The following is a 72089-nucleotide window of genomic DNA, read 5'->3' on the forward strand; positions in this document are numbered from 1 at the left end:
CAGGACCTTGCTCAATGTCAGGCTCCCGCCCAGGCCCTTCCTCCCAGGTGGAGTCCTGTGGCGGCAGGAACCTCCTCCTTCCCACCTGAGCTGCTCCTTCGCCTCCTTATCTCCCAGGAGGTTGCCTGCTGGCGCTACTGTCTGCCCACAAGGAGGGAAGCAGTGGCAGGGCAGGTTTCCCAGCCGAGAGTGGTAACCGGAAAATTTGCTGCCTCCACTGGAAATATTAAGTGGATGGGCCAGCATGGGCACCAGATGTCAGGCCACAGTCAGTGGGTCCTGCACATCTCATCATTTAGCTAATGGAGTCAAAAAGTTTCTGTGAGGGCCAGACCCACAACCTCTACAATAAGCTAGAGGCCTGGTGGGGAGCCAGACCCGAAGTGGGGAGCCAATGGGCTAGAGCAGTGGTTCTCAACCTTCCTGATGCCACGAGCCTTTAATACAGTTCCTCACGTTGTGGTGACCCCCAACCATAAAATTATTTTCGTTGCTACTTCATAACTGTAATTTTGCTACTGTTATGAATCGTAATGTAAATATCTGATAAGCAGGATGTATTTTCATTGTTACAAATTGAACATAATTAAAGCATAGTGATTAATCACAAAAACAATATGTAACTATATACGTGTTTTCCGATGGTCTTAGGCCACCCCTGTGAAAGGGTCGTTCGACCCCCCAAAGGGGTCGCGACCCACAGGTTGAGAACCGCTGGGCTAGAGGACCAGTGCACACTGAGGGGTCCCTTGGCCTGGCCTGTGGGGATCCGGCTGAAATCGGCTCTCCAATATCCCCCAAGGGGTTCCGGACTGCAAGAGGGCAGTTCTCAGGTGACACACCCTGGAATCAGGCTCCTTCCTCTCTGGTTCCAGGTGTGTCACCAGAGAACCGGAGAACCACAGCTGCCATGTCACTGCAGCTCAGCAACTCCTATGTTGAGCGTCTGCCCCCAGTGGCCAGTGCAGGTTATAGCTACCTACCGGTCGGCTGGTTGAACTGTCAGTGGGTTGGCTGGTCACTTAGGCTTTTATATATATCAGGGGTCCTCAAACTTTTTAAACAGGGGGCCAGTTCACTGTCCCTCAGACCACTGGAGGGCCGGACTATAGTTTAAAAAAAAACTATGAACAAATTCCTATGCACACCGCACATATCTTATTTTGAAGTAAAAAAACAAAACGGGAACAAATACAATATTTGTATTTGCATGTGGCCCGCGGGCCGTAGTTTGAGGACCCCTGCTATATATATTGATAATTACTGCTATGTTGTAATTGCCACCTAGATGATGGTGAATGCACACACATCCTGATTTCAGAGATGTTAACATGTGAGTCTTACAATTTATAAAAATATTATAATTTATAAAATTCAAAGAGACTTGGAGCCCTGATCAGTTTGGCTCAGTGGATAGAGCGTCGGCCTGCAGACTCAAGGGTCCCGGGTTTGATTCCAGTCAAGGGCATGTACCTTGGTTGCGGGCACATCCCCAGTGGGGGTGTGCAGGAGGTAGCTGATTGATGTTTCTCTCTCATGGATGTTTCTAACTCTCTATCCCTCTCCCTGCCTCTCTGTAAAAAATCAATAAAATATATTTTTAAAAAATAAAATAAAAATAAAAAATATATTTTAAAAAAGATCCATCACATAGGATTATTATGCAAATTAATGAAATAAAGTATAGTATATGTGTAATTAGCCCAGTACCTGGTATTTAGTTAAAAAAAAAAAAAAAAGAGAGAGAGACTTGGAAGAAGACAGGAGTTTGTTCAGGAGCTCAAACTCTGCAGTTTCATAAACCAAAAGGACATAAAGCAATAGCTTTGACAGATGTTTGCAATGAATCATCTTTGTTGCCATAAACTTGTAGAAAACTGTTAAAATTGTTACTATAGTGAATACTAAAAGGAAAGTATTTTCAGAACTGCCAGGCCAAACTGATGTTACAGAGAAGTTTTCTCAGAATCCAAGAACTGTAAGTGTGAAAGGGAACCATATGAGACTTGAATCCATCCATTCTATATCATTCCTGATGTCTAAAATCCATCCAGCTTTTTTAAAAAATGTATTTTTATTGATTTCAGAGAAGAAGTGAGAGGGGGAGAGAGATAGAAACATCAATGATGAGAGAGAATTATTAATCAGCTGCCTCCTGCGCACCCCCTCCTGGGGATTGAGCCTGCAACCCAGGCATGTGCCCGAACAGGGAATCAAACTGTGACCTCCTAGTTCATAGGTGGATACTCAACCACTGAGCCACACTGGCTGGCCCATCCAGCCTTTTTTAAAAAAAATATACTTCTAGTGTTAGTAAACTCACAATTTTCAAGGGCGATTTGTCTCATCTTAGAGAAAATCTGCTTGAAGTTCTTATAAATTAAAAAAAAAAAATCTTGCCCTGGCCTATGTGGCTCAATTGGTTGAGTGTCATCCTGTGTACTGAAAGATCACCAGTTCCATTCCCAGTCAGGACACTGAAAAAAAAATCTTACTTCCTTGCCACTCACCTCTTGACCTGAATTTTATTCTTTAAGACCATACTCTCAGAGATAATCATTTTTCATTCCATCACATGCCCCTCCATGTCTTCTGTTTCCCAAGGTTCATCAATTCTGAGGGTCAACAATTTGAACTAAGCTCAGCTGTGTGATTCTTCTGCTGGTCCTACTGGGAATCACTTACATAGCTGCAATCATCTGGCAACTTGACTGGCGCTGGGTGGTCTAAGATGGCCTCACTCACATGTCTAATGGCTATCCTAGCTATCAGCTTCAGATCTCTCCAGATAGTCTTTTGTCCCCAAGAGGTCTAGACTATTTTTCCAACAATGTCAGAACAACAAGAAAGAGAGCAGAAGCTGCAAGGCCTCCAAAGGCCCAGGCTAAGAACTCCCACCCTCATTCTGCCACATTCTATTGGCCAAAACAAAAAACAGTCCAGCTCAGGGTAAAGGAGATAGTAAACAGACACTACTTCTTGTTCAGAGAAGTAGCAAAGTCACAATGCCAAGGACCCTGTGTACCAGGAGGTGCTTAGTATTTTATTTGCATTATCTCACTTTCCTCAACAACATATGGAGTAGGCACTATTATTATGTCATATTAGATATGAGTATGACTGATACACTAAACAGGTGGGACTATGTTATAATTGGAAAAACAATTGTCTTTCTTTCCTTCACTTTCCATTCAAACCAGTTATGAAGGAATGAAATCTAGGGCAAGTCTTCAGACTTTTCTGGTCACTCTTAGATAATAAAAAGTCTGCTTTTTAGGTTTCTGAAACAGCTTTGGTAATTAAAATGTTCAGTCTCATGTAAAGGTTGACTTCCAACTTCCGTTTTTGCAGTCATCATAGCACTACATTCAGGCAAGAATCATCACTGGATGCTAAACATGGCTGGTAAAAGTTGTTGTTTTTAAATATATTTTTATTGATTTAAGGAGGAAGGGAGAGGGAGAGAGAAATAGAAACATCAATGATGAGAGAAAATTACTGATCGGCTGCCTCCTGCACGCCCCCTACTGGGGATCAAGCTCACAACCCAGGCATGTGCCCTGACAAGAACTGAACCATGACCTCCTATTTCATAAGTCCACGCTCAACCACTGAGCCATGCCAGCTGGGCAGCTAGTAAAAGTTTGATGAGATAAAGACTTAAATTGTCTTGAAATATCTTCTTTCAAAATAGTTATTCATTACAAATGGGAAAATTGTAACTTTATGGTAGAGAAATCTGGCAGAAGCCATTTTATCCAAATGATCAAAGTTAACCTGAATAATAATGGGACAAGTTGACATCACGTACTTTTTAATGCGGTGTACTAAGAACACAGCATCAGTTATTAACTATTCCTGGTAAAAATGCAAAATTACAACATAATCATGAGGGAACATCCAATTTTATTCTTTTCATAAGTGAAACTTAGCTATGTAAGATTTTTTGTAAAGCTTTTGCTACCATCTATAATAATCTATAATAAGCCGAACCGGTTTGGCTCGGTGGATAGAGCGTCGGCCTGTGGACTCAAGGGTCCCGGGTTCGATTCCGGTCAGGGGCATGTACCTTGGTTGCAGGCACGTCCCCACTGGGGGGCATGCAGGAGGCAGCTGATCGATCTCTCTCATCAATGTTTCTGACTTTCTGTCCCTCTCCCTTCTTCTCTATAAAAAATCAGTGAAATATATTTAAAAAAAAAAATGTTATAACAGCTACAATGTCACTAAACTACACAAACTTAAAAAAATAATCTATAATAAAAACAATATTCTAATTAGGCTGGACGTCCTTCCAGATGTCCTTCCAGACGACCTTCCAGACAAAGCCAGGGCTGTGAGGGAGGCCTGGGTCCCAGGTGCCAGAGGGAAGCCAGTGCCAGCAGCCGGGGAAAGGAAGGCCTACTCTTGCACGAATTTGTGCATCAGGCCTCTAGTTAATAATATGAAAAGTTTATACCAAACAACTGTGGCCAGTGCAAATTCAAAATAAATTTTATTTTTCTGCAAAGACCACAAATTGCTCTTTCTTGAAACCTTCTATTGTTTTGTTTAACTTTTCTAATGCATCTTGTATCTTGTCAAAATTAAAGCCAATACTTTGACAAAGCCTAGGGAGCATTTTCCTCACGTGTTCAAGAGTGATTTCCTATATGCTTCATCAAGATGTTCAATGTTTGGGCAGATCCAGAGTGTTGTCTGTCATGTTTGATTTGTTCCAAAGAATATCATTCCTATTGACGTGATAAAGGCCAACAAATTTGGGCAAAGTTTATAAGTCATTTCATGAATGTTTCTGGATTTGGGGCTAAATTATGGTGTACGCACTTTGTTTTCACAATACTTTTATCATAGGATTTGTCATGTATGGAGAGGGGCACAGTCACGGTCATACACCACTCCTGCCACAAGGTACATCTGTAACAGGATTTGCTGGTAGAGCACACACAGTCCCCTAAACTCTTACTACGCTGTATAACATAAGCCTGGCAGTGATGTTTTTAATGCACCTTGGGCAAAGTCCCTGGGGCCTGCCTGAAGCAGTGAACCAGACCTGCCACAAACAGCACCCAAGGAGGAAGGACACTGTCCCCGCCCAGTGTCACATACTTATCAACTGGACAAAGAGAGTGTAGGAAAGATCTTGTTTCTTTAAGAAATAAGAATATATCAAGAGATCTCAGGCCTAAGGAGAACACTAAGGAATGTGTAAACCTAGGGCTGCGAGGTCTTATACAGAGAGCCTTGGGAATAGCCTTGAAGAATCCCTATCAGCCAGGAACGCTGGCATCAGCCGGCAGCCCAGCTGTCCCTCTGCAGGCTGGCTCAGTCCACTGAGCCAGCTCTCGGCTAAGCTACCAAGTGAGGGAGGGGTAATGTGGCTCCAGAGCCACCAGATTTGTTTCTTGGCAGACTTGCCTTCAGTAATCTTTTGAATCAATGCTGAATATTGAAAAGAGTTTCCTCAGTTCTTCACTTCAGCCAAAAGCCTGTACTTTTTTATGACAGGGGTAAGACCATCATAGCATTCCTTAACTTCCCACTTTGTTTTCTTCTGATAGTTCACATATGTATCTGTGTGCTTGTATATAATTATTCAATATGGCCTTGTACAATCTAGTTAAAGTTGATAATGTAACTATTTGTTTTTATTTTATATGGGATTCCTTCTCTCATTTTACTAATTAACTACCTTATATTGAATTTTCCATCCTAGATAGTGATTAGTACTTATCTGGCCTAAATGTTTAGTTGTTCTAGCTTCAACTTTCAAAATCATTATTCTAAACCTAGAAATATCCCACTGTTTTCTGTAAATGTTGTGTTGTTAACATAACATCACTTTAAGAGTAATACAATAGCCTGGCCAGTGTGGGTCAGTGGTTGAGTGTCAACCCATGAACCAAGAGGTCACCGGATCAATTCCTGGTCAGGGCACATGTTTTTATCTCTATTCCTCTCCCTTCCTCTCTCTCTCCCTCTCTCCCTCCCTCCCTCTCTCTCTCTCTCAAATCAATAAAAATATATATTTTTTAAAATTGAGTATTACAATAATGTCCTATATCAGTGTTTATTGTGTTGGTGAATGCTACCATTGTTTGCTGTTTATTCAGTTTTTTCCCAGTTCCAATAACAGCCTGTGTGTTTTTGTGTGTGCTAGTGACATTTCTGTTCTTTTAATCAGGAATATAAATATTTCAGTCACAAATACCTTCGTTGGCCAAAGCTGGCCTTGAAAACTGATTGTGAGCTATGTAACAGTTTAAGGAAAGACACAGCCTTTAAATTTAAAATACAAAATACAGGGGGATAGAAGCAGGATGGAGGGGTCAATGGGGAAGGAAGGGGGGACATCTGTAATACTTTCAACAATAAAGATAACTTTTAAAAAATAAAAATTAAGCCCGGCTGCTGTTGCTCAGTGGTTGAGTGTTGACCTATGAACCAGGAGATCACAGTTTGGTTCCCAGTAAGGGCACATGCCCGGGTTGTGGCCTTAATCCCAAGTGGGAGCATGCAGGTTGGCAGCCGATCAATGATTCTCTCTCATCATTGATGTTTCTATCTCTCTCTCCCTTCTCTCTAAAATAAAAATATTTTTAAAAATAAAATTAAAATTAAATACAATTCCTATTTTTGTATCTCATTTAAAAGCATTTTGGTGTAAAATGAATTACTAAATTTTCTGCTAAATGAAAAATTGTAATCATTCATTTAAAACAGAAGAACATAATGGTCACTGTCTAGGATCATTGCTCAATAAACCGTGAATTGCCTCAGGGTTTCTCTTGCTCATTCAACCTACTATTTTCATGTATAATTCTCTATTAATTTTAACTGTTTTGGTCAGTCATTAAATCTTTATTAGTAAAAAATGTGAAATTGCATTAGTAAAGATGTGAACTTGGCCTGTTCAAGCAGAGATTTAAAGAGAATAATTTTGTCCCTGGTTTCATGATATCAATCAGTTCTTAAATCTCCATTAAATAAAAAATTTATAATCTCCTATTTAAGAATCTTATGTAGGACACTAGAGGCCTGGTGCACAAAAATTTGTGCACTCGGGGGGCGTCCCTCAGCCTGGCCTGTGCCCTCTCACAATCTGGGACCCCTTGGGGGATGACCACCTGCTGGCTTAGGCCCACTCCCCGGGGGATTGGGCCTAAGCTGGCAGTCAGACATCCCTCTGACAGCCAAGGAGCCCTTGGGGGATGCCCACTTGCCAGTGGGGAGCAGGCCTAAGCTGTAGTCGGACATCCTTAGTGCTGCTGAGGAGGCGGGGGAGGCTCCCGCCACCACCGCTGTACTGGCAGCCATTAGCCTGACTTGTGGCTGAGCAGAGCTCCCCCTGTGGGAGCGCACTGACCACCAGGGGGCAGCTCCTGAATTGAGCATCTGCCCCCTGGTGGTCAGTGTGTGTCATAGTGACCAGTCATTCCCAGTTGTTCTGCTGTTAGGGTCAATTTGCATATTAGCCTTTTATTATAAAGGATAGAAGCCTGGTGTATGGGTGGGGGCTGGCTGGTTTGCCCTGAAGGGTGTCCCGGATCAGGGTGGGGGTCCTGCTGGGGTGCCTGGCCAGCCTAGGTGAGGGGCTGAGTGCTGTTTTCAGACTGGCCACACTCCCTTCAGGGTGGGGGGTCCCCACTGGGGTGCCTGGCCAGCCTAGGTGAGGGGCTGAGTGCCGTTTTCAGACTGGCCACACTCCCTTCAGGGTGGGGGGTCCCCACTGGGGTGCCTGGCCAGCCTAGGTGAGGGGCTGAGTGCCGTTTTCAGACTGGCCACACCACCTTCAGGGAGGGGGGTCCTGCTGGGGTGCCTGGCCAGCCTGGGTGAGTGGCTGATGGCTGTTTGCAAGCTGGCCAAGCCCCCCAGTGGGGACCCTCACCCCATGAGGGTGTGGCCATCCTGGGTGAGGGGATGATGGCTGTTTGCAGGCTGGCCACGGCCCCCCGCCACCCAAGCTCCCAGTGGAGGCGGGCTGGAAGTAGGTTTCTGGGATTTATTTATCTTCTATAATTGAAACTTTGTTGCCTTGAGCGGAGGCTGCAGCCAGCCAGGGCAGGCAGGAAGCTTGGCTTCCTCCATCGCCGGGGCAACCAAGCTTCCTGGTCGCTCCAGCTCCCTGGCTGCCAGCCGCCATCTTGTTTGGGTTAATTTGAATATAGTCACTCTGATTGGCTGGTGGGCGTGGCTTGGGCGTAGCAGAGGTGCAGTCAATTTGCATGTTTCTCTTTTATTAGATTAGATTATTAACAAAAGTCTGTTTGCTTTCATTGTTTCCAATTTTTTAAAATGTAAGCAGACTCCCTCTTTGAAGACTTTCTATTTCTTTCCTTTTCTGATTTTTTTCTTTTTGAGCTCCACTTTTCTATATCTTTGATTACCTTGATTTGTATTTATTCTCAGTGATCTAAATTAAAAAGTAATCTATAATATATTGAGTTTACACAACTGAAATATATTTTCATTTTTAAAGTAAATTAAAATACATGTAAGGTAAAAATGTAAATGAAATTTTATATATAACTTCAAGTCTTTTCTTCTAAATTATTCAAAGTTATTACATTAAAATGCAACATATAAATTACAATTAATGGATATCAGAGTATTTGGTCAAATTGTTTAAATAAAGCTGAATTTCTGAAAATTTAACTAAATACTTTAACATATTTTAACATTTTTATTAAAATAAAACTTCAATATTTAAAAAATATTTAAAATAAAATTTCATAATTCTAGCATTCAATATCCATTTAATTGCCAATGTAAAGAGTCAGTTTTACATTTGAAGCATCTTATGTCTAAACCACACATATAGAGTTAGTAATATGAATTGTTCATTATTGCAACTGTCCTTAGCTGCTCTATTTCTCTGTTGCAAATACAGTGCTACTGTAAGAGTAGAGCAGGCTGAATACCAAGAGAGAAGCAAGGAAACGGGTACTCAGCACTACTGGGAAAGGACACTTTATTATGCAAGAATCTATTGCATTTGCAGCATCTGAGAGGAAGAATTTGTCAAGTAATTAATTTGTTTACTCCCTTACCTAAGCATTTTGTCACTCAAGTGCTCTCTGTCCTCCAATGCCAAGTCCGTCTCCAAGGTTGGCAGCAGCATAACTTGCAGGCTTTCACCACAGTCTAATTCAGTGCCCACTTTTTAAAGACATAGAACACAATATATGGATGCATTTCCCTGGAGCCTGGATAGCATTAATCACAACAGAAGATAAGTGGAGTGACAGGTCAGACTGTGCCAGCCCTAAGTACCAAGTCAGTGACCCAGTGGCCATGTGCGGTTTAAGAAATATCCTTTTTGTGTCTCTGTGACATGGGAAGACTTCTAAAGTGAAGAGTGTAGAGCAGAGGACCCTCTTGCCCAAGTCTAATGTATGCTCCTGTGTTGCTTCCTGTTCTTTGCTACAAACAAACCATGATAAACAGTCTAGTTGTTGTTTCCTTAGGGATCTATGAAGGGCTTCTCTGGGATACATATGCAGGAGTCAAATTGTTGGGTTACAAAGTATAAACCATTCTTAATTTCACTGAGTATTATTCTCTAGAACAGCTATGCTAGTTTATACTCCCTTCTATAATACATGTTTTCTCTATTTTTCGATGCAAATATATCATTTTTCAAAATCAAAATTAAATCCTCCTTTCTTTACCTATTGTTTCACAATCTGAACTTTTCATTTGTCTAGTTTGATGTTGATCCATTGGCTGGATCCTTTAGGCAAAATTGTCTAACCAGCAACCACTTGATTGAACTTGCATCTGAGTCATATTTCTGCATCCTTCATTCAATTAATGTTTGTTTATCTAGATCACAGACTTTAGTAAACTGGTAGAAACTGTTCTAGGCATTGGGGGACCCAAAGACAAATGATGCATAATCCCCTTCACTCAAGGATCTTTGAGTCTGGAAGATACCATGAGAAACCTATTTCAAAGCCTTGCAGAAATCAAGATTTATTGTCATTTTATGTCCCTCCTCCTCCTCTTTCTCCTTTTCTTCCTCCTAACAAATCCTTTATCTTGTCAAAAGGAAAAAATTTAAGTTAACCTGAAATACACGTTCCTGGCAGACTCTCACTTCTATGTTTTCTTTGTAAGAGCACATACACAATACTTTGAAGAATCCTTTCTTGAATCTTGCCCAGGAGCAAGATCAAGCCTGGGTACTCCACCGTCTCCTTCTGGAAAACTGCCACTGCATTTGCAAATATCTGGTCTTGATTTCATGCTCCTTGATTTTCAAAATAACATCTGTTCAACTATTCATTCCAGGCCGTCTGAGTGTGTAGTCTAGATGATCAAAAGTTATCTAGATCTCTGCCCCACTTACATGCTTAACATTTTCACCCATCTTGGGTTAGTTTTTTCTAACCCACTTTTGTTTTACCTTTTTCAGTATGGAGACCATGGCACTCGACAAAGAAGACAGACTCAAAGAGTTCTGCTTACTCTGTCACTTGTTCACATTACACAGTAGGCCCCAAGCATCAGACCTAACTCTTTATCTTTTTTGCTCTTAATAGATTTATAAAGCCCTTTTATTTGCCCTTAGCAAATTTACAATTCTCAACTCATTTGGAGCTTTGGTGTCCTTGATGCCATTTATTTTTACAGATGTATGACACACTATTTATCCTTAGTCATATTTCCTTATTTTTATTATTGGTATGTTTTCTATTAAAATCTGCATGAATCAGAAAATATCTCATACTATTGCACTGGCCTCTTCAAACACTTCTCTCTTTTCTTCTTCATTGAAGTCATATAAAAATACGTAATCAGAATTGAATAATTGAGGGTAACCCAATTCTCTTTTATAAAATATATAGATTTTTATGACCTCAGAGAGGAAGGGACAGGGAGAGACGGATAGAAACATAAATGATGACAGAGACTCACCGATCAGCTACCTCCTGCACACCCCCAACTGGGATCAATCCTCAAGCCAAAAATCCGGAACGTGCCCTGACCAGGAATCAAACCGCGACCTCCTGGATCATAGGTTGATACTCAAACACTGAGCCATACCAGCCAGGCAGTAACCCAATCCTCTTGATCATAATACAAGTAGCACAGTACAGGGCAAATAAATATTTAATGAATCATGATAAATGAATGAAAATCTCATTCCATGGGTTTATGCTTATCTTTTCTTTAACCTTTTTAAAAAATACTAGTGGCCCTCGCCCTAGCTGGTTTGCTCAGTGGATAGAGCATCGGCCTGCGGACCCAAGGGCACCAGGTTCGATTCCAGTCAAGGGCACATGCCTGGGTTGCAGGCTCGGTCCAACGTGCAGGAGGCAGCCAATCAATGATTCCTTCTCATCACGGATATTTCTATCTCTTTTCCTCTCCCTTCCTCTCTGAAATCAATAAAAAATATATATTAAAATAAATAAAAGAAAAATACTAGTGGCCCGGTGCACGAAATACGAAATTCGTGCAGGGTGGGGGGGGGGGGACACACAGTGTCTCTCGGCCCGGCCTGCACCCTCTCACAATCCGGGACCACTGGCTCCTAACTGCTCACCTGCCTACCTGCTTGATCACTCCTAACCACTCTGCCTGCTGGCCTGCTCGCCCCCAACTGCCCCCCGCACTGGCCTTCTCACCCCCCAACTGCCCCCCCTTGCTGGCCTGATCGCCCCCAACTGCCCCACCTGCCGGCCTACTCACTCCCAACTGCCCTCCCTTCCTGGCCTGATTGCCCCTAACTGTCTCTGCCTCAGCCCCACCACCATGGCTTTGTCTGGAAGGACACCCAGAAGATCTCCCGGTCTAATTAGCATATTACCCTTTTATTAGTATAGACTAGAGGCCCGGTGCACAAAAATTTGTGCACTCAGGGGGGAGGGGGGTCCCTCAGCCCAGCCTGTGCCCTCTCACAGTCTGGGACCCCTCGGGAGATAATGACCTGCTGGCTTAGGCCTGCTCCCGGGTGGCAGAGAGCAGGCCCAATCCCTAGGTGCAGCCCCTGTTCGGGCTCAGAGCAGGGCTGATTGGGGAGTTGGGGCGCCGCCCCCTGTCATGCACAGAGCAGGGCGGATTGAGAGGTTGCAATGCCACCCTGTCACGCTCAGGGTAGGGCCGATTGGGGGGTTGGGGCACCGCCCCCTGTCACACTCAAGGCAGGGTCGATGGGGAGGTTGCAGTGCCACCCCGTCATGCACAGAGCAGGGCCAATCAGGGGGTTGGGGCGCTGCCCCCTGTCACTCACAGAGCAGGGCCCATCAGGGGGGTTGGGGCTCCATACCCTGTCACGCACAGAGCAGAGTCGATCAGGGGGTTGGGGAGCTCCCCCCTGTCACGCACAGAGCAGGGCCAATAGGGGAGTTGGGGCACCGCCCCCTGTCACACACAGAGCAGGGCTGATCAGGGGATTGGGGCACCGCCCTCTATCACCCACAGAGCAGGGCCGATCAGGGGGTTGGGGCGCCACCACTGTCACACTCAGGGCAGGGCCGATGGGGAGGTTATGGCTCTATCCCGTCACACAGAGAGCAGGGCCCGTGGGGGGGGTTGGGGCTCCACACCCTGTCACACACAGAGCAGGGCCGATCAGGGGGTTGGGGTGCCACACCCTGCCACACACAGAGCCGCAGGGCGATCAGGGGGTTGGGGAGCTCCCCCCATCAGGCACAGAGCAGGGCTGATCAGGGGGTTGGGGCGCCTTCCCCTGTCACGAACAGAGCAGGGCGGATAGGGAGGTTGTGGCCCCGCCCCCTGTCACACACAGAGCCGCAGGGCGATCAGGGGGTTTGGGCGCTGCCCCCTGTCACGCTGATCCTGGTGCTGGGAGGCATATTACCCTTTTACTATATAGGATAGAGGCCTGGTGCACGGGTGGGGTTCTGCTGGTTTGCCCTGAAGGGTGTCCTGGATCAGGGTGGGGGTCCCCACTGGGGTGCCTGGCCAGCCTGGGTGAGGGGATGATGGCTGTTTGCAGCTGGTCACACACCCTTCAGGGCTAGCCTGGGTGAGGGGATGATGGCTGTTTGCAGCTGGTCACACACCCTTCAGGGCCAGCCTGGGTGAGGGGATGATGGCTGTTTGGAGCTGGTCACACACCCTTCAGGGTGGGGGTCCCCACTGGGGTGCCTGGCCAGTCTGGGTGAGGGGCTGAGGGCTGTTTTCAGGCTGGTAGGTGACTGAAGCTCCCAACCGCTCCTTTTTTTCTTTTCTTTTTTTTAATTCTGGGCCAGCTTTAGCTCTGGCTCCAGCTCTGAGGCCTCTGCTGCTGAAAGCAGGTATCTGGTTTGTTTAGGTTGTATAATCGATACACTGTATCAACTCCAGCTCTGAGATCCCGGCCGGCTGAAAGCTGGTTTCTGGGGTTTTGTTTAGCTTCTATATTTGTTACAATGTTTCAAACTGCAAGCTCAGAGGCCGACAAGGCAGGCGGGGAACATTGGAGTCCTCCGTCACTGATGCAAGCAAGCCTCATGTTAGCTTCCAGCTGCCTGGCTGTCGGCCGCCATCTTGGTTGGCAGTTAATTTGCATATCGCCCTGATTAGCCAATGGGAAGGGTAGCGGTCGTACGCTAATTACCATGTTTCTCTTTTATTAGATAGGATATTTTTATTGATTTCAGAGAGAAAGGGAGAGAGATAGAAACAGAAAAAAAAAAATCTGCCAAAACCGGTTTGGCTCAGTGGATAGAGCGTCAGCTTGCGGACTGAAGGGTCCCAGGTTCGATTCCGGTCAAGGGCATTTACCTGGGTTGCGGGCACATCCCCAGTGGGAGATGTGCAGGAGGCAGTGGATCGATGTTTCTCTCTCATCGATGTTTCTAACTCTCTATCTCTCTCCCTTTCTCTCTGTAAAAAATCAATAAAATATATTAAAAAAAAAAAAAAGAAACAGAAAAAAATCAATAAAGAAGAGAGCCCTAGCCGGTTTGGCTCAGTGGATAGAGCGTCGGCCTGCGGACTCAGGGGTCCCGGATTCGATTCCAGTCAAGGGCATGTACCTTGGTTTGGGCACATACCCAGTAGGGAGTGTGCAGGCGGCAGATGATCAATGTTTCTCTCTCATCGATGTTTCTGACTCTCTATCTCTCTCCCCTCTTCTCTGTAAAAAAATCAATAAAATATATTTAAAAAAATAAAAATAAAAATAAATAGAGAGAATCATTGACTGGCTGCCTCCCACATGCTCCCCACTGGGGATGGAGCCTGCAACCCAGGCATGTGCCCTGAGAATCAATCCCATGACCTCCTGGTTCATAGGTTGATGCTCAACCACTGAGCCACACTGGCCAGGCTCTTTGAACTTTTTTTTTTATCGTTATTACAGTTCTCTTTTTCTTTTTTTCTTTTTTCTTTTTTTTTAATTAAATCTTTATTGTTCAGATTATTACATTTGTTCCTCTTTTTCCCCCCATAACACCCCTCCTCCCAGTTCCCACCCCACCCTCCACCCTCACTCCCCACCCACTGTCCTCATCCATAGGTGCACGATTTTTGTCCAGTCTCTTCCCACATCTCCCACACCCCTTTCCCCCCCAAGAATAGTCATTCCATTCCCTTTCTATGTCTCTGATTCTATTATAATCACCAGTTCATTTTGTTCATCAGATTATTTATTCACTTGATTGTTAGATTCACTTGTTGATAGATGTGTATTTGTTGTTCATAATTTGTATCTTTACCTTTTTTTCCTTCTTCCTCTTCTTAAAGGATACCTTTCAGCATTTCATATAATCCTGGTTTAGTGGTTATGAACTCCTTTAGCTTTTCCTTATCTGTGAAGCTCTTTATCTGACCTTCAATTCTGAATGATAGCTTTGCTGGATAAAGTAATCTTGGTTGTAGGTTCTTGGTATTCATCACTTTGAATATTTCTTGCCACTCCCTTCTGGCCTGCAAAGTTTCTGTTGAGAAATCAGCTTGACAGTCGTATGGGTACTCCCTTGTAGGTAACTGACTGTCTTTCTCTTGCTGCTTTTAAGATTCTTTGTCTTTTGCTCTTGGCATTTTAATTATGATGTGTTTTGGTGTGGTCCTCTTTGGATTCCTTTTGTTTGGGGTTCTCTGCGCTTCCTGGACTTGTAAGTCTATTTCTTTCACCAGGTAGGGGAAGTTTTCTGTCATTATTTCTTCAAATAGGTTTTCAATATCTTGTTCTCTCTCTTCTTCTGGCACCCCTATAATTCGGATGTTGGTATGCTTGAAGTTGTCCCAGAGGCTCCTTACACTATCTTCGTATTTTTGGATTCTTTTTTCATTTTGCTTTTCCGGTTGGGTGTTTTTTGCTTCTTCGCATTTCAAATCTTTGACTTGATTCTTGCGCTCCTCTCGTCTGCTTTTGGGAGTCTGTATAATATTCTTTATTTCAGTCAGTATATTCTTAATTTCTAGTTGGTTCTTTACCACAACATCGAGGGTCTCATTAGATTTCTTGCAGATCTCATTAAGTTTATTGGCAGTTTCTAGAAGATTATTGAAAGACCTTAAAAGTGTGATTCTGAATTCTGTATCCTCCATCGACATTTGTGTCCTGTTTTTTTGTCTCAGCATTTTTTATGCTTTCTTGGTGCACCCCCTAGTGGTCTTTGTTCGCAGTCTTGTTGTAGTTAAGCCTTGATTGTTGTAGGAAATACTGGGGGTGATTTGACCTCCAGGCCAACTGGCTGTGAGAATCAGCTGTGTCTGCAGTGGGAGAACTTTTGTCCTCTAGGGAGTTGCTAATCTAGCCCTTGCCTGAGGCTATCCGGCAAATGGCTCTGTGCAGGGCTCGGGCGGGGTGGGTCGCATGGGATCAACAGGGGGTGCGGAGTGAGCAGTTATGGCTGCTCTCAGTCCCGTCCCCAGAGGCTCTGCCTCTCAGTGTCCCAGTGACCACTGCAAGTACCTCGGAGAGAAAGCTGCCCTTGAGTTCCAACCGATGCCAGACAGTCCCGCTTCTCCCGTTTGAGTCTGGGTCCCCAGAGACTCGCCTGGAACTGGAGCCCAGAGCCTGAGACTCCCTCCCGATTGAAAACGACAACTGCACCCTCAGCTGCCAGCCCATTCCACATGCACCTCCGCACCTTAGTATTTTACTTCCGCACTGCGCCTCCTCTGAGTCTTGGTATGCTTTTCTCTTTCCTTCTAGTTGTAGAATTTCCCCTCAGCCAGCTTTCCTGTGGTTCTGGGTGATGTCCGTTCCGTCTTTTAGTTGTATTTTTTTTTAATATATATTTTATTGATTTTTTACAGAGAGGAAGGGAGAGAGATAGAGAGTTAGAAACATCAATGAGAGAGAAACATCGATCAGCTGCCTCCTGCACATCTCCTACTGGGGATATGCCCGCAACCCAGGTACATGCCCTTGACCGGAATCGAACCTGGGACCTTTCAGTCCGCAGGCCGACTGAGCCAAACCGGTTTGGCTAGTTGTATTTTTGAAGTGGTTGTGCGAGGCAGCATTCTCCAGTGTTTACCTATGCCGCCATCTTGGTTTCTCCGGGTTTTTATCGTAAAATTTTTTTAGCCCTAGCTGGTTTGGCTCTGTGAATAGAGCGTTGGCCTGAAGACTGAAGGGTCCCAGGTTCGATTCCAGCCAAGGGCACATGCCTGGGTTGTAGGCTTGATCCCCAGTGGGGAGGTATGCAGGAGGCAGCCGATCAATGATTCTCTCTCATCATTGATGTTTCAATCTCCCTCTCCCTTCCTCTCTGAAATCAATTTAAAATTTTTAACTTTAATCTGCCTTGTTCTGCTCCAATATCTTAAATTTAGTATTGTCAAATTTAATGGAAATATAAAGCAACAACTTATATAAAGCTAGAGAAGACTAATGTTAATAAAAGATGAGTTGGCTCTGGCCAGTGTGGCTCAGTTGGTTGGTTGTCCCCCCACGCACTAAAAGATTGCTGGTTCGATTCCAGGTCAGGGCACATGCCCAGGTTGCCAGCTCAAACCCCAGTAGAGGGCACGCAGGAGCAGCCAATCGGTGTTTTGTTCTCACATGAATGTTTTTCTCTCCCTCGCCCTTCTTCTCTCTAAAAATCAGTAAGAATACTTTTTTTTCCCTGGGGCCAAAATTTAAAAATTTTATTCAGGAAACAAGACATATAATGGTAATATTTACATTAAATTCTGAGGAGAAAAGCCAAAGAACATTGTAGAGAAAAGAGGTAAAGACGGTAGAAGTGAGAAAGAGAGTAAGAATACTTTTAAAAAGAAAAGATGAGTTGACCAAAATAGAGAAGGGAGGAAATGGGAAATGTGTATGTTTGGGGACCCTACCTGCATTTAGAGACTGCTGAACGGGGAAAATTCCTGACCGCGTTTCTAGCATGATTGTGCTGCCACCTGGTGGTTTTGAATCACCAAACCATACATTTACTAGTGTGGCTGCCTTCTCTTACCTGTTCTTCCCTCCAAGCTTGCCCTCTTCTGGTTGTAAAGGATTTGCAAAACGGATTATTGGATAAGATTTGAAAATCCAAGTGAGTCATGGCATTAAGATCTACCAGGCTCCCAAATAACTGAGCAACATACTAATGCAGAGAAGTGGCAGAGGCAGAATTTCAGGTGCATCGCATTCGCTCCATCAAATAAATATGCAACACTTTGAAATAGTTTAAATGGTGTTAGACTTTGAGTATATTTCCTGTGTCTAAGCACACACCCAAGAGTTAGGAGAATTGGCTAAGACTTTCACAAGGTTCCATTGCATTGATGGCAACCCCCACCCACGTGTGGGCTCCCATGGTGTGGGGCAGTGCCTTTAGAAGGATGAGAAGGAGTCTCCCCTGCCTTGACCCGTGTTTGTGGGTGGCACCATGACTCTGAGTCCTAACCAGTACTACAGGGGCATCCTCACTCAGTTATGACTCCTTACAAAGGCAAGTGGCCTTCTGTCACTGCATACGTGGCTATCGTCACACCTCAACCCTTGACCCTATGGGATATTGTGGGTCTCACCACTGGCACATGAAAGCAGAAGATTTAATGACCTGATATAAAGGGCCCGAACACCTAAGTGCCAGCACCACCAAAACACCAGAGGAAGTTAGCAAGCTCCTCACTAGATATAACACACCCATAGCAGCAGCCTTGCCCACTGCTCAGCCAGGCATGCCAGCATGCCAAAGCATTGCTCTACACTCTCAGGGCTCTAGGGGGTCAGCCTCAATGGTCCTGACACCATTGTGCTAGTGGAAGCTGACCCTGGCCCTAGAGAGTTCTGTTGGGACACCTTGGGAAATGAAACAGCCACCTACTGGCTGCCAGGAACATACATCCATTGGAAATCTTTCCGGTAACAACTCAGAAAGTCAAATAAGTGGAGGGATAATAGAGAGTTAGAAACTGAAACATGAAAATGTTATGTCTGGAGATTTAAAATATTTTTTAAAAACCTTGTAGAGCAGGAGGGAAAAAAGGAGCTGAGTGACTGCTTAAGCGTTTAATACTGGCTCTGAGCTTACTGTTCACCACCATGAAAAAGGCAAAACTAGCTGTATTTCCAAAGACACCCCCCCTTTTAAAAGGCCACCAGGTATGTATTCTGACCCAGAGCTCACCTCCCTCTGCATTAAATGGTATCAATGGAAGTGATGCTTAAGTGAATCGCTCCCTTCTTGTACCATGCCTCAAATTATATCCCAGGCAGAATGGCCCTCCCAATAGAGCCAAATCACATTCATCTGACTGGCAGGTTTGTGCCCTAATGAACTTACTGTAGTTTTAATGGTGATCTCTGGATTGTAAAACTGCTGTCCACAAAAACGTCCCTATAATTAGCCAATCAATGTACTTAGAATCTGTACAAATTGTGGACAGAGTCCCCACAAAGCTCAGTGGTGATATTGCACGCTCCTTTGCAAGGTGCATCCCTGAGGATCGGATGGAGCTCACTGAGATTTGCTCAATTAGCAGTAGAGCCCATCCTTGTTGGTCCACCCTGAGCCAGGCATCTAGCCTCTATTCTCAGAACCTAACACCAGCCAGCCCTACCCTTCCTGGATCTCCATCCGGAAAAGCACCCTTCCCTGGACTGGCCCCCACTACCCTGAGCACACCAACACTTCAGACGACATGGCGCCAACCCAAAAGAGAGCTCACCACTGGAGATGGCTGTACCTCAAATGGCGAGGCCACACCCAAGAGAAAGATGAGGAAGGCAATGCGCCCTCAACTTCACTGTATGTTGAAACTGGACATTGAGACTTTCCCCTCCCAGATGACCTCAACACCAGGAGGGAAATGACCATGGTGACTATTAACCTCAGAGTTGAGTTGCAAAAATGCCTCCAGTTAATTGACCCTGAAAACCCATAGCATACTATTCTTCTGAAATCACTAACTGCTTGCCTCAAAACCTTGCTAAACTTTAAGTCCCCCTGGTAACATTTCACCTTTAGGGCACGCCAAGCAACGTATTCTAACCACACTGGCCACAATAAAGCATTTCTTTGCAACAACTGCTTAGCCCATGGTTAGGGCCCTCTTGGTGCTGTGATCACTGCTCACTGAACTAGATTACAACTTGTTTTCTACCCATCACATCCATGATAGTCTCTACTCCTCCAGTCATTCCCATCACAACGGCCAGCACCTCCTCCACACAGGAAATTGCCGCCTCCACACCTCTCCATATCTTATCCATAAGTCCCTCCCCCTTGTATGCCATGACCCTACTCCACACCTCAATCAAGTGGGTCAGATCTGACACAACTATATTCATACAAACCTCCAAGACAGCATGTGGGAAACCACTTATTGTCTTCACTAGCAGAGAGGTGTAGACAGAGAACCCTGAAGGCTGGTGACGTTTGAAGCCCTAGCAAAGGTCAGAGCTGTGCACCCTCTGTTAATCCAGATAATGGTAGCTGAAGCAACCTCCCAACCTTTACTTATGTAAATCCTTATTGATAAGATAGTCATGTAAATCCTTATTGATAAAATAGTCTGTATGTCACTGGAACCTCCCTGCCTAAGGGCTATGGGTGTATCTCATACCAATAAAAGCTTGGTGAGGCCTGAGCACCAGTGGAAGTCCTTCCCCTTGAGTTGGACTTACCCGCCTGGCCCCCCATTATTTCCAAATTATCTCTTGTCTCTTCTTTCATTTGTGTGCGGCTCCTCTTCCAGATCCTGAACCCTGAATCACGCTGGACGTGGAGGGAAACATTTACAACAGCAGCAGCAGCCCAAGCCTTGCAAGTAAAATGATGTTGGGTCTGTCCCACACAGGGTCAGACCTAAAGCCCCTGTCACCATCTATCCCACAGTTCTTCCTAGTGATCAGCTAATTTGTGCTAATTTCCTCCAAAACACCACAAGCCTCAGTTAGGCTAAGCCAAAATGTTAATCTAGACCCCAAACAGGGTAGCCTGTTATAACTTTACAATACATATTTAACATCTCAGAGACAGTAGTTTTAAGGACAATCTATATAATAAAAGGCTAATATGCAAATTGTCCTCTTGAACAGGAGTTCGACCAGGTGGCGGGGCCGGCCAGCCAACCTCCCATGGCCTCTCCCCCAGCTGGCCTGGCCCCATTGGCCTGGTGCGGGCCACCAGCCGGACCCCACCCGTGTGCGAATTCATGCACCGGGCCTCTAGTAATTATTTAAATGGACAAGTTCTATTTTCCCTCTTATTTTGCAATCATTTTGATTAGTTCTCCACTGGTATTTTCTAAAGACTACCTGCTCGGCCACATTGGCTCAGTGGTTGAGCATCCACCTATGAACCAGAATATCACAGTTCGATTCCTGGTCAGGGCACATGCCTGGGTTGTGGGCTCAATTCCTAATCATGCAGGAGGCAGTCAATCAATGATTCTCTCTCATCATTGATGTTTCTATCTCTCTCTCCCTCTCCCTTCCTCTCTGAAATCTATAAAAATATATTTAAAAAAAAATAAAGGCTACCAACTATCCTGGAACACAAAAGGCTGGCCCTCCCCCTGTATACATACCCTTGCCCCATAATGATAAATCATGTCTCATTCAAATTCTATTGTGGACCTGACTCAAGAAGCCAGGAGAAGTCTACATGTCCCTGCCCAGTCGGCAAGCTATCCAGGGAGATGATCCCTAGTACTACACAATTACATTATGTACCTTCAGATAAGATGCAGTGAGAAGAATACATCACTTCTGTGACATTCTTGCCAAAGTTCATAACCTGAATTTAATCAGAAGAAACATTAGACAAACCCAAATTAAATATGTCTACAAAACAACTGGCCAGTACTCTTCAAAAGTTTCAAGGCCATAAAAGACAAAGACTGGAGATGAAAGACAATAACTGAGGAACTATCCAGATTAAAGAGAGACAACAATTAATGCAATGTGTAATCCTGGATTGGATCCTAGCCCAGAAAAGGGACATTAGTAGAACAATTTATGAAATTTTAATAAAGTCTGCAGATTAGTTACTAGTGTGTCAGTTTTCTGTTCTTGATGATTATGCTGTTAAAATGTAAGACATTAATACTTGGGGGAGCAGGGTGAAGAAATTTCTTTGTACTATTTTAAAACCTTTTTTTTAATAAGCTCAAAATGATTGCAAAATGAAGAGGAAAAATAGAACTTGTCCATTTAAATAATTATTGTCCCTCAAACTACTGTCTCTGAGATGTTAGGTATTTATTATAAAGTTATAACAGTTTTTACCTTTTTTTTTTTTTTTTTTCAAATACAAACAGAAGTTTATTTAGAAAGTCACAGAGGTAGAAAAAGTGAGCCAGCTGGGCTGCATGGGCTCAGGAAACAAGTTAGAGGCAAAAGAAGGGCCCCTGTTGCTTAGGAGAGAAAGGAAAGGTATGCCCCTTGAGAGAAGACTAGGGAGGTATGCTCCAGAGAGAGAGAGTGAGAGGGGGCACTTGACTTTTCCTCTGAAAGTGCTTTCAGTATCAGTTTAATATGACACAAGAAAAGTGGTTTCTTGTAATACTTTTCCCCTGTACCCTGGGTTTTATTTAATCTGTTGGTGATATTTGTCCTGTGGAAGTTAATTACTTTCTCTTGGTGTATGTTTTTAAACTTATTTCTCTACACCCTGTATTACCTGTTAAATGTTGATTATATCTAAGTAAGGCTTAATGAGATTTGGGTTCAATCTGGAGGGTCACAATACTTCATAGAAGGTGCTGTGTAGTTACTATGCATCATATGAAGAGGTATATCATGTCTGGTTGCCTCTTTTAATAGTGTTAGGAGGTTTAAATCATATCAGCCTGATTTCCCCCATAAAGTTCAACAGCTTTTTTAAAGGCAAATGTTATATGTTTAGCTTTATCAATAGAGGTTTTGAAATCTTGAAATCTTGCCAAGGGGTAGCAATCTTCATAATGTTTAGTTAAATTTCCTAACATAGAACTGTTGTTGAAGGTCCATGTCAAAAAGTGTTATGGAAAAAACATTTTTATAAGGGAATTAATCTCAAAAACTGCAAAATACAAATAAAGCTCAGTCACAAGAAATTATTACCATGATTGGGAATCAAGCACATAAATTTGGGAGATCTTGGTTATGAAGCTGTAAGGAAATATTTAAAACAAAATTTAGTAGGGGCCCTGGCCAGGTAGCTTGTTTGGTTGAAACTTCGACCCAATGTACCAAGGTTGTGGGTTCCATCACCTTTCAAAGCACATACATGAAGCAACCAATGAATGCATAAGTGGGTGGAACAACAAGTCAGTGTTTCTCTCTCTCTCTCTCTCTCTCTCTCTCTCTCTCTCTCTCTCTCTCTCTCAATATAAACACCTGGAACCACACAGTTAAATCAGGCTTTTGTTCTTTTTTGAGGAAAGAGATTTAAATAGATTATCAACAAAAAGACTTTTTAATTTAAGATTGGATTTTTAAAAATACAATCTGAAGGATAGATATGAGTAAATGGCTCATTTTTAGTAGTGCTTGTCCTAGTAAACTTTTAAAAGTCATTTGACGGTAGTTGTAAGCTATTAGGTAGTTATTGGAAGGAATTCTGCTATCCATTAATCTTTTCTTCGATTGTTTAGTACAATGCACAAATGTTGAAGAAAGGTAATAGTGCTGAAAACACCCCAAAATAAAAGCCTATTAACTAATTATACACGCTCCCAGTTTGTTCTGTGCCATCAGAATCCGCTTGGAAAACATGTAAAAGTGCTACGGCCAGTAAAAGCTCACCCGATGCCTGAAAACCTTCAAAAGGACGGACGCATTAGAACGGGTTCTGAAGTTTGGAGGTCGGGTCAGGGAACCAGGTTCCAACGCGCCCGGATTCGGCCTCCGCTGGGCCCGCGGGCAAGGGAGCCGTGCTGGGGGCGGGGCGTCGTGACGTCACAGCGTGACCCGCCCCCTTACGCTGCGCACTGGGGCGGCCAGAAGGTTTCCGGCGGCGCCGGCGCCATCTTGTAGGGACCTGCGACCGAGTGGGAGTGGAGTGGGGCGGCCGTTGTCGCCGACTCTTCCCTTCTCCCCACGCTCCGGTCAGCGGGTTAGTTAGGTCTCCGGTCCTCAAGGCGAAACTTGTCTCTTACTTAGTTCTGGGGAGCGCCTGGCCGACATGAGTGATGTAGAGGAGAACAACTTCGAGGGCAGAGTGAGTACAAAGCCGCGGGAGCCGTCTTCGGCGACGGCCCGATGCTCGGGGTTTCACCGGGGAGACGCGGTCGCGGGGAGTTTTGCGGGAGTCCGCGCGCGGGGCGCAGCCTCGGGAGCCGGCGTGGTTGCTTCCTCACCTTCCAAGATGGCTTCTGGGTTCCACTCGTGCCCCAAACACCACGGGCAGCCCCGTGCCCCTTTTTTGGGGGAGACCGACTGAGACTCGGACAACCGGGTCCGCTGTGCCCCGGCAGCGCGCCCTCCCTTCTCGCCACCCTCCGAGGTGCGGGTCCCCGTGGCGGTGGGGCGGGCGGAGCCGGCGGGGCGGTCCCGGCCGGCCGGACAGTGTGGTAGGTGCTTCCCGCGGTGGCCTCTCTGGCGACCCCGAGCATCGCCGAGGGTCTCGGGGTCGAACGTGCGCGGGGCTGCCGTCCGGGCGGGGCCCCCGCGCTGGGGCCTGTGTCTCCTTGGCTCTCTGTTGCAGTGGGCGGCCGCGGCTCTGCTGGGACCGGCGGCGCTGCGTCTCTAAAGGCGAAAGCCTTGAGGTGGAAGGTGGGACGAGCCCCAGGAAGTGGTTAGTCAACGACCGCAACGACCCTTAAGCGTCCTTAAGGCGAGAGCCGTGCGGGGAGAGCTACGCCGGGAGCCCCCTTCCCCCTCAATGCCCCTTCTACTCGCCTCGCCTCGCCTCGCCTTCCGAAATGAGTGTGGAAATGCTGTAACGCCTTATTTATTTTTATTTTTTCTGATTCCTTGATGTTGGGCTGTTGTTTTTCCCCCCCTTCGTTATATCTCAGCTTCTAATGCTTTCTCTTCCTGTGACCTTTCATCTAAAAATTGACCACTCCTTTTGCAGGTTTTTACGGTAAAACAAACAAAAAAGTGTGTGTGTGTGGGGGGGGGGTGTCTTGTGTCCTAATCTTACATAACTGAAGGGATTTCATGGCTCGGTGTTTTTAAAATAGCGAGTCAGTGCATACTGTCCTCCATCAGCAAAGAGGGCGCGAAGCTTCTCCTGGGTCGATGAGTATAAACGTCGCGGAGAGATGTTATTCTAAGCTTAAGTGTACTAGCACGTTTGTCGGGGCTTGCGTTGTGTTTCCGAAGTTGCCCTCGAGGTGGAAATTGGTGGGAGCGAGTGAGTGTGAAACCCTGAAAAACACAACCCCCCGGGCAACATGCTTCCTCTGTTGTGTTGGTATCGCGGTCACTCGGAGAAACGCGTGAAAACACTGCAGGTGTGTGCTGGCCGATTGAAGTTTGTCTTTTAGAAGCTCATACTACAAACACCTGGAACCGGACAGTTACATCAGGCTTTTGTTCTTTTTAAGGAAGGAGACTTAAGTAGATTATAAACAAAAAGACTTTTTAATTCCTATAAGATTGGATGTTTAAAAATCTGATCTGGAGGATCGATATCAATGAGTGAAGTGCTCATTTTTTAGGATGGGGTATTGGCTTGTCCCAGCAAACTTTAAAAGTCATTTGGTGGTAGTTGTAAGCTATTAATTAGGTAGTTATTGGAAAGAATTCTATCCATTAATCTTTTCTTTGATTATTTGGTACCAAAAAAATTCTTTTAATGTTCGTTTTGATTTGGTTTGTGGGGAAGAGGACTTGCTATTTGGGATCTTGTTTCCCTTAAGTTCTTAGTTTAACATAGTTGTCGCCTTTCCCACCTTATACATGTAATATATGTAAGATTCCCACCCAATTTTAATCTAAAATGTATGTAGGCATTAATTTGTTTTGATAGAAAAAGAGTGTTTACACTTGTGTGGTGTTTGTGGTCATAGGAAATACTTTTTCATGATACCCAAGTATTTTAGTATGCGTGAACTCTGAATAAGTCCATGCTCATGTGTTACTTTTTTTAAAAAAACGTAGTTTGAGGTCATTGTTTTATTTGTAATTGGTTAAGGAATTAGAAGAATGCCAGAAGCTTTTCTGAGGATTTACATTTTCTTAAAGCAATTCACTCGTGCTTTTGGTTTTTAAAGTACAATGATTATCTGCTAACCACAACCAGCAGTTTTTATAGAATACAATTGTTTTCTTGTCTTTGTATCTAATTTTACAAAGGCTCAAAAAAGGATTTCAAGATGTTTAAGTAATTGTTATATTTCAAACTTTTTTTACTAAAATAAGTTAGAGAAAACTGATAGGTCAGTATTTAGATTTCATTTGCTTTATCTACAGAATAAACAGCACATATTTACCCCCATCTTACTGAGAAGATACTTAAAATTCGAGGGCAACTTTCTAGAGAGTTCAGAACACATTTTAGTTGTAAGACACCACTGAACTCGGACCAGCCAGAACACATTTTAAAAAACAGGGCTAATACTAAGGGTTTGTATTTTGATAGAATTTTAGAATCTATACCCACTCCCCCAAAAATGTTGACATACTTTGTCATTTACTTCTCATTTAAGGGCTGCAGTACTCTGATCATTTTAGAAATTAAAAAATGAGGCCCAGTCCGGACACTGTTTTTCAGTGGTTGACCATTGCTATGAACCAGGAGTCCACCATTCAGTTCCAGGTGTAGGCACATGCCCGGGTTGCAGGCTCCATCCCCAGTAGGAGAGCTTGCAGGAGGCAACCTATCAATGATTCTCATCATTGATGTTTCTTACTCCCTCTCCCCTTCTCTCTGAAATCCAATAAAGATATATTTTTAAAATAAAATACTGAAACCCAGAAGACCATGCAGCCAGGAATCTGAGATGTACAAATCCCAGTTATTTGCTCATACAGCACTATGTTGTTTACTTTTTTTTTTTAAGAGTGCATGTACTTCAGGGCCTCTGAGCCATTAGTGGATTTTGCTAAACACAGTTATAGCTTAATTTTCCATTATGGATTAACGTCTCTTTCATTTTAAAGTACTGGAGTAAAAGAACTTTAGGAAAGAAAATATAATTGACTCAATTTAGTTATGAGTAACCCTAAGACATAGCTAACCAAAATTCCCTTCTGCCTGAGGTGAAACTGTTGAGAATCTGCTGCTGCCTTTTTACTATAAAAACATGTTTACAATAAAAACAGATGTTGGGGAGGGGGGGCTTGAAGTCTTATTTGGGATGACTGACAGCTCAAATCTGGGTGGAGTACATAAGCAAGTGCTGTGTGATAGAATTAATAAGGAATTCAGAAACTGGTGCCGAGCAGCTCTGAGAGCTCTACCTACTATATGGAACTTACCTTGGATCTTGTGGTAAGGGAAATGAATATTGATGGTATAGATGTGACAGTGAGTGAATAGATTGCTGGAATAGTGACAGATGATAGATTGACTAAATATATGCAGTCAGATAATGGAGGGTTTGGAATTTTAAATTTATGAATTTGGATTTAATCCAATATGCAGTGAGAGCCATCTATGGATTATTAATTCTGGGAGTGGCATAATGAAAGAGATTTTAGCAAAGAACAAAGAGACTGGTACAGGAAGAGCAGCAGGGCACAGTTTAAATATTTTAGGCCTGGCTGGAGTTGCCCAGTGGTTGAGCATGGACCTATGAACCAGGAGGTCACCTTTCAATTCCTGGTCAGGGCACTCGAAGGAGACATTCAAAGGCAGCCCATCAATGATTCTTTCTCATCATTGATGTTTCTCTCTCTCTCCCCCTCCTTTCCTCTCTGAAATCAATTTTTAAAAATGTATTTTAAAAAATATATTTCAGGAAGGAAATTATGAAAAATTTGGTCTAAACAGGACATCAGTGGGATGTTAAGAATGAGACATTTTTAAGGGCTCCAAGAGAATAGTGGTGCTCATAAAATAGGTTCTTTAAAAACAATTTGCTTGAGACATGTATATATCACGTTAACAGAAGTATTTTAAGTGAAAATGTCTTTTGGAGCTGGGAGTTGGCACTTGAGCTATGACTTTGTGGGTCTTAAAAAGAATGAGTTGTGTGTTTCACACGGCTTCAACTAAAAGTGGGATTTCCATCTCAAGAAATCTTAGTGTCCTTTAGAGAAATTAAGGCGAATGGAAATTAAGCTTTTCTTATTTCACTTATTTTTATTCTTCTCTTCCCCTAGATTTTTTTAATGAAACTTAGAAAAATATTGAGTCCAATTATATTCTCATACAATGGCCCCGATGTTTTTAATAGAGGTTAATGATTATTGTGTGGAAGCCCATCTTATAATTCCACAATTGTCTATGCTTTAAAGTACATTTAAAGAGGAAAAATAATACTTATTCCTGCCCCCCTTTTTAGAGCTTACTCTTATTTTCTTAAGAGACTCCTAGGGTTCCATACACACACACACACACACACACACACACACACATATGTGTGTGTGATTGACTAAATAATACAAATGAAGAGCAAAACACAAGTTCATCTGTACCAATTTGGGAATTAAAATTTGTTGATATTTTGTTGAACAGCAGAAATAGGGGAAGATTTATTTCTTATCTGAAACCTGATTTGCAATAATAGGAGCAGTGACTACATCATTCAAAAGCCAGCTTGGTGACTGGCTCCTTTTTAAAATAAAAAACAAACAACAAAAAACCTAAAACTCGGTTTTTTACTTTTCTGTTGATGAGAGTTTAAAATAATGTAAATAAAATTGATTTCCTATTTTATAGATAAAATGTCCGCACTTTAGCTTTCAGTTCAGCTTTTTCAGAAATTTAATTTCCTCTCTCATCACATCAACCTATTAGAAAAGGATAAAGCCTCCTTTCTTATAGTAGGGGTTGTATTAAACTTGATACAGTCTTATTTGTCTTGGGTTTTCTTCCTAAAATTAAGTACTATTGTTATCCGGTTTTTTATATTATTATTATTAATTGATTTGAGAGAGCGGGGTGAGAAAAACAGAGACATCAATTTGTTGTTCCACTTATTTATGCATATATTGGCTGATTCTTGTATGTGCCCTGACTGGGGATTGAACCTATTGGGACAGCACTATAACCAACTGAGCTACCCGACAGGGATCATCTAATTTTGATGCTCAGATTTTTACATTTGAGATTTCTTTCACTGAAGGGTACTAATTTGCTCAATACAAGTAGAAGGTAGCATTTTTAAAAGGAACAATGCAACTAATTGTAGCCACAGAGCATAACTGTAATTTTACAGATTTGTCATAGATGCTGCTTAATATTTGTACCATTTCTGAAAGAGAATTAGTTCAGTTTTGGGACCTGAACTAATATTAAGAGATTTAAATATTTACGAATGAGCTCCATTAAAAATACAAATAAACTTATGGACTTGATTTTGTAAATGAACTAGTTATTTACCTAGGATATAACAAGTGTGAAATAGCCATGAATAATTAGCATAATAATTTCGTAGAACTTGCCAGACAGTGTGAAAACTCTTTGTAATATCAGTGGGTGCTTAGATATCAAATAACTAACCATGGAACCTTTGTAAAAGGTATATGTTTACATGCTGAATTAATACTGATAATGTTCCTATGTCATAACAGATTTAGCAAGACAAGTGGAGGTGAGAAAATGGCAAAGGTCAAATTGGAAAAAGAATCAGTAAACCCTGTGAAAGAAAGTTGAGGTGAATAATGAAAGGAAATGTGGTTTTTTCTTCCCTCCTCTAAGTTACTGCCATGTATAGTTGTGTGTAGTCCTTATTGTCTCATAATTTTCACGAAAGATGTGACTAGGCCTGACCCATCTGAAGTAGAAGGAAAAGTTTATTTTTCCTTGAAACTAAGGCCCTAGTCTTATTCAAATTCATAAGTACTTCATGACATTAGAAAATGAGAACATAAGTAGAGAGTACTATGACAGGTTCTTATTTTAGTAGTTTGTTTTTAGTTGCTGTTTACTGGCTTTATTATACCTAAACCTTTTTAGTTCTTATAAAGTTGTTTTCTATGCCTTTGAAATTGTCACTTAGTACACTAGCTTTTTGGATTTAATTGATGATGGCATATAAGCTGGCAGGTTTATGAGCCACATTTAAAATATCTGTGAGTCTTTGCAGATACAAAGACCACTCTAACCTCATTCAGAATACATCATATAGGTATAACCTTAAAGATAGGGAAATCATTTAAAAGTAGCTAATGTTGTGAGAATTTAGGGGTTTTTGTTTGTTTTTTTAAGGAATTGCTCTAATAGTTGTTAGGGACTTTTATAAGCCTAGGAGTCTGTAAAAGAAGCAGCCTATCATACTCGAGAAAGGAGACAGAACTGCTATTTCTGTAGACTGAAATGAAAGAATTGAGTGAAAGCAGGTTTTCATAATGTCCTAAAGAGTGAGGTTCTTGGTGCAGTACAATATAAGTTATTTGGGTAATTTAAGCACCCCCTCCCTTGGACATACAATTTACCTAAATGCACTAGTGTATTTCTATGGAAATAGATACCCAACTTCATAAAACAGTGGTGAAATATATTTTGAGAAAGTTTATTTTAAAAGTTTACATTCTAGTCATATAGATTTGAATTGTGTAAACTTGCCACTATTACTTGGCATAGAGTTTGCCTTGCCATAGCAGTAGTATGGGTTACAGTGTAGCATTTATATTGGATTATGTGTTTAAGTATTAAGCATGTATTGGTGTAAATTTTTTCACCTATAATATGATACTAGCTTTATTAAAAAGCACTGCAGTTATTGCTTGCTGTGGAAATTGTGTTCTGCAATGTGTGCATATATTGAATAACCCATTTTCCTGATTAAAATAGTAGTATGTGGTTGTTGCAGTTATTTTCAATATGTAAAATACAACTGTATTTTAACACAGAAAAGAAAGATGGCTCCTAGATGGCTTTATTGAATACTCGTAACTTCCTTAATATTTATGGTTAGCTTCTTCCTTTTGGGGGCGATGGGGGAGGAGGCTATGTCCAGCTACCAGCAGAGGTACCTTGATAGTAAACAAGTTAAAAGAACAAACACGTTATTTGAGCAGGTTGTGCGGTGAGAACTTTTTGCTTGGCTTTTGATTTATAGTGGTTATGATGGAATGGAAGCCTATTTAAGACTTACATTAAAATTTGTGATATGATTTGGTTGCAGGTCAAAGGTAAAAAAGGAAATGTAGCATTTGTCCGTAAAGGGCTCATTGTAGCCTGGTTTCTAATGTACAGTTCAGTGAAAACGACATTTATTTGGCACTAACATTGGAGAAATAAGTTGCTTAAAAATGGTAAATATTAATAATGACCATTTTTCTGTGTGTGAAGACTATTAACAACTAGTTCTTAGGACAGGCCTTTTTTAGTATAAAAATTTTGAAGAATTAAAGGTATATTTTATTTTAATTTTTTTCTCTATATAGTTTATATTTTTTGTGTGTTTTTTTTCCTTATAATTTATTTTTTAGGTTAAGTGTACTGAACCTAACCTTTATTTTTTTAAAGTCTCGAGTTTATACATTGTTTTGGGAGAGTAAACCAATAGTGACAGCCTTGAAACTAGGAGTTAAGGGGAGTTAAGAGGACTGTTTCTTAACCTTGAATGATTCTATGAAAAAATGTATGCAGATTTAGGTTAGGTTCCCTGCTAAAACAAAATTGAAGGATAGGCAACAAAGGAAGTTAGATATTTGTAACACTGGATAATAAAAAGCAAGTCTTCTTTAAAAATATGCTAATGTCTTTTGAGAAGATACTGTCATATCTTAATACTTTGTTAGCAAATAAAAGGAAAATTGCATTTTTCTCAATGAGCTGTGCCAGCACTGGGATTTAAAATTTAAGATGTTACTGATTACCTTATTTACATTAGTTTCTAAGAAGTGGTAATTTTCATTACCACTGAATAATTTTCAACCATTAGTCATGCTGATGAGAGAACATTTGAAAATGAAATATACACATATATTTGTGCCTTAACATTTTTATCCTTTACTAGAAAGCTTCACATAAACATTTAAGAATAAATTTGGTGTTTTAATATATAGGATTTTTATTTCTGTCCTAGTAAAATGGAAAGTTTTCTGGTGTCACAGAGCACAAAGCCTTCTGATATGTATTATAACAAGGGCTGTGCTGATGTTCATAGGCACTGTTCCATCTACTACTATTCTACAGTAGTATAAATGAATGTTATACCAGAGGATTTGTTTTATAGACAGGAAAGCAAAAAGAGAGGGGAAGATATTCTTAAATCAGCGTAGTTAGTGAGCCAGTCTGTGAGACTGCAATTACAAGCAAATTATTTGTGTCCCCCACCCCTTTTTAAAGTACTGAATATGCTGCTTTTACAGTTTCAGAGAATCAAACGGCCTGAATTGCTGTTCCTGCTCCAGGCTTCTGTCCAGAAATTTAGAGAGTATGTGAGATATTGTGTAGATAGCTAAATATATTCAGTTTTGTTTTCATCTGAAAAAATAAATGTGCATAGCAGCATTAGTACAGTTTTTGACATTAAGTTAAATGTAAAGGAAAAGTTGTAAGCAGGTTGCATGGTAGGAAGTCTTTTAGTTTGAAATTGTTTGATTTGGAAAGTAGTTGTTTTTAATTTCAACTTTTTCAGAAGCCAGTTTTCTGGTATAGGATATAGTCACTGAAGGGGGAGTATAAATAATGCATAACTGCATAAAATCTGCAAAAACTATGAACAAAAGGAGGTGGGATAAAAAATAAAGACCATGTTATAATTTTGTGATAAATTCTTGTGCTATATGATACTTAATGGGTAATACAGAGTTTTTAAATGCCACAGGTGCAAATATACATATATTAGGAATTTACAAGCGGGGGGGGGGGGCGGAATTTTAAAATTTCATGCTTTCCCCCTTTTTCAGAATGCTTGTCAGAACTTATCTTCCTGGTTAAGTCGGAGTAAGCAAAGATAGGTCAAACAAAATCCGGAGGTGTTAGTAATTGTACTAATTTTTTTCTACTCCTTTGAACCTTAGCATGTGTCCTGCAGTGTTTGAGTTTAGATAGGTGTGTGCAAATATTTCAGGGTAGGATGCTTTGCATGGCTTAGTGAAAGCTTATTCTTCAGGTTATAAATTAGTGAAAATGTAGGTGGGGGATTATAGTTCATGTTAGATTTATGCTCGAATTAAGTATTCATATTAAAATTGTTCACATTTTAGGAACTAGGATGAAACATGAAAGGGGAGGAGGGTGAAGAGTATGGTAAAAACATTTAGAAAAATTCAGAATTCCCTAATTTTTAGAAACTAGACTTTTGAGCAGTTTTAAAGATTATAAAATTGTTTTTTAAATAAACTAGTTATTTGCACTTTACCTGCTGGCTTTCCATTTGGTAGATAACATTCTGAACTCCAGCAGAGTTTTATAATCCCCACGTGCTTAAATATACTAAATGTTCTTTTTCCATTAAGGTTAATGTTCGTGAAGAAATTGAAGAGTTTTTTCCAAGAATGTGGAAGATAAATCAAGATAAAAGAAGGCTAATGAAAAGTATTAAAGATCAGAAAATTAAAATTGAATGGGGGAAAAAATTGAACAGAAGATTGGTCAGATAGAAGCACTTGAATATTTTTTTAAGGCTATTTTGAATTGTTTGAATTGGGGAAGAATACACGAAGTATGAAAAATGAAAAACTCAATGAAGAATGAAGAGAAGTAGAAAGCAAGAGTGAAGTAGAATTAAAAGAATCTGGAAGAATGAATGGGTCCTAGGTTAAGTAAATGTATGGTTTATGTTCCAGTGTCTGTATGATCAAGTTGTAGATGAATTTGCATGATTACTTAGTTAATAGAGAATTGGTGATCTGGTTCAAGTAGGGAATTATTGAGGACAGTTAGCAGTATTAACAATGGGTTATTAATGAGTTGAAATTTTTTCTGGAGGGTGTTGCCTAACCATTTGTTTTTTCAGGAGCAATCAATATAAATAATTACGGTACTTTAAATGTTAGGTGTTAGGCATCTACTTGACCAGTGCCATTTGTAATACTGTCTTCTTTGTTAGGAGTCTCGCTCTCAGTCAAAATCTCCAATGGGAACTCCTGCTCGTGTAAAATCGGAGAGCAGGTCAGGATCTCGTAGTCCGTCAAGGGTTTCCAAACATTCTGAATCCCATTCTCGATCAAGATCAAAATCCAGGTATGTGTGTTTAAAATAATACTTAAAATGCTTTTTTAGGGTTTTTCAGGGCAAAGTAGTGTTTGTTTTTTCTAAAATCCCTTATTTATACCCCATTTTATATAGACATTTTATCAATGATTCAAAAATTATGAAGTAGTTTTTTCAAACTGCTTAGTAATGGAGTTTAGAAATGAATAATACATTCTAGATACAGACTTAGATAAGGTAGAATTATCTCAACTCAATCTATCAGATACTAGCTAGCTATTACAACAAATTAAATGTCAGTTGATTGAAAAGTGCTTGACATTTGAGCATTAGTTTTCTTATTTTATTTCAGTAATACTTGCACAACAAAATAATTGTCTTGGCATGTAATTTAGTACAGAGAAAGTTGATGTAAGTATGTTGGGCTGGTTATCAAAATGATTTGAGAAGCTTTTTCAAGATTCACATTCCATCTACATTCTTTATCTGAAGATTCTGACTGAAGTCCAGGGTGGAATTCTGGTCAGATGTAGTGGCAGGGAGCTGGAGGGGAGGGAGAGAAATCCCTGGGTGATTAAGAGTCCCTATCACTTACCTCCTCAACAAAGTAGGAAACAAACTAGGGAATCAGCAGTGGAAAGATGGGTGAGAAGCTCTTGAAAGCTTAAAGAAATGAAGACCATTAGATTAGAATTGCCTTTAGGTTAATTTAGTAGATGATAGATTGCAGGGGCTAAAGAAAGATTGGAAAGGAAATGATACTTAACAGTAAAGGAAGAATATAGTACTATATTAAAGAGGTAATAAGTGATTCAACAAAAGATTTTATTGTGGTGTTAGTAGTTTGTTTTGTCTCTTTTGTGGTAAAATACACATAACAACCATAACCATTTTAAAATGTACACTAGCTGGTTTGGCTCAGTGGATAGAGCATTGGCCTTCGGACTGAAAGGTCCTGGGTTCCATTCCAGTCAAGGGCACATGCCCGGGTTGCAAGCTCGATCACCGGTAGGGGGTGTGCAGGAGGCTGCTGATCAATGATTCTCTCTCATCATTGATGTTTCTCTCCCTCTTCCTTCCTCTCTGAAATCAATAAAAATATCCTTAAAAAAATAAAAATGTACAGCTCAGTGATGTTATATACATTTCATATTGTTATGCAGCCATCACCACCATCCATCCCCATAACTCTTTTTATCTGTTGTAAAATGGAAACTGTACCCCTTAAACCATGAGTTCCCATTCTCTCCTCCTATCCCCTGGCAATGACTATTTTACTTTCTGTCTTCATAGATTTTGACTACCAAATGCTTCATATAGATGGAGTTATACAGTATTTGTTTTCTTGTGAGTGACTTGTTTCATTTAGCATAATGCCCTCATATTTCATCTGTGTTGAATATTGCAGAATTTCCTTCCTAGTGGTAGTTGGGCTTTTTGTTGTTTTTTGTTGTTTTTGTTTTTAAATATATTTTTTATTGACTTTTTACAGAGAGGAAGGGAGAGGGATAGAGAGTTTGAAACATCGATGAGAGAGAAACATCTACCAGCCGCCTCCTGCACACCTCCCATTGGGGATGTGCCCGCAACCAAGGTACATGCCCTTGACCAGAATTGAACCCGGGACCCTTCAGTCCGCAGGCTGACGCTCTGTCCACTGAGCCACACCGGTTTGGCTTTGTTTGTTTTTATTTTGTTTTTAAAAGAAAGCAGAACTTAAAAATGCTTATAAGGTAAGGTGAAAAGAGAATGGAGAAAGGATAGACTGAGAACAAGGAGGAGATTGTAATGATTAAGAGAACAAGAGGAAGACTACCCTTTCTTCAGTAAGGAGCTGAGAATAAACAGGGATATATATATATAGGTCCTTGGCATTAGCCATTTGTTTAAGTATTACCTGCATTTATTTCTCTCCAAGGTCGAGGTCAAGGAGGCATTCTCATAGACGTTACAGCCGATCCAGGTCCCATTCTCACTCTCATAGGAGACGATCTCGAAGTAGGTCATATACACCAGAATACCGGCGTCGAAGGAGCCGAAGTCATTCTCCAATGTCTAACCGGAGAAGACATACAGGCAGCAGGGTATGTGGTTTATAAAAGTTAATGAACTTATTTTATCTTTAATATGTGTGTAGTCATAGCATAATATCTTGCTTTATGAGAGTGAGACCATGGTTTAAAAAGTAGTACTCAAGTCTGCCAGTGTTGCACAGTGGTTGAGTATCAACCCATGAACCAAGAGGTCACTGGTTCAATTCCCAGTCTGGGCACATGCCAGCTTGGTTACTCAGTCCCCAGTAGGGGGCATGCAGGAGGCCATGTTTCTCATTGATGTTTCTATTTCACCATCCCTCTACCTCTTCTCTAAAGAAAACCAATAAAAACGTATTTAAAAAAAAAAAAAAAAAAAAGCAGTACTTAAGAAGCATCCTTGAGGGTATGGATATTTAATGTACATTTAAGTATATTTTCTTTCCTTGACTCTTGAGTAGTTTTAAAGAGATGAAATTTGGAGAGAAATGGTATGTTCCAAAACTAAAATGGAAAGCATAATCTGAGTTGAGAATAATGAAATTAAAAGTTTTACGGCAGTTAGTGGGTAGACAGCAAATAAATACCAAAAACTATAGAAATAGCCAGCACTCATAATATGAGCACTGTGCAGAATTCTTTTTTTCTTTTTTAATATATTTTATTGATTTTTTACAGAGAGAAAGGGAGAGAGATAGAGAGTTAGAAACATCGATCAGCCGCCTCCTGCACATCTCCTACTGGGGATGTGCCCGCAACCCAGGTACATGCCCTTGACCGGAATCAAACCTGGGACCCTTTAGTCCACAGACCGACGCTCTATCCACTGAGCCAAACCGGTTTCGGCTGTGCAGAATTCTTTAATACAGTTAATATTCTTAACATCTGAGGCAAGTTGCCATGTTATGGATAACTTGAGTCTTGAATATGTGACAATGGAGCTTTGTTTTTGGCTAACTGGCAGAGTACAGATTTCAACCAAACTCTTGACTAGTATTCCTGTGCTTAACTACTATGCTGTGCTTCTCCCATGTGATACTGCAGACTGCCATGTGCATCTACTAAGGAATGAAATTGGGCAGTGGGGAGTCTAATCAGCAATTGCAGATAAAGTCAGATTGAGTACTCATCTATAGGGATGTAAAACATTTGAATAAACTAGAAATATGGCATTAAACTAAGGATGAATTCTTAGTATGCATTCTGAAAATTGCTGGGCTACAGAGTGGAGTTTCTGTTTTTACAACCTGAAGTTTATTCCACAGAAGGCAGGAGTGTTGCCCTAACCCAGCCGTGGGCAAACTACGGCCCACGGGCTGAAATGAATAAAACTAAAAAAAAAAAAAACACCGTACCCTTTTATGTAACGATGTTTACTTTGAATTTATATTAGTTCACACAAACACTCCATCCATGCTTTTGTTCCGGCCCTCCAGTCCAGTTTAAGAACCCATTGTGGTCCCTGAGTCAAAAAGTTTGCCCACCCTTGCCCTAACCAGTTTGGCTCAGTGGATAGAGCGTCGCCCTGTGGACTGAAGGGTCCCGGGTTCGATTCTGGTCAAGGGCATGTACCTTGGTTGCGGGCACATACCCAGTAGGGAGTGTGCAGGAGGCAGCTGATTGATGTTTCTCTCTCATCGATGCTCCTGGCTCTCTATCCTTCTCCCTTCCTCTCTGTAAAAAATCAATAAAATATATTTAAAAAAAAAAAGAAGAAGAAGAAGGCAGGAGTGTTATTGTGAACTGTAGGATATAACTCATTGGTTTATTTTCCTCTTAAATTATTTTCAAGTCACTTGAAACAGTATAGTCTTTGGGTAAGGTGTTCTAAGCATAGTATTTCTGTTTTAATATTTATTTTAATTTGGAGCTTTAAAATTAAACATCTTTATTCAACAGGCAAATCCAGATCCCAACACTTGTCTTGGAGTGTTTGGCCTCAGTTTGTATACAACAGAGAGAGATCTTCGTGAAGTATTTTCTCGATATGGACCATTGAGTGGTGTCAATGTGGTTTATGATCAGCGAACTGGACGATCAAGAGGATTTGCTTTTGTCTATTTTGAGAGAATAGATGACTCAAAGGAGGTAATTTTGTTTTTATAATTGTCCTTTTGAACATTTTCTGATATACATGATTATAATATTGAGTTGCTATTAAAAGTTGATTAATCGACTCCCAGTTCCATAAACGTGGCAAGTTTCACTTCTGGTATAGTATATCCTTATTGAAATCCAGCCTTGTAAAGTGAGATGTATGTTTGAGTTAATGGAAAAATGTGAAGTGTTTCTTTTTAATAAGCCTTATTCATGTTCAAAGCAGGTGATTCAGTTGACCTTTTAAAATTATGATGTTTAGGTTTAATCTGTTTAATTTTGTGCCTAGCTCCCCATGTATAGATACACAGCTTTGTTTTTCTATTCTCTAAATATTCATGTTACTCTGTTGTATAATCTATATATATAAAAGCCTAAGTGACCTGTCAACTGGTGGACCAGTCGCTATGACGCGCATTAACCACCAGGGGGCAGACACTCAATGCAGGAGCTGCCCCCTGGTAGTAAGTGCACTCCTACAGTTGGAACATCACTCAGCTGACCAGGATGTGTCGGAGCTGGATGAGCAGGAGTGCCTCCTCCCCAACCGCCTGCCACTTCACGCTCTACTACATTCTTCGGGGGATGTTGGATGCGGGTTTCAGCCCGATCAAAGCAGGCTACGCTGAGGAACCCCACCGGTGCATGAATCTGTTGACCGGGCCTCTAGTTGAAAAACAATACACGAAAAGAATTAGTATTTTTTTAAAATGTTTTTATTGATTTCAGAGAGAGGAAAGGAGAGGGAGAGAGGGGTAGAAACATCAATGATGAGAGAGAATCATTGATCTGGCTGCCTCCTGCACACCCCCTATTGGGGATGGAGCCCACAACCTGGGCATGTGCCCGGACCAAGAATGGAACCATGACCTCCTGGTTCATAGATACATCGGTCAGACTAAAAGAGTTATTAGTACCTTTTATTTTTTGTTTGGTGCCATTCTTAATTCGCCTAACAGGATGATTTGAAATAGTACTATTCTAATGTAATATGTATTGGATTATAAAGGAAGCCAGTAGGCTTGCTTTCTCTATACTAAAAGTTAATAGTGACTTGAGTTAGAAAACTCCATTTTAAGGAATTAGAAGCTCATTGTTAAGGTTTTTTCAAACCTTAACAAATGACAAGTATTAGCATTTCTTCTCTTTTTTTTATATATATAAATTTTATTGATTTTTTACAGAGAGGAAGGGAGAGAGATAGAGAGTTAGAAACATCGATGAGAGAGAAACATCGATCAGCTGTCTCCTGCACATCTCCTACTGGGGATGTGCCCACAACCCAGGTACATGCCCCTGACCGGAATCGAACCTGGGACCTTTCAGTCCGCAAGCCAACGCTCTATCCACTGAGCCAAACCGGTTTCGGCAGCATTTCTTCTTTGTACCATTTTACATGTGACAGTCAGTAGTTAGTTGGATATATAGATTATTGCTCTATATATCAACAGTGCTTAATTACAACATAATCATAATACATGTTAGCATATCTCTTAAAAATAGTAGAGGCTATTGGCATCTAGTGGATAGAGGCCGGGGATGATATTAAGCACCCTACAGTGCACAGGATAGCCACCCACAGCATAGAACTAACAGTCCCAAAGTATTGATGGTGGTGTGCTTATAAAAGTCATAACAAAATAATGCTTCAGGTTGTAAGTCCTTTAAATAACAGGCATTCTAATTGTTTTGTCAGTATGTTTTACTGTTACATATAGCAGTCCCCCCTTATCCGTCCACGGGGGATGTTCCAAGACCCCATGGATGCCTAAAACCTCAGACAGGACCAAACTTTTCACTTCAAAGCAGCACTTTTTACAGCTTTCCTTAGGCATATTTGAATTGCCAGCATTGCTGTCTTATGCTTTGGGGCATTATTCAGTAAAATAAGGGTTACTTGAACACAAGCACTGATATTATGACAGTTGATTTGACAACTCAGACAGCCAGTAAGTGCCTAATGGGGGTGGGGGGGGTAGAGTAGGTTATATAATGTGGACATGCTGGACAGGGATAGTTCACATCCCGAGAGGGACATGCACAACTTTAAAACTTAAGAATTATTTCGGCAATTTTCCATTTTAATATTTTCGTCCCGAGTTTGACTGTGGATAACTGAAACTGCAGATGGAGGCGGGGGGGACTACTTAGCTTATTTCTGTTCTCAAGGGATAAAGGTGTACATTTAGAAATTTCAAGATACCTGACCTGAAGTAAATGTTGAAGAGTGTGAACAATTAAAACTTTTTAAAATATGAAACTTGTTTGTACTCTTGATTCTTCTCCCCCCACCCCCACCCCCAGGTTTATTCCTGGGCAATATAAAATGAAAATGGCAACTTTAGTTAGTTCCAAAGAACTTCATGCGAATTTGTTAAAATAATAGAATTATTATTGTATTTATTGGTATTAGTGTTGAAGGTCAAAAGGAATACAAACGCAGGTATAAGACAGGAGCACTTACTGAGAGGTAGAGGTTCCTTTCTATTTGTGGTTCACTACACTAGATGGCAGTGTGTTCTTAAGGAACAGCTTGACTAGTTTAAACTTGTCACTTGAATTGTAGTTTCTGCTTTGAGTTGCCCAGCCTGCAATTAGTCACTGCATCCCCAGAGTTATGCAAGCTTCCCTGAGTTGTGTAGTTCCTTCTCTCTAGCTGCCCCAGTCTTTCAGCGCAGGCCTGCAAGTGTCCATGTGTACATTAGAAAACTCAATGCCATTGACATGCATATATTAGAGATTCATATGTAAAATCATATCCCCTGTTGTTTGAAAAAAGTGTTTAGAGAATTTTAATTTTTGAAATTTCAAATGGAAAGTGTTAACTTTATTACAGTTTTGATAGTCTCTCCTTGGTGAATTATGCATGACTGACTGTGCCTTTTCTTTAAAGGCTATGGAAAGGGCAAATGGAATGGAGCTAGATGGCAGAAGAATTCGTGTGGACTATTCTATCACCAAGAGAGCACACACACCTACACCAGGCATCTACATGGGCAGACCAACTCAGTAAGATTTCAAGTTTCCTAAGATAAACTATTTTAGCCAGAAGTCTACCAGATGTATCTACAAAATTTTGATAAGTCAAACGATAAAATTTTCCCTATAATTGAAATGGAAATTTATTTAATTTGTATATATTCTTTGGATCATTTTTTATATATACAGTTGACCCTTGAACAATGAAGGGGTTGGGTGCACCAAATCCTGTGCAGTCAAAAATCCACATCAAACTTTGAGCTCTCCGAAAACTTAGTTTTCCCTTAGTATTTACCAGGGATTGGTTCTAGGACCCCTATGGATACTAAAATCCATGATACTCAAGTGCCTTTCGTAAAATGCCATGGATCAGTGCAGGTACTTATTGGGGGGGGGGGGGGGATCTGTATAAGTAGGCTGGTGCAGTTCAAAGGTGTACTGCGTGTGTGTGTGTGGGTGCGCACAGGAGGATAAATTAAAATTATTGAAGTGCATTTCTGGCCCTTGGTATTCTACAGATAGAAAAAGTGTTAGATATTAGAAAAATATCATACATTCTTAAAGTATTCCCTTTCTCCTCTTCTTCTTTTTTTTTTAATTGTTTTTTTTTAGAGAGATGGAGGAGGAGAGAGAAACATTGATTGGTTGCCTCCAGAATGTCTCCCACCACGAGATCGAGCAGTAACCTGGCATGTACCCTGACTGGGAATCAAACTAGTGAGCTCTTGGTTCACGGGTCAACACTCAACCACTGAGCCACACTGACTGGGCACTTCTTAGTGTTTTGGTATTGTTTTCCAGCATAGTTCATTTCACCTTGTTGAAAAGATCCTGGTGATTTGGGCAGGGCATTAATAGAAGAGCAGTTTATAGTTTGGAGAGTTGTGTGTAATCTTTCCTGGTTATTTATGTAATGAATAAGAAGCCAAGGCAAGAATACCATGGGCGGCAGCCAACTAAGACATAGAGGTAATTGGCATGAAAGGGTTATTCTTTGCCTTTTCTCACCTCCTTCCTCTATTTTATTTTACTTAAGTACCATTTTGTATTAAGTGATACTGGAAAATAATCGTTCACATTGATATCAAATGTTTACATTTTTTTGTAGTAGTGGTGGTGGTGGTGGTGGAGGCGGAGGCGGTGGTGGAGGCGGAGGAGGTGGCAGACGTCGAGATTCTTACTATGAAAGAGGATATGAGCGTGGTTATGACAGATATGAAGACTACGATTACCGATACAGGTAATATTTAACTTGTAGTTTCTAAATTAGATGATAGTTGTATTATTTGGTGCTTTTGATTTATGTTTGATATATATTAAGAAAAATATTGGAAAGATTTTATATGATCCTTAAGAAAGTAGGAAAGAATTATTTTTTCAAAACTGAATGCATACATAAATTACCTGTGTTTGCTAGTATTTTGTCGTGTCATATACTTACTGTTTTGGTATCATTGGCACACAGAGAACTTAATAGTTATCATCTTGGGTCCATTATTATTTTGAGTGATGGGAATTTTTATTTTCATTTGCCTCGGTGGATCATGTGTATGCTAAGTAATCTTTTGTTTCCTACAGAAGAAGATCACCTTCTCCTTACTATAGCCGATACAGATCACGATCAAGATCTCGTTCCTACAGCCCAAGTAAGTCCTCTGTGCTTCTACAGCATTAAGAAATAAAGCTTCTACAGCTTTGTTTCTAATTAATGGTTAGTTTTAGAAAATTAGGGTATATGGTGACTGTTACTATATACAAGTCAAACTATAATTGTCATTTTAACTTTTTTTTCTCTCTCTTCCAGGACGCTATTGATGAAGAGAATGATTACATTTGAGGATATCTTTTTCTTTTTCTCTTTTGTTGTTTAATTCTGGATTTCCCTGAGCTTCTAATCCTTCCTACTTAAAAGGAATCCGAAAAAAAATCTTCTGTTTATTTAGCGTCTACACTTTGTCAATTGCATTGGTGTTTTCCACCCCTTTTATTATACTCTTAAAGTTCTAATTGTCATTTTGAGTAGTTAAACATCTTGAGTAAAAAAAAAAAAGGAACCCCCAGTGTTATGCTTTGGGTTTGTTTGTTGTTTTGTTTTTGCTTTTACAGAAAATTAACTTCTGGCTAATCAAAAAAGGAAAGAAATGATCTTTTTAAAGCTTCTTTTTTGTTAGATACTATATTAGAAATCTACATTTGTGACAAACTCCTTTTTTAACTTTCTTTTGGAGAAGATAGTAACACATAAAGTAGTTCAGTCATGTCAGGTTTGTCTGGGGTGTCACGGAGCAGTCAAATAGTTGAGTGTAGAAAGTTTGAAGCTATAAAACAGTCGTTTCTTTTGAAAAAATGAAAATTTATAACCTTAAAAAGGGCATTTTTCTTAGAGATGGAAAGCTTGTGGGCTCCTATAAAACATGTTCTATTTAAACTACATCTGTTAAGACTTACAAACTTTATAGTGTGATTTTTTTTTGTGTGTTGTACTTATTGAAGTTTAAGTATTCTCTTAATCAGTGAAGGACAACCCTTACTATTATTTATTACTTAGAGCAATTGTATACTTTGCTGTTAGAAATCTTGGTATGGGACAATAGTTAAGCAGGCTCTTGTATAGTTTAGAGCCCTTAGAGGATATGTCTGGGGAAGAGTAGTCTCCTTTCAAATAAAAGTTAATTTCTTTGAAAATGGGACTGTCTCTTTATTGTGTTACAAAGGGAAAATATAACTGGATTGATTTGGGAGCCAGTCCTTTCTTTTCCTAACATTTTTGCTTATATCTAAATGAAATACTTGTCTCTTATTCAGTCTTTAAAAACCTTTGTTTTACTCTCCCATTTTTGTTGGCCATATTGTAAATATTGAGAGTATTTAGTATCAAGCACCATGCTGAAGGAAAGATAACATGGTTCATGTCTTCACAAAGTCCACATTCTAATAGGAAACACACTGAAATGACTGTACTATAATGTAAGAGAAGGGTGTTTTAGCAAAGAGGTATCTATCTGATGTGTCAGGTGATCTTTATGAAAAGGTTTAGAAGATGGACATCTGTAATACTGTCAACAATAAAAAACATATTTTTTTAGTATAGGAGCATGAGCTCCTTTGTTCCTCCCCCAAAGCAGATATAAAATTAGATTATTATGATCTGTATAATAGATTGATGGGATCTATGGGATTGAAGCACCTCAGATATCTTAATTAAAAAACTACAAAATGTTTGTCATAGTTTTTCTTTCCAATATAGGCTATTCAAAGAACAAAGCAATTTCTTGTTGGTCCCTGGCTGAAGGGTTTTTGTTCTTTAAGCCAGGTTATTAAAAGTATATCAACAGCCGAACCGGTTTGGCTCAGTGGATAGAGCGTTGGCCTGCGGACTCAATGGTCCCGGGTTCGATTCCAGTCAGGGGCATGTACCTTGGTTGCGGGCACGTCCCCACTGGGGGGCGTGCAGGAGGCAGCTGATCGATCTCATCGATGTTTCTGACTTTCTATCCCTCTCCCTTCTTCTCTGTAAAAAATCAATAAAATATATTTTTTAAAAAAAAGTATATCAACAAAAAGTGATAACATTAGCAACAGTCTGGAAGCAAAGAGCCATGTGAAGAGACTGTAAACATAATTAAACGTGTGTGTGTGTGTGTGTGTGTGTGTGTGTGTGTGTGTGTGTGTGTTACATGTATGTTGATGGTGAAAAAGCAGGGAAGGAGACTAGGTAAATAAGTGGGGGATAAAAATTTAATAAACCAATCTTTGAAGTCTTCCCTAAGAAGGTGAAATTTAAGTAAATCTGAAGGGAAGGGAAGAAGCCTTATCTGGAAGGAAGAGTATGTTGGGTGTAGGAAATAGCAAATGTAATGGCCTAACAAGGCAGAAGAATACCTGAAATATTGGACAAGAGGAGACAGATGATAACCTTAAGGGCGGGGCCCTGCTGGGGAAGGGTTTGGGAGGTGTGGTTTCAACCATCCTGCAAGTATTTTTATAGAAGGGAGCTGTTGTCAGAAGTGGGTGCATGGGTATATTGCTATAGATATATGGGTACATACTGGGCTTAAGGACTAAATGTGTTATATTGCATGGGTGTGGATGTGCAATATACCAAAAAAAATGGGGTATTTCTGGGCCTCTTGTTTTTGTTTCTTTTTTGTTAATCCTCATCCAAGGATATTTTTCCCATTGGTTTTTAGAGTGGAAGGGAGGGGGAGAGACACACTGATTGGTTGCTTCCTACATGTGCCTCAACCGGGGCCAGGGATCCGGCCTGCAACTGAGGTATGTGTACTTAACTGGAATCGAATGTGTGACCCTTTAGTCCATGGGCTGATGCTCTAATCCAAACTGGCTAGGGCTGTTACCTATATTATTAAACTGGTTGAAGGTAAGAAAAACTTGTTCTAACTCCCTACAACAGTGGTTCCTATTGATTGGGGGATGAGGAGAGAATGATCATAGAGCCCTTAAAAATCTGATAAAAGTGCAATCTGTCTTCCTAGAAAAAGTAAAGATGTAAAACAATTTGAGCCAAAACCGGTTTGGCTCAGTGGATAGAGCGTCGGCCTCCGGACTGAAGGGTCCCAGGTTCGATTCCGGCCAAGGGCATGTACCTGGGTTGCGGGCACATCCCCAGTGGGAGATGTGCTGGAGGCAGCTGATCCGATGTTTCTCTCTCATCGATGTTTCTAACTCTCTATCTCTCTCCCTTCCTCTCTGTAAAAAATCAATAAAATATATTAAAAAAAAAAAAAACCAATTTGTGTATACAAATACTAGGTTTTTACATTTCTTTGCACATAGAATAAAATCTATAGGAATATGCATCAGTTTTCTAACAGTGGTAGTTATCCTGTGAAGTAGCAAACAGGAGAGGCAACTTGCAGAAAAACAGGGCAATTTTACATACAAGTTCAGGAACATTATGCATACTAGTACTTCTGGATAAAAGCTCCTGTCATAGATTCTCGAAGACTCGTGGCTGTTGTTTAGAATGTGGCTTAGAATACTTGAATTTCCTAGCAGCCTGAGAACTATGAAGCACAAATATATATATAGAGAGAGAGAGAGAGAGAGAGAGCGCTCTTCATTATGGCAATTGAAAGTCTTTATTTGTAATCCTATATGATAAAAGCCTAATATGCCACGTAGCCAGTTGGCAGTTCAACCAAAGCATGATATACTAAAGCCGCTCAACTGCTTGCTATGAAGTACACTGACCACCAGTGGTAGACAGTCGCTATAATGCGCATTGACCACCAGAGGGCAGATGCTCCAACCAGTAGGTTAGCTGGCTGCTGGGGTCAGGCTGAGTGGGACTGAGTGAGGTGGGCCTGACACGCCCTGGAGCCCTCCCAGCAGGGTTCCTCCCCTGCAGTCCAACCTCCTGCATTCCTCCTTGGCTCTGATTATGCACTGGTGGGGTCCGTTGGCCTGGCCTGTGCCCTCTCACATTTGGCCCGATAGCCTAACAACTAGTCGCTATGATGTACATTGACCACCAGGGGGCAGACGCTCAACTCAGGAGCTGCCCCCTGGTGATCAGTGTGCTCCCACAGCAGGGAGTGGGCCTAAGCTGTTAGTCAGACATCCCTTGAGGGCTCCCGGACTGTGAGAAGGCTCAGGCTAGGCTGAGGGACCCCCAAGTCCCCAAGTGCATGAATTTTGTGCACCGGCCTGTAGTGTAAATAAAGGTCTATTCAAAATATGGCCACTCCTGATGCCAAACAATGCTTTAGGCATATGAATTTCCTTTTTCCCACTTAACCTGAAATTAAGTGGATTGAATGGTCAAAATTGGTGCATTTTTGTGTTAAGAAATGTACATTAAAAGGTAAGATGAACCCAGCCAGTGTGGTTCAGTGGTTGAGCATTGACCTATGAGCCAAGAGGTTGCAGTTTTGTGTGTGTTTTTTAATATATTTTTACTGATTTCAGGGGAACATGGAGAGGGAGAGATGGAAACATCAATGATGAGAATCATTGATTGGCTGCCTCCTGCACACACCACATGGGCTCCAACCTGCATCCCAATCATGTGCCCTGACCAGGAATTGAACTGTGATCTCCTGGTTCATACGTGGACGCTCAACCACTGAGCCATGCCAGCCGGGCAAGAGGTTGCAGTTTTGATTTCCAGTCATAGCACATGCCCCGATGTTTCCATCTCTCCCTCTCGCTAAAATAATAAAAATAAAAGCATGTAAAAAAGATAAGGTGAGTAGTGAATATAGAAAACAAGAAAGGCCTAAGTAATTTCTAAGAAAGCAAAATACAAATGAAATACCAGGTTTTGCCAATTTAAACTCCCACCAATAATATAAGAAAGGGTGGTCTTTTCTTGGAGCAAAAGGTGTTCAGATTTTACTAAAGGAAAATAAGCTTTACTCTGAATTATTTATACCACAAAAATATTTCAAAATGAAATTGAGGTAACCGTTTTCAAAAACAATATGGTGAGAGAAAAAACTAATGGAAGTGAGGGGAAAAAAGATTACATGATGTTAGTACAAAAATGCATACATACTATGGCATTCTGTTTGACTAAGTTCTGCCCTACACTTAATCTTTTTTTTTTTTTTTTTTTAAATATATTTTATTGAATTTTTACAGAGAGGAAAGGAGAGAGATAGTCAGAAACATCGATGAGAGAGAAACATCGATCAGCCGCCTCCTGCACATCCCCCATTGGGGATGTGCCCGCAACCCAGGTACACGCCCTTGACCGGAATCGAACCCGGGACCTCTCAGTCCGCAGGCCGACGCTCTATCCACTGAGCCAAACCGGTTTCGGCCCTACACTTAATCTTAACTGACCCTAAAAAGGCTGTCCAATCAGGAAACCTTGCTTGGTGTTCATAGGTTAAAAACAAAGCAGTTGCTTAACACTCAAACCAGTCATGAGTCCTCACTAGGATACTGTGATGTGAATCTAGGTATGTTTTTTTATGATGGCAATTTAATCCTGGAATAGATTTTCATGGCATGATTTTTCAGACTTCTACAAATACTGCGGGGGGTTTGTGTGTGCGTGTAAGTTTGAGAGGATACTCCATGCTGGGAATGTAACATACTTTAACAATGAGAGATAAAATTGAAAAAAAAATGAGACTGTTAAAGAGGGCCTAGACTCCCTCCCCTCAAGGGTGAGCATTGACACATGAGTAATTGAAGCACCACAGTGTCAGGAGAGTGTGGCTCTGATCACTTTCATTGGGAAAAATTAAAAGTACTTAAAAAGGAGAACTGGGAGTTAAGTGTTTAATTTGTAGAGTTTCAGTTGAAGAAGATGAAAAAGTTGGATGGTGGTGATGGTTGCACAATGAATGTACTGAATGCTACAGATCTGTACACCTGCAAATGCTAAATTTTATGTATAGTTTATCACACACAAAAAAAGGACAAAAAAAAAAGCTCTCTAATATAAAGATCCACATATCTCTAACTTGGTACTATTTCTTGCTGCTGTATTCTGTAATTTGAAAGTTGTGAAATTACTAGGTTACCAATGAGATGATTGCTTGCTTTGTGACTGCTCCATCACTAGGGCCTAGAACAGATCCTGGATTGGAGTAAATATCGAATTAATGGAAGGAAGGGAAAGGGGGGGGAGAAATAAATGATTGGTAGAGCCCATTAATTTAGGAAATTCCCAAACAGAAAATTCCTTCAAATTAAACTTATGAGCTGAAATATAAAAGGAATGACAGAAGTCTAGGCTGAACATATATTCAATCTTCATGACCCAAAAAAAGGATTAAGAATCACTTTTAAATCTGTTTAGTTCAGGAAGAGAAATGGCAATTTAACATAATTATAAAGTATTGGTATTTAAGTCACCTTATAAATTTGTTTATATTGAATGGATCCCTAATGTCAGGTAAGTGTTCTATTTGATATTTGTAAAATCAAGTGCAGAGAAGTCCAATAGGAAATGTTCTTTTAAACATAAGGAACATGAATTTTATTTTCAAGTACTGTACATTAGAAATTACTTTCACTAACCTCTTTATAAAGGCATACATGTACTTGTAATCAAACTTTTAATGCAATTACAATTTTTATATTATGCTTTGTATGCTCTAGTTTCTCAGGATTATTTATGGTTTACACTTTTTAAAATACCATAAATTTAATAAGTGCAAGACTCAAATGAAGAAAACTAAGAAGAAGAAAAAAAACTGATAACATTTGTTGTCTAGTATACATGGATCCTGAATCCATTTACATGTTACTGAATGGGAAGACCTAGTACTATAAACATTCCTTTCCCTACTCCAAATGTATATATACATGTAATAGAGTTCCAATTAGAAGGCTTTGCTACATTCACCAAGGTAAATGTAAACATTCAGCTTTAGAAAAGTTATATTAGTCCACATTTGGCATAATACTCACTTAGAAAAATACAGGCTAGAAGCCACATGCAGAAGGGCAATGCCAGGCGTTGCTCGGGAGTCCTTGGAGCAGTCCACACAGCAATGCTAGGTACATACAAGGCGATGAGATCCATCTTAGATAAGTGCAGGAGCCACCTACTCAAGTGTTATGGATCAGTACCCAGTATCTCGTAACAGTTCCATAGGCATAGCTTCCAAAGTACCTGGAAGGTACACATACTAGTTATGTCACTGCCCTCAGAAGCCTCAAAGTATGGTGTCCCCATTAGATAGGCTCTTCCAGTCCAGGTGCAATTCGCCAGTCAAATCATTTTTACCAACCCTGGCCGGGTGCTCAGTAGAGCATCGTTCCAGTACACCACAGTAGTGGTTTTGATCCTGGTTTTGAACCAATGAATGCAAAGTGGAACAACAAATCAGTGTTTCCTTCTCTCTTCCTCCCTCCCTCCCTCTACAATCAATAAAAAAATCATTTTTACCATAACAAATGTGACAGAGTTGACATACTATCATTATCAGTGTGCCAGAGAAACGCATTTAATGAAAGGCCAAATTCTCATGCAGAAGGGGAAGGACTTGGTTAACCACGTATAATAACCCCTAAGAATGGGGGGTTGGGAGAGTGAATGAAATTGTTCCAAAGAGCAGGTGAAAGAATGTACAAGGGAATGAGTAAATACTTAGAGGTATAGAGTTCAGAATAGATCCAAGTACATATGAAAATTTATATGATAAAGATGACATTTTATTTTGGTAGAAAAAGGGCAGATCAAAAGATGGTACAATTGACAGTTTGGAAGAAAAGTTTACACCCTTGCCTCATACTACATTAATATAAATTACAGGTGTATTAAATATCTAAATTTTAAAAATTAAGCTATAAAGTATCACTGGGCAATCAATAGTAATAAGAGACAAGCAAGCCGAAACCGGTTTGGCTCAGCGGATAGAGCGTCGGCCTGTGGACTGAAAGGTCCCAGGTTCGATTCCGGTCAAGGGCATGTACCTGGGTTGCGGGCACATCCCCAGTAGGGGGGTGTGCAGGAGGCGGCTGATCGCTGTTTCTCTCCCATCGATGTTTCTAACTCTCTATCTCTCTCCCTTCCTCTCTGTAAAAAATCAATAAAATATATTTAAAAAAAAAAAAGAGAGACAAGCAAGACTATTTGATGAGTGCTAAACTTGTGGATAAAAGTTGGAGGACTAAGAACCACATAGTCTGAGTATCTCCCTATACAAGGTACTTGCTAATTACAAAGGGAAAATGTTTAAACGTGGCAGACATTCCTTAATCAAGTGATCAAAGTGAACACCCGTCATGGGACAAGTGGACATCACATACTTACTGATATGATACACCAAGGACAAGGTCACTTGTGACATTCCACAAAAAAATATATAACTTTATTCTAATCATGGGAAGAACCACATAGCCCCCAATTAAGAGGCATTCTATAAAGTAACTGATCATATTCTTCAACACATTTCAATGTGGCCCCAGCTCGTGTGGCTCAGTTGGAACAGCATCCCTCACATCACAAGGTGGTGGGTTCAGTTTGTGGTCAGGGCACGTACCTAGGTTTGGACCCCCTAGTCCAGCGGTTCTCAACCTGTGGGTAGCGACCCCTTTGGCGGTCAAACGACGCTTTCACAGGGGTCGCCTAAGACCATCCTGCATATCAGATATTTACATTATGATTCATAACAGTAGCAACATTACAGTTATGAAGTAGCAACAAAAATAATTTTATAGTTGGGTCACAACATGAGGAACTGTATTTAAAGGGCCAGAAGGTTGAGAGAGCCACTGCTAGTCAATCCCCTGTTGGGGCATGTGTGAGAGGCAGCTGATTGATGTCTCTCTCTGGCATCAATGTTTCTCTCCACCGGCCAGTGCTTACATTAATTTTTATTCTACTTCAACAGTTACAGAGAACAGAAAACTTTTCATATCCGTTATTCTTCATTCTTCTTTAGCGCTTAACATGTTAGTTAATTATGTGAACTGACTTTCCAGACAGACTGATTGGTGTGGAAAAGAATGTTAAATTTGGTTTTAAGTAAAAGTCAACTAAATCAAGTCCCTGGGAAACAGGGTTACTCTACTTTTAGGTGACAGAGCTGTGTCATGAGAAAACAAAGTGCTAACCAAAATTCTATTTAGTGAAACAATTTTCATTCTATGGCCTTTAGTCTGTAGAGATTTAGTAAAAGTCCTACAAATTCCATAGTAAAATACAATTAGACTTAATTTTAAGGTGTGTGAAGATTGTTAAAAGTTGTTTATTGGATTAAAAGCAGGAAGCTAACACATTTTAAAACATACTTCAAGAGTTGAAATAAAAGGCTTTCTGAGTAAAAATCAATTGATGAGAAAATTCAATTAACCAGATCTCACTCCAACAGATGACAAAAACTTTACTAAATCTTCACATGAATCTTCATAGAAAATGAACCTAAATTTGAATTAAATTTATCTTGGTACCACATAGCATTTCAAATCCAAATTAGACCTTTAGTTTTAGAATTGTAAGCATGAGAAGAAAACCTAAGTACATTTCTTTATAACCTCAGTATGAGAAACTCCTTTTAAATTATGCAATAAAAGAGATTGATAAATTAAATAGCATAGAAATAAAAACTGTATGGCAAACACAATAAACAACGTCTGAAGAGAAATGATAAACTGCAGAATATTTTGTAAACATACCACAAAGGGTGAATCTCCATATATATGATACAGACACCACCCCTACAAACTCTTAAAAATGAAGGAGAGAGAAAAAAATAACATTAAATTTTTAAAAAATGTATTTTTATTGATTTCAGAGAGGAAGGGAGAGGGAGAGATAGAAATATCCATGATGAGAGAGAATCATGGATCAGCTGCCTCCTGTACACCCCACACTGGGGATGGAGCCCACAACCCAGGCAGGGGCCCTGACCAGGAATCGAACCATGATCTCCTGGTTCATAGGTAAGACGCTCAACCACTGAGCCACGCCGGCCAGGCTTAAGTTTAAACATTTAAAAAAAGACAAAAATGCAGGAGAGAGAGAAAAGGTGTTTTTTTTTTTTACAGGTGAATACCAGTTAATAAGTAGAGAGAGAATGAGAACGGTTTTTATAGGTGAATGCCAGTTAATAAATGTACAAATGAGAGTCTGACCAGTGTGGCTCAGTTGGTTGGCATGTTGTCTTGTACACCAAAAGGTTGTGGGTTTGATTCCAGTCAGGGCACATACCTAGGTTGTGGGCTTAATCCCTGGTCGGGGCAACTGATCAATCTCTCTCTCTCTCTCTCTCTCTCTCTCTCTCTCTCTCTCTCTCTCTCTCTGATTGATGTTTCTCTTTCTCTCTTCCTCTCTCTAAAAATCAATACTTAAAATAAAAAGGGAAATAAAGCCCTAGCTGGTTTTGCTCAGTGGATAGAGCGTCAGCCTGCGGACTGAAGGGCTCTGGGTTTGATTCCAGTCAAAGGCATGTACTTGATCTCCTGCCCTGGTCAGGGCACATGCGGGAAGCAACCAATCGATGTGTCTCTGTCACATCGATGTCTCTCTCTGTCACTCTCCCTTCTTTCCACTCTCTCTAAAAATCAATGAAAAAATATCCTCCGATGAGGATTAACAAAAAACAACAAAAAAGGAAAATAAATTCTTAAAATAAATAAATGTACAAAGAGAGACTAATCAGTCTGTAGTCCTTGATATAATAACAGATCAGACAAAAATTATCAATGAATTCTAATACCTTTGGGTGAACAGTTGTTGGAGAAAAGGATATTTGCTTTTGGACTCAAAGTATCATGCCACAGATTACTTATTAATTCTAAAATAAAGGACTATTCCTTTTCAATAAAGAGATCTGGCAGTCACATTAGCAAATTTAGCATCACCAGTAGTGGAACAACCCAACATGTACCTCCATGAACCTGTATTGTAATACAATATAATGTTTACAACTTTACCTAACGAGTATTCTTTTTTTTTTTTTTTTTTTTTTTTTTTTTTTTTGGGGGGGGGTTATGTCTTTTTTTTTTTTTTTTTTTTTTTTATTGCTTAAAGTATTACAAAGGGTATTACATATGTGTCCATTTTATCCCCCCGCCCTAGACAGTCCCCTAGCCTCCCCTATCCCCCAATGTCTTATGTCCACTGGTTATGCTTATATGCATGCATACAAGTCCTTTAGTTGATCAAACGAGTATTCTTGCCAGAAGTGTTTAACCTGAACCTAATTTTGAGGAGATATCTGGAAAATTCAGAATGTGAGAAATTCTACAAAACAACCAGCCTAAGGGCTGGGGTCAGGATGGAGTGGTCTAGATAAAAAGACACTAAAAAGATACAGCTTCCCTAGGCTATGCTTAAAAGTTGATTGCATCCTGGATCTAATAAAATAAAACATCAACACAAGGTATTTGGGTTAGCTAGAAAAATTAATATATATACAGTATATGATAATATGATTGAATAAATGTTCATTTTCTTAGCTGTGGAAATGGCATGATTCTATAAGAGAATGTCATTTTCAGGAGATGCAGGGGTGATGTTCAGATGAATGCAACCTTCTTCAAATATTTCAAAAATAAAATAAAAATTTAAAAATTTTTAAAAAATAGTTCAAATAAACAAAAACCAGTACATACAGAGAGACAGCCAAAAAGGTATATAAATTCATTGTACTACTCTTTCAAGTTCTTGTAAGTATAGATTTATTTAAAGAAAAATTTAAATACTTAAAACCTATAATTTGAAAAAGGAGACCCTGTGATTAAAAAATCTTACCTTTAAAAGTAAGGATAATCCTGAGTTTCAGCACCAAAAAAAAATAACATGAAAGAGAGATGAGTGCCGAAACTCCTCAAAGAACATTTCTACAGTATCTGGTATGAATTAGTACTCCCGGGCTTGCTAGTACATGAAATTTCACTTAGCTAAATACAATGCAAATAGGTTTAGAATGTTTTTCAGCAGATTAATCCTTTGGAAAACAACTTACGGTCTCATGAGAAAGGCTACTGTAGTAGCACACTGTGTATTACATAAAAAGAAAAGCTAAAAAAAGTTTTGTTTAATATCACAACCTAATAGACAAAAATACATCGACCTTAGTATTCTATCTCATTACTTGATACTCTATTCTCAAGGTATGAGTTTAATTAGTTTTGATTTCTTGACTCTTACTGGTTTCAACCTACGTATAGGTAAAAGTGAGGACTAAAACTTCGACAAAAATCCATGTTTAATTTTACAATCAGAAGAATAAATCATGTCAAAGGGTCAATGAAGTATGTTTACCCTCTCCCCCAAAATATGTTTACTCCCTCTCTCTTTAAAAGTGCTGCTAGAGCCCTAGCCAGTTTGGCTCAGTGAATAGCGCATCAGCCTGTGGACCGAAGGGTCTCAGGTTTGATTCTGGTCAAGGGCACGTACTTCAGTTGCAGGCTCATCTGGCCTGTGTGGAAGGCAATCAATCAATGTGTCTCTCTCACATAGATGTTTCTCTCTCTCCCTTCCACTCCCTCTAAAAATCAACGGAGAAATATCCTTGGGTGATGATTAACAAAAAACAAACAAACAAACAAAAAGTGGTGCTAGATAGGATTTCCTCTTGTGGTGACAAAAATCTTTTGGATCTAGATAGTGGTGATGGTCACACAACATGATAAATGCACCAAATGCCAATGTACTGTACATTTTAATATGGTCAAAATGGTGAATTCTTTAAAAAGGATGCTAGAATATTTAAAGCCTGGTACCTGGGGACAAAAGGCCACTCACCCCTCCTCTCACCCTTGTTACAAGGGAGGTATTTAAAAAAATGAATTCTGCCAAAACCGGTTTGGCTCAGTGGATAGCGTCGGCCTGCGGGCTGAAAGGTCCCAGGTTCGATTCCGGTCAAGGGCATGTACCTTGGTTGCGGGCACATCCCCAGTAGGAGATGTGCAGGAGGCAGCTGATCAATGTTACTCTCTCATCGATGTTTCTAACTCTCTATCTCTCTCCCTTCCTCTCTGTAAAAAATCAATAAAATATAACAAAACAAAAAATCTCAATAAAAAAAAAATGAATTCTGCAGGTTCCATCCGCAGTCAGGGGACATACAAGACTCAACCAATTAATGCATAACTAAGTGGAACAACAAATCCATGTCTCTCTCTCTCTCAAAATAAATAAATAACTTTAAAATGAATTTTGCTACAGTTATAACTCACCAAATGGAAATTCATTATCCTGTAGCATATTCTGCATTACTTCCCAGTAGGATCGACCTAATTATGATATGTATTTCCATGTTGGCTGTGACATAGGTTTCTCCAGACAATATTTAAATACTAAATGGCAAAAACCAAGCCATTTATGGAAGTCATGTTCAGGTAGCAGCTTCCTGTTTCAGAAGAATCAATAAAAGTTTAGAGCTGGAAAGGGTTTTAAAGATCATTCAGTCTAGCCCACTCATTTTAAAATTAGGAAACAGCCAGATAAGGAGTATAAGACTAAACTGTGTGACATTATTTAGGTGAACCCAATTTGTTTCATCATTAGTAGGTAAGAGTATTCTATGGGAATATCAGGACAGTGGGCTGATATAGTAATTTCCATGTACCACTCTAACACACTGGTTAACAATTACCTAATTCTTCCCCTTCCCCCACCATCCATTTGCCCAAGAACACACACACACACACACACACACACACACACACACACACACACACAATGCTAAACAAGCTTCAACCGAGATAAGGATGAAGAGGAACAATGAGGGGCTCTACTCTGAGCTACTACCCTGGAAACAGACTGAGAAGTCATTGCACACGGTTGCATTTAAACAACAGCCTGGAAGGCAGCTCCAAAAAGCCTGAACTCTACCCACCCTGGGTGGTACTCACAAATTACTGAAACAGGACAGAAAACAAAACTTACACTTTAACAAAATTATGGTAAATCCATGCCTGGATGTTGAATATTGCTCCGAAAACAATGAAAGGAAGACAGAAGTCTGGAAAAAGGCAGCAAATGATCAAAGGCATCCATCAATGAGTATCTTTAAAGACTAGACTGATAGAATCAGGACACTATTATCTAGAAAGTCAAAATAAGAGGATATAGGATTGGGGTGCAAAAATTACTGAAAGGAGCTGGTGGGATGAGTGTGAACTTATTCATCAATCAAATCTTGGTGTTTAGAATTAGGAAGCACGCTTTCAAATCTTGAGAGAGGTTGGGAGTGGGGGGAATTCTTTTGAGAGTGGGTAGGGAGTTTCTTTTGGACCCTTACTACCAATCTCTGTTAGGACATGATGAACCAAGAAACCCGTGATTGACCAAAAAAATAATTAATTAGAAATCTTTTACTTGATGGAAGTGTTTTTTGAAGGCACTTTTATATTTTCATTTCATTTAAATAATTCAAGAAGAGTTTAGGTAAATTTTAAATGAGCCATTACACAACAAAGTTAAGGGCATTTTGGGTATATCACTGACATTTTTAAGGATTGCATGAATGGCATTTATATGCTACCTTTCAAGAGGTGGTGGGTGGTATGCATAGATCTTTATCCTCCAGGGTGCCCTACACTTTTTAGGACATAAATATTTGTTGAATAAATAAATAAATACAATTACATTAAATGTTTTTTTTAATACTTATTACAGAGAGTTGTAGACTTGAACAAGTCTAGTTCAAAGTTTACCCAATACTTAAATCTTTACAGAAAAAATGCATCCATTATATCATTTTCAGAATCTAGTGCTTATATAAATCGTTTTTGTTAACTAACCATACCATGAAACCTTATGGCATCATACTACTACATTTTGGATAATGCCACTACTTGATATTGCCCATAATAAAAATAAGAAATGTAGCTCTGGCCAGTGTGGCTCAGTTGCTAGGAGCATCAATTCCCAGATAGGGCATGTACCTAGGTTGTGGGTTTGATCCCCAGTAAGGACTCCAGGGAGCAATGTGTTTCTTTTTCACATTGATGTTTTTCCTCTCTCTCCCTCCGTTCCCTTCTTTCTAAAAATCAATGAAAAGTTGTCCTCAGGTGAGGATTATAAAAGAAGAAATGTAAAAATGAAGGATTCCATTAAAATCAAAGCACATATTTCACTATCTAAAAATTATAGCTATCTTGAAGTGGAAGGTTAAAAACCTCATGTTTATTCAATATATTTTGCCAGATATGACAGAAGTCATTTATAGTAAACCCCCCAAAAGTTTACTGTGAATTCAATCCTGCTCTCTATTCTTATTTTTTAGAAGTTAGTACATGCATGAAGTGACAAAAGTTTAGGATGTTCTCCATCTGATGGGATTGTACTAATAATGAATTTGGGCCAAAAATTTTTCATCGTCCTTACAAAATTGAAAATTATTTTTAAAAGAAAATTATAGAGCTTTGATATAATTTGGTTCAGAGGAATTAGTTTATATTCTCATTCCCAAAGTAGCTGGTTTTGTTTTGTTTTGTTTTTAAATTTGATGGTGAGGTGAAGTATGTATTTGCACACACAAAAAAATATGTTCAACACTTTGAATGGCGGACTTGCTTCAGAGAAGGCTGGATGTGGATGGTATCATGCATTCATTCAACAAATATTTATTGAGCATATACTATGTGCCTGGCACATTTTTAGGTATTGAAAAAGTAGCAATAAGCAACATACACTTAAAAATCCCTGCACTCATGAAGTTTACTGATATACAAAGATAAATCGGATTTACTAATCAGTTTACACTCTAACAGAGGATATAAGTGTACACAACTTTTTACATGATAAATGTCTTGCAACATATAAAGTGCTATATTAAATTTACACTTTAAAATTCTGACATCAGAGGACGGGGAGATTATTTCTAGTTTCAAAGGTCAGGGAAGCCTTCTTGGAAAATAATGACACAGTTGAGACCAGCCTACAAGTGTAGACTGAACTATGAAGACTTGATACATGATTATGTTACATTAAATTCATTGTATTACAAAATAAAAAGGGTGAAGAAAAATTAGATAAGTTTATAAAGATTCAATACATGATTATCTTACATAAATTCATTGTATTACAAAATAAAAATAATGAAGAAAAATGAGGTAAGTTTATAAAGATTCAATAATGATTATCTTGCATAAATTCATTGTACTACAAAATAAAAAGAACAAATAAAGAGAAGGTAAGTTTAAAATACAAATGTGTCTACCTCTTAAGGTGTCATGGACATGGAAGATTTTCAACATTAAAAACATAACAGATCAGGAATTAAAAGGCAAAATAAGCCCAAATTTGATTGCCTTTCTTGTGTTCTTTAAATTTTTAATTAATTAATTTTGTCTTTTACAAACCTTCCTTGTTTTATAACAATGTTATTAAGAGTTTAGACTATAATGACTTTTCTCATTAAAAATACATTTAAAATTTTGCAGTGGAATAAAAGTTTTACAAAATAAAAATCTCTTACCCTATATTTGCATTATCAATAACTCCAAAGTCACAGGGCCAGATTAAAGGCTTTTCTTTTTATCAGCCTTGGAGTTATAAACTAAATAAGCCAAATAATCTTTCCTGCTAGGATATCACTGAGAGTCTTCATTTCCTTTCCCAATATAAAATTTGTGTTAACGAAATATTCTTACAATTTGCTTGGACTCTGAAAATTTTAGTGTCTGCAAAAACTTGAAATATCATAGGTGAATGCACCATCAAATTTTTTTTTCATTAAACCCCAATGAGTGTTGTTCTTTTCCTTTACAATTTATTTTAAATAAGTGAGAAATAAATAGAAATGGTTCCTAAATCATTCCGTTCGTTCCATCAAACTTCTCTCTCCTTCATTCTATGAGATTGAATTAAACAAATAAAATGCATAGGGATATTCATAACCACAGAATATTAAAGTCTGAGTTCTATATCTATGTTTATTTTAAATATTGAAAATAAAGATTCATCTGCAGGATCTTTTTTTTTTTTTCTTAAAGTACTGCTATTCTCATTATTTTTGCTAGTTTTTTAAGTGCACCACTGTTAAAGCTATTTTGCAAGAAGAAGCAACTATGCTGAAGGTCTTTAATTCTATGGAAAAGTTCCTCTTAAATGTTGCTCACATGAATGTGTCAACTCTAGAAGGAGGAAGCCCAAGCCAGAGACAGTCATAAATGAAAATTTTATGTCTGTCATTTTTCTAAGTAATTCTTACAGAATATTTTGAGAAACCACCAGAAATAGAAGTTAACATAGATATTTAAACTGAGCAGTTTAAATTCTTTAACTCCAATATATATGATCTAAATCTGATGATGTTTTATCTACCTTTTGTTTGGTCTAGAATAACAATGGTTCTCAAGAGGCTCCAGTTTTTGTTCTAACCAGCTATAATTTGTTCCTATAAAATTAAAACATCCACATTGACCCATTCTCCAGAAATTAAGGGAAGCAGTTAGAAAACCAATTTCAAGTCCAAATATAATTATTAGCAAACATTCACGCTCACTGATCATTTAGTAATTTGACTTATTAGTTTTTAAATGTTGACATTTTCGCTTTTCTCTTGAATTCTTTTACCCATAAATTCTGTGCTATGGCAATAATTTCTTATCTAAGTTCCTATGAAGCACAAGGATCTGCTCTCCCATTAAGTCAGAAAATAAATGTGAAAATAGAGACAAAGTTGATAAAACTTTCAGTCAGGACATTGGCTTGTGTTAGGGGTTGGCATCAGCCAGGGATTCGTTTAGGATAGATTTTCATGTTTATTCTGCTTTCCCCTCCAACTGTGGCTTAGCTCTTTTCTCTGACACTCGGTGTATATCATCACAAAATACCCATCCCTGCATTGTTTTCAATGTCAAGCAATAACCCCTTCCCTTCTTGCAGTTCATAAAACTTTCTGAAGTGGTCCAATAATTTCATGGATATTCCCAGTTCTGCTCCTTTTCCTGAAAACTAAATTCCACAAATATTTGCAGCAAGCCTACTGGGTGTCCTGTTGTTGTGACAAAGGTAAAGGATGGCATGCATGGTTTAACTCGCGTTACAGCTGTGGAAACAAAGGCCCAGGAGGTGGGAAAAAAACTGACCCAGGGTCACAGCAGGGTCAGCTACATGCTGAGAAAACAGGCACCATTGTGGCATCCACCATGTATGAAGATCAACGGATTTACAGGTACACACGCTGTTTAAGTGCAGCTTTTAATTCAAAGGCACAGCCAAGGACTTTGAGCTCTTAGAACAGGATGTGGTTCATGTATCTTGTTCGGGGTGGGAAGTCAGGAGGATTTATGACCAGGGACCACCACCCGTCCTGGTGGAGCCAACACGAGCTTGTGGCAGGGTGAGCCTCCAGCCGTCCTTCCAGAGCCAGGAGATGGGAGGGAGGGCGTTTCAACTGCACCAAGGGAAGATGTATCTGCCTGTGTGTGTATATGAGTGTGTGTGTATATGAGTGTGTGTGTGTGTGTGTGTACACACACATATATATGTAAACAGCGATACACAGTTCTCATCCACACCCTCTGAAGTTTCACTAAAGCAAAAAAATAAAAAAACTCAAGCCCACTGGTGAAGTATTATTCATTCGAAGTAAATCTGAACATAATGCTTTTAAAGTTTGACGGGAGGAGGAATTTCTTAGCTTGCTGCTAAGAGTGCGTTGTTGGCCCCTGGGGGTTCTGATATAGCTGGGCCATGAATCCAGCTTTTGAAAGTACCCACCAGCCTTTCGCAGTGAACTGATTTTACCTGTTTGGGATAGTTTACAGATCCTGAGTAAAGTTACTCAGATGAACCAGGTGTAACATTTTTTTCAAGGTCTCTATCCTCAAGGCTGCCTTTAACTTTCAATGACATGCAGAACATTTGGTAAGAATAAATGTAGGGCTTTTTTTGTTTTTTAAAAAAGTTTTATTTATTGATGAGCGAGCGAGAGAGAGAGAGAGAGAGAGAGAGAGAGGAAGGGGAGATGGCAGAGAGCAGAGAGACAGAGAGAAACATGAATTTGTTGTTCCACTTTTTATGCATTCATTGGTTGATTCTTGTATGTGCCCTGGCCAGAGACCACCACCCTGAACCTGAAATCTTGATGTATAAGGATGATGTTCTCATCAACTGAGCTATGGTCCAGGGCCTAAATGTAGGGTTTTGTTTGTTTGTTTGTTTGTTTTAAAGATTGATATTGGGTCTGGGCAAACCTTACCTTGGGTCTGTTTTCTTATCACCAAAAATAGAAAAAAAAGTATTTATTACTACCTTCCACCCAGGATTGTTGTATGACTCAATTCAGTGACAAACAAATCTCATTCCTGCCACTGAACTAACTGTTTGTCTACCTGTATTGACCTTCCTTTCCCTCAATTTCCTCAGCTGTAAAATGGGAACCTAGTAGACCTCCAGTCATTGTTCCAGCCCTCAAATTGTAGAATCATCTAATTATGAAATAGGTTAAACTGAAAGTCACAAAAAAGAGAACATACTCTGTACAATTCCCTAATTAAACACACAAAAACCTCAACCTTCTTTATATGAAATTTCCAAGAATTTGAAATATATGTAAAAAGGGGTGTTTTCCCACTTTGACTCTTTTGGTGCAAAGCTCTAATAGACACTGCCTCACTCCCTTTCTCCATTAAATAAAAAATGCTGACAGTTTACATTTCCAAAGACAAAATCTTAGCTACCAAAATTACATGTTAGAGAAACTGGAACTTACTATTTACTATAGTAAATCTAGATATCTTCCGGTTCACACGTCTTTTCCTGTTGCAAGTGCTTTAAACACTTTGACTTCCTTCCCATTACACTGCAGTCTGCCTTCTTGACTTTGCATCCACTCTAGCCTGAGTTTTTGAAAACAATTTATTTGCATATTTATACTGATATATTCATAACAGAATTCAAAACCCAAAACCTATAACTTCATATTACATTGTCTAATCACTCTGATAATGCTACTCTGGCAATTTGCTTGAATTGTAGTGTTTTCAAAGTAAATTTGTTTGAATATCCAATCCCTAATTACATATATATTTTTTTCACATATATATGTGTATATATATATATATAATCAAATTCTCCAATATCCTTAAATTACCTGAAAGGTGTTTTTTAAAAAAATCACCATGCCGAAACCGGTTTGGCTCAGTGGATAGAGCGTCGGCCTGCGGACTGGGGGGTCCCAGGTTCGATTCCGGTCGGGGGCATGTGCCTGGGTTGCGGGCATATCCCCAGTGGGAGATGTGCAGGAGGCGGCTGATCGATGTTTCTCTCTCATCGATGTTTCTAACTCTCTATCTCTCTCCCTTCCTCTCTGTAAAAAATCAATAAAATATTAAAAAAAAAATCACCAAACCAGTTTTATGAGTTTATAAATACCATGAACTCTGTTGGCTTTTAATATGTTATATTCCAAATTTTCATGGAAAAATTGGAAGAAAAGGACATTTTAATCCTCAGATAATAAATTTTAACAAAATTACTAATAGTCTTCAGCTTATCTTTCATGTTTCAATTTTACTGCAAGGAAACATAAAAAAACCTTAAAAAACAAAGTAATTGTTTATTATATCACATTTTGTAAAGTTACATTAAGGGAAACCATAAACTATCAAAGAGATCCCCCCCCCATGATAATTAGTAAATACTGTATACTAACAATACATTCAAGTTTTAACTAATACAGACTTTAAACAATAAAAACTATAAGCTTGTTCACTGGGTTTGGTTGTGGGAAAATACTCAAATTGTTAGTTTAATTAAGAGTTCCATGAACATGCTGATTTTGATCTTTTTCTTGCATATACATCTTCTCTGCACTTGGCTGTCACATATTTATTTCTATTAACTGTCATATTTGAGAATAATTCAGTTTATTGCTATATGAGCAGAACATTGGTAGAGATAAAAAATGCATCACTTATTGTAACAAAAAGGAACTGTTTATTTAAAATGCAATGGTCATTCTTCATCTATCGAAAGTTCAAAGTGTTAAAATATTTGGTAATCCTAATGTAACATGACATTTCGCAATGAAATAATTTAAAAGTATTTAATAACCAAGGAAAGAGAATTTCTTACAAGAATAGAAATAGGAGAGGCTATCATTGATTGCAACAACATTCTTCATTTATAGCACTAAAAACTTCATTGGTGGTCAGACCTGAAGCAATGTTATAGTTTAATCTGTTTCCTTATCCTTCCATAAATATAGAAAAGGCAGTAAATAACACTGGTTTACCTAAAATCTGCGTTTCCTCACTACATTTAGATTTCAAACCACACTGCTGTTTTCCCAATAATAGTAGTTCATAACTTTGGCTCTTTTTAAAAAATAAGGACATTTTCTCAAATAATGCTATTTACTTTGATTAAAATACTGTATGCACATTTGGATAATGTGCACAAATAGAAGTGGTAGAACAATCCAGCAGAAAGACCTTCATACTTTGTAAATAAATCAATTTAACACCATTTTAAAAATATGTGATCATATTATTCTGTTTTAAAATTGATTAAATATGTTTCATTATCAGACTTTAAAAATATATGTATAATCAAAGTTTTTAAAAGTAGAAAGGCATAGAAAAATGTAAAATTAAAAACATTCGTATTGTTTAAATCCTAATTGATGTACCAATAGTATCCTAATTTCAGTTCAGTCTGTATTGTTACTCTTCTATCCCCAGCTTTAAACACATCATATTGAAGTATTTTGATGGTTAAGGAAAAAACTTAATAAAACAGTGCTTACCCTACTTGTTCTGACTTGCAATCTCAGAATTTGAACACAAGTTCTATCTTGCTTACTCCTTCAAACCTCCACAGAGGGCTTCTCAGAAGGCATATGTGTACATATTCTCATCTCCAATGGCACACACTGACTGCATTCCAAGCTGGACAAAATTGCCCTCAACTGGAAGATTTGTTGTTTTTGAAGAAAGGGTAATGTTACCTTTCACCCTGCTGTCTAGTTCACTGGATTAAAACATTTACGCAACGTTTGTTGTTATTTTTTGTTTAATATTTAAAACAAAATTCAATTTAATCTGTTTTTTAAAGTCATAATACTGGCTCTTGACTGAAATAAAATTTGAATATATCTCTATGGTTGCCAGAGATAAGCCCCCATATAGAATGTACTACACCAAAATTTTAGATTTTTTTAGTTTACATTCTATTTGGGTTTTTACAGATGGCCATTCATTTAAATCAAACCTAAAATGTCATTATAGTCTTGGTAAAGAAATATAGGAGCAAACAAATTACCCTAAACGATATGGTAATTGAACCAATGAGCAAATTTCTAGGTAATTTTCAACAAACGAAAACAAAAGATGGTGACATCATTCTGTATTGAATTGTCCCAGAGAAAAATGTTAACAATATAATAAAACCCTGGCAAGGTAGCTCAATTGGTTAGAGCTTTCTCCCCATACGCCAAGGTTGTGGGTTTGATCTCTGGTCAGGGCACATACATGAATCAACCAATGAATTCATAAGTAAGTGGATCAACAAAGAGGGCTCTCTCTCTCTCTCTCTCAAATTAATACATAGAAAACAAACAATATAACAGAAACCAGATCTATTTCTGATATAACAAAATTCTCATATATATATTTTAATGAGCTTTGTTAGTGTCCTTTTTATAAATTAGATTTTTAATAGCTGGATTAGAATGATAATAGATTAGAATAAATATGGGGGACCATATACTTATATTAGCTTAATGAAAAATATTCAATACTCATATTTCATACTTGTTTTATTGTACACATTTAAAAAAGTCTTTACTAATATTTTACAGAGTGAGATTCAGTTACTTTTAAATTATACTCCAAGTTTTTAAAAGTGCTGGGGAAAACATTTTTAGATAGGAATAGTTTCCAAAGAAAAATAACTTAAAAAATAGAAAAAAAAATACTTCAATGACTGACACAGGATAACTCCAAAATAAAAATTAAATAAGGGGAAATTATTGATGTAAAATTAAACCTCAGTTCAAACAAAATTTTGCCTTTGAGAAGGCACTAGCATTATCTATTAAAAATAATTGATTAGATTTAAGTCACCTGAGAAAAGCAACAAAAGATATAACCAACTTTAATTTTTTTTAAAAGACTTTTCTTTTTTAATTGATTTTTTGAGAGAGAGAGAGGTATTTGTTGTTCTGATCACTCATTTATGCATTCATTTGTTGATTCTTATATACGCCCTGACCAGGGATTGAACCCACAACCTTGGCAGATGATGCTAAAATCAACTGTTACCCAGCCAAGGTCCAACTTTAATCTTTTAAAGCAATAATCTACTACAGAAAAAGTAAATGTTTCAATAGAAGTGTGTTGGGCATAAATTTTAGGACAAATCTTATGGTGTCAATTTTGATAAAGATTTCAGATTAGGTTTTGTTTTTCTCTGCTATATCTTATGTTCTAGGGTTCTTATGAGCTTAAGCTGAGATGTTTTGAAATAATTTAACATCCCCTTCCCTGCTTTCATCTTTAATATTGGGATTATGATGCTAGAGAGGCTGAGGACTAAATTGTAAACTGAATTGACGAAGGAATGAATTTTAATGAGTCAAAGTGGAAATGGTAATGATCTACCATTATTCTTTCAAATAAGGGATTTACAAATATATCTTGCTTTATTAAAACTAAGAATTAAGTTTCCATTTATAGACAGAATGAGGAATTCATCAGTTTTTCTCTAAAATCACAGAAAGAGCTGCTTTGTGTATAGTTGTCATGAAATCTGCTGTTTCATTAAGGGACTTTAGTTCCTAAGTGTTTTGGAAAAGGATCTGGAAAAGCAATGGTCAAGAAAACAAAGGATCCAAGTATAAAAATAGTAATTTAAGATGTGTCTTTTAAATGTACATGCTAGAAAATGCTGGAAACTAGCTATAACCTCAGCATGTGCTTTGCTTTCCGATGATTTTAGTGAGGAGAGTAGGCGTTTTCCAGTGGGATTTCATGCTTAGATTACTGTCCCATTTTACTCCATTAGTTAATACATTCTCTCTCTACCACCTGCCCTCCACTCTTAGCAAGGAAACCTGCAGGATAAATGAGTTGCAACCAAGAAACATGTTTAAATACCCAGCTCTTCTCAGCTTCCCCTTACCCCTCCCCCACAAACAAATGCCTGTCTTTGTTTTTCTATGGCTGGTCTGCAAATACTTATGCACATACCAATTGCCAAAGTCTTTTCACTAAGGTCTCATCCCTACCCTCTCCTAGAACAGTAATATTAAATGAATATTTACAGTTTCACCTAAGTGAAATAAAAGATACAATTGCAATAAATTATGTATAAGATTTACCAGCTATATTAAAATTCTCATTCCTGACTTAGTAGTTGGAAATTTAAAAAATCAATTTCTCCCAACAAGAACAGTTTTCTTAAAGAAAAACATTGGTCATATAAATCTTTGAATTTGAGAAAATGTTAAAAAATATCTCAAATTTTAAAGTTTTGGCTTGTCTAGATTAATTTGGAACTTCTTTTACAATTAAATTTTCTTTACTATAAAAAAATTATTTAATATTTTTTCTATTGTATCATCTTCAAAATATGAAAACTACAGAATATATAAATCCCAACCTGGAATCATTGTACAAAAATCCTATCTTCTCATTTTAAATATCTTAGGTATTTAGGGGTTACCTAAATCATTAACTGTAATCTTCAGCATTTACACTATAAATTTGTCTCTAAACTTTAGTTAGTTTGTTCAACTCACAACAAACCATTTGTAAGTTACTCTATTTCTGGGAAATAACTTTACATAAGAACTTCAAATATACATATCTCTTAACCACATTAGTGAAATGTAGTTGAATTATATAAAATGTAAACAAAACGTATTTTAAAAGTTTTTCTTTACTAATTAAGTCAGTTTTTGAATTTTGTTTTAGAGAGCTGCTAAAATAACTTTGTTTTGGCATTAGGGTGCATGGTAATTTATGTTACTTCAATTAGTTGTTTTTTAAAGACCAAAACGAAAGAGTACAGAAACTAAATAAAGAATTTTGTTTTCCAAAAGAACTTAAGAGAATGATGTAACATCACTACTAGCTAAGAGTTAACAATACAAAAAATAATTGAACTCGCTGTTTTAAACCAATTCTCTGCAAGTTTTTAATATTTACTGAGGAATAATCGTTTAACTGTTTTGTAACCACATCAAGTATTTTATCAAGACTTAAAAAATTAATAATTAAATTATCTGTGAACAAATTAAGTTACACTTCTAACTGGTACATTTCCTTTTCCTTAAATAATGAAATAATTGGAAAGTGTGCTATAAAATTAGATACACCAAATAAATTTATACTTTCCTCTTTTCTGTCATGGTCAGAGTTCTGATCTTTATTTTTTTGAGAAGACCAATAGCAAGTATAATTACAAAGATAGCAAAGACTTCACTGCCTAGAATACACTACTGTTAACTGTTAGCTTTTTGAGTTAATCATTTTAAGTATGATTATTCGTTTGTTTTGTGCTTAATATATAAGCCAAACTCATATTCATTTTTTCTCACCGTCTCCACCAAACGTAAAATTAGAACATTTCAGCTACGGAAATCGCTAATCCTTCAAGGTTGGTCTCAGCTTCTTCGGTCTTAGGACAGCTTCAACGAAAACGTTGGTCTCGGCATAGTTGATTTTAACCCGGAATTTTTCGTTTGCCTTTTTTTGGAGGGGTTGTTTGGTTTTGCTTAAAACAACCCTGTGGACCACAAAGGGGGGTTAGAAAGGGAGGGGGCAGAATGAGTCGATTCGATTCTCTAGAAGTCCAGGGAAATCCAGGCATTTAGAAACGTATTTTGTTGTTTTAACTAAAAAAAAGAAAGAAAGAAAAAAAAAAAAAGATGTATGCACTCTGGGATGTTGGACACGATGTGACTCCAGCTGCTGAGCATGGCGTAAACCCACGACCTCCGGGCGCTGGATGTTGGGGGAAGGGAGAGGACTCTGCGGGCACCACGCGGTCAGCCCGAGGGGCGGGTCCCACCGCACACCGGGACAATTTCCCACCCGCCCTGGGTGACCTCCCCCTTCCCTCCTCGGGGGCTGGGGCTGGGGGCTCGCAGTTAAAGGGCTGGAAAAGGGGGGGCGCGAAGAGGGAAACCCAACCTCTCCAATGAGAGGGAGCAAATGGTTATTTTCGCGCCACAAAAGATGGAAATCCAGGGGCGGCTCGGGGGCCAATGAATGGAAACCAGCAAACGGCTTTGGCGGAGGCAGCCGACGGTGATAGGCTCTCTCCATCCACCAATCGGGTGAGAGAAGAAGTCCCCGCCCCCTGCCAGGCAGGGGCGGGGTCTCTGCACGCGGGTTGCTCAACTTGGTCTCAGCCCGTCCGCCCAGCGCAGCGCGAAGCCCCGCCCCGGCCCCGCGTTTGCGCGCTCAGGCGCCGCGCCGCCCCGCCCCGCCCGGGCAGCGGCGCAGGCTTCAGCGAGGGCTCGGTGCCGTCTCTCTCCGTGGGTACCGAGCATCCCGTGGGGCCAAGGAGTCCCTCGGGCACTGGTCCCGGGAGTGCGGGAGGGCCACCCATCGCACGCTGTCCGGTCCGGCCTGGCGGTCTGCGGGCGGGCGAAGGAGGACGTCAGGTGGGGTCGTGCCGCGAGGGGAACGGCAGAGCTCAGCCCCGGCGCCCACGTCTGACCCGTCCACGCCGCTCCGCGCGGAGGGACCGACCTCGAGGCGCAGCCAGAAGGCGCCGGTCCCGCTGCAGGGCCGGGGCGGAGCAGTGGTCGCGGGCCTGCGAGGCTAGCCGGTGGCCGACGGAGGATCTTCCCCATGTGAGCTTCACGGATCCCGCCCCCTTTCTCCGGGCAGACCCAGTGGAAAAGGAAACAACCCCATCTTCTCCTCTCCAGGGGCACCATGTTTTATTTTAAACAAAAATAACCGAAGGAAGACTCCGAAGAGAGCAGAGCCAGGTTACTATCATCACGTATCTGGTTTCAACGGACCCGACTCCCGGAGAGCTGGTTGCATGGGCACGAGTGTTAAAAGGCACCTCCTGGGAGGCCCGGGCGACGCGGCGAGCGTGCGAGCCCACCCTCCCGAGGACCGGGGCCCGCGGCCGGCCTCCGGGCGGCGGGAGGGGGTGGCCGCAGAGGCGCCCTTTCTCCCGCCTCTGCCTGCTCAGCCTTCGCTCCTTACCTGTGGATACGGCAACGGTAAACCGACCTTCTCAACATAGGTTTTTCTCCTTTAATATCAGTAAGAAGCATTTGTATTGTACTCGGGTCAGCAGAGGAGGTGCAGCTGTCCAAAGAGTAAACAGGCTGCAGTTGGGAAGACTCGGCCGCGCCAGAGCGCATGCAATGGGTGGGAGTCCTTCGTGGAATTCTTAAGTAGGAGCTACAACTGCTGCAGGAAGAATGGGGAGCAGCCCACGTCCATGGCTAATTTCTTGGGTGAGGCTCCTCAAGAGACTGGAAGTCAGATCCATTTTATATTCATCTTGAAAACCCATCGAAGATACTTTTGCACTTGAAATGCCAATAAAAAAAAAATTACCCATGTTCTTTTTACTCAGCCATTAATATACACTTATCCCTCAGTGCCTGGAAGATTCGAAGTTAAGTGGGCTGCACCCACCTCCCTTTTTGATGTCTGGGCTTATGTAACTCGTGTATGTTTTTAAGGTCCTAGATGGAGTATCCAGTTTGTTACAATAATACACAGATTAAATTCACAAGAGCCCCAGGAACATATTTCATCAAAACGGCACACAGTGTTTTAAATTCCAGCTGTTAGATTTGTTTGATAGTGACAGGCAAGCATGGGCTAGTATTTATGGAAAATAAACAATTTTTCCCATGCTTTGGAAGTAGATATTTCCTTAGCTCTCAGTTTTAATGAGCAAATGCGGTCAAAAATCCAGAAGGCACCATTCAGTTGACTTTGGAAACTGACAAGCTGAACATGCAAAATTTGTTCATAATGAGAAGTTACTAAAAGTTAAATGATCAACAGGCTAGTTTATAATATTTAAAGGGGTATTTAGAAAAGCAAACATTACTAAATGAATGGAAAGCATATTTTTAAAAAATAGCTTTTGATCACATGCAACAGGTCCATGAAAAAGTCACAATTTTTGATATTTACATTTTTAATACCACATAAGTCATAAAGGAAGAATATATATATTTTTCTTTTTTTAGAAGCAAGGTTCTCTTTTTAAAAACATGAAAAGGAAAGTAAGGTTTTAAAAGTTAAACCTGCTTTTTTGGGGGGGGAAAAAGTTAAACCTAGCCATACACAAAATTTCAACTACTAAAATGTTTAAGATTGAGTTTATAATATACAGTTCTAAATTATATAAAAACACGCTTGTTTCTTCTATCTCATAAAGTAAAAATATTTTACTAAGTTAAATGTGAATGAAAATATTGTGGAAATGAGTTTTACATTTAAAAATTTGGATTTGCTTGGCAGGAGAAAACAACAAAAAACTTGTTAGAAAGAATAGTTGCATTTAAAATGGGTAATCTGACATCTTCCAGTTCCTTAACCAAAATTATCAAGTAACTTTCTTTTAAAAGAAGAAAAGTGTAAATACTCTTCATATTATGCAATGATTCCCATATATTTAAAAAAAAGCCTGCCATTCATCTTTCAGTTGGAAAATACACTTTTTAAAATGCCATATACTGCTTGACAAGAAAAACCAACTCTATCAATTGTCATAATTAAGATGTTTCAGTGTAAATCACAGTATTTTCTCTATTACACAATACATTTTCCTACTAGTAAGAGTACCAAGTCATTGAAGAGGTTTGTGTGCATTTCTGCTATACAGAATTTCATTTGGTTCAATACAAGCATTTTCTATCTTTCCCATGGAATACCTGTTAAAAGTGCACAAGTGTCTGGTGCAAATGAAGCCTGTGAATGGAGTGCACAATCACTGAGCGACCCTGGGAGGCTCCCCCAGAACCCCAGCGCGGCGTTCATTTCCGTCTTCCTCGTCTCCAGTCCACATTTTGTTGGCCCAGGAAGGCTCCACGGGCCAGACCCTCCCCCAACACCCACCATTGTGCTTGTACACACAGGGCAAATTCTGAATGGTTCTCATGACCAAATGCGGGCAGAAAAGGGGCAGAAAGAGACTCGAACCATTTTCGGGGCGAACACCACCTTCGGGTAACGCAGAGTGGTCTTCCTGTGCCGTAAAGAGTTCCCAGTTCTCCAACTAAAATTACTTAAATGAAAGTACCAGCCTACCCCACTCCTCTGCAAACTACAGGAAGAAATGGTTTCCTTTTAAATACCGACTTTCCCCCACGCTGCCTTCTCCCCTCCGGCCTCCGAGGCCGCGGGACGCCCCCAGCCCCACCCAGGAACCGCCTCCGCCCCTGCGCTCCCCTCCCCCACCGGCGGCCGAGCCCTCCCCCGGCCTCATTTATCCCGGAGCCTTTTCTGCTTCGCGCAACCAATGGCAAACGCGAAGCCTGGAGCCACCGAGCGCACAGGCGGAGGAGGTGTCGCCCAGACACCCGCCCAGGACGCCGCGGGCGCCCCTCCCCCACCGGCCGGGCTTGGGGCCGCCCCACTTCCCCGGTGCCCGGGCCGGCGAAGGGTGCAGGGGTGGGGCGCGCCCGCCCGCCTCCCCCGCCCTCCCCACCCCACTCCCTCGCCGCGCTCCCGCCCCTGCCGGCGCTGGGAACGTGCTCTCGGCGGTGCCGACGTTCCTCTGCTACTGTCATCCGAGCCGCAGGGCGAGTGCGGGATGGGGACCTGTTTCAAGAAATCGAATATTTAAAAAACTCCGGTAACTAGGACTGAGGAACTGCCTAGTAGTCCCCCCACCCCATCTCATTAAGAAAAAAAGAAATCAATACCCCTCCCTCCCTCCCCTCCCCCTCTGGCCCCGCCCCGACCAGATAACCCTTTCTAAACTCCGGGCGGCATCGGCTGCCGCCGCGGGTCCCCTCCGCGCTCCGCCCGCGGCTCCCGCAGCGTTCCGCCTTCCTCCGCCTTCCTCCTCCTCCTCTCCCTCCTCCCCTCC

General features: G+C 40.0%; 1 protein-coding gene across 8 annotated transcripts; it reads left to right on the top strand.

The window, feature by feature from the left end:
- Window positions 1-23337: 23337 nt before the first annotated feature.
- TRA2A (transformer 2 alpha homolog) lies at window positions 23338-43354 on the top strand. Of its 8 annotated transcripts, none has more exons than XM_036327892.1 (10): window positions 23338-23555; window positions 29024-29106; window positions 32864-32942; window positions 33457-33590; window positions 35479-35644; window positions 37493-37681; window positions 40584-40699; window positions 41778-41909; window positions 42248-42315; window positions 42474-43354. In XM_036327892.1, the coding sequence occupies exons 4-10, from the start codon at window positions 33484-33486 to the stop codon at window positions 42482-42484; spliced, it is 789 nt and encodes a 262-aa protein (XP_036183785.1). In that variant the 5' UTR covers window positions 23338-23555; window positions 29024-29106; window positions 32864-32942; window positions 33457-33483; the 3' UTR covers window positions 42485-43354. The 8 variants fall into 8 exon arrangements, with proteins under 8 accessions (XP_036183785.1, XP_036183784.1, XP_036183778.1 ...); XM_036327890.1 differs by having other exon boundaries at window positions 23339-23555; window positions 32864-33175; XM_036327891.1 differs by lacking the exon at window positions 29024-29106.
- The last annotated feature ends 28735 nt before the right edge of the window (window positions 43355-72089 follow it).

Source organism: Myotis myotis, unplaced genomic scaffold (genome assembly GCF_014108235.1).
Source record: "Myotis myotis isolate mMyoMyo1 unplaced genomic scaffold, mMyoMyo1.p scaffold_m19_p_11, whole genome shotgun sequence".
Lineage (NCBI taxonomy): Eukaryota > Metazoa > Chordata > Mammalia > Chiroptera > Vespertilionidae > Myotis > Myotis myotis.

Bases quoted from the DNA above. Each gene is read 5' to 3' on its own strand.
- TRA2A (XM_036327885.1), top strand. From the start codon at position 23,520: ATGAGTGATGTAGAGGAGAACAACTTCGAGGGCAGA. The intron at 35,645-37,492 runs GTATGTGGTTTA...TTTATTCAACAG, and splicing joins GAAGACATACAGGCAGCAGG to GCAAATCCAGATCCCAACAC. The intron at 40,700-41,777 runs GTAAGATTTCAA...ATTTTTTTGTAG, and splicing joins TACATGGGCAGACCAACTCA to TAGTGGTGGTGGTGGTGGTG.